Raw genomic sequence first — 71906 nt, 5'->3', positions numbered from 1 at the left:
CATTTCTTCCTCTTCCTGAGAAGTAGAGTGAAAAATGTTTTTTAAACCGAGTGAATCTAATTGCCACAAGGCAGCAGAACATGGGCCCAGCAGCAATTTTCACCAATCTAGTAGTGGTGAGAAGTGCAGTTTAGGGCAAGTTTGGTGTGAAAATGTGCAGACTTCATTAGGAAGAAAGCTCCTGCTGGGCAGAACTCTGTGTATTCACACTGTGCAACTCATTTTCTTCCTGTTTTTATGAGCACATTTCTGCTTCCCCTGTGATTTTGGCAGTGCTGCCCACAGAGATGGGCTGTGTGTGCATTTATCCCTCACCTGGATTATCTGTCTTTGACCTTCACTCTGTTGTGAAAATAGGGGTGAAACAGTTTGCATAAAAACAGGAACGCAGATGAGAAGTCGTCATGTATTGACCCCTAGAGATGTCAACTCTGCCGTCACCCTCCTCCAGGGCGTTTGGTCTTCCAGTTCACTCGAGCATTTTGCCCTTCTCCCTGACTAGCCAACAGATCCATGTGTTTTCCTCTCTCATGAATTAATCAAGCAGTTCACAAAACATAATGGTTTTATTCACTCTAAGTTTTTCAAGAGAAAATGAGAGTTTTGCCAGGATAGGCAGCATTTCAGTGGCTGTCTCTGTGTGTTTTTTTTTTTTTTTTTTTTTTTTTTTTTTTTTTTTTTTAGCAGGTGAAAACATACCATTTAGGCTTCTTTATTTTTTTCTGATCATTTTTTCTTTAGTATTTTGTGTAATTTCAGATTTAAATGTTTAATCATTATTTATTGAATATGTCATAATATTTCAATTTTGACCTTCAATAATATTGTTTATACATGTCCTACATGAAGCTATGCTGAATTCTTATTCTGTGAATAATGGGAATTTTCGTTTTGTTCTGAATTGGAGTAAAAATGAATGCCAAAATTAAGAATATTTCACAGAATGTACGTTCCACTTTTTTCAATGGATGTAATGGATAACTCAAAAACATGCAGCTTTGAAAAAATAAACATGCAACTTTGAAAAAATAAACAACTTCAGTTTACCTTCAAAGCCTTAGAAATTAGTTATTGATTTTTGTCGTCTTATTCATATGCAGGTTTTATTTTCTTGTGATTTAGAATGGTTCAAAGGTTAAAAGTATCTAGGCAGCAAGCCTAGAGATAAATACTAAAATGATTATAAGTAAATAAACCATGGATGATGAGGAAAATGACAGACCGGAGCAATAATTCTAATATTACCTCTTGTCAAATGAAAAAAAAAATAGAATTGAAATTTGTTTTTTATTTACATTTGTTTTTGTTGCTAGAAAGTGAGACTACTGTATTCAGTCAATCCAAATTTGTAAAGTCAAGTCTACACATGCAAATCTCAGCTTCTCTGGCCACAATGACAGATTTTTTTCACAAATACATTAATATTTGGATATTTGTATGCTTGTATTTATGAATATACTTTGATATTGAGGTTCTGAATAATTTGTGGAATTATGCCATTAGAAACACTAAAATATCTCTAGAAATACATATATATTGAATATTTTGAAATATTTTTGGTTTTGTGAGTAGAAGAAATGAGTGTTACTGTAGGGCATATCAGAAGCAAGATGAGGAAGCTAAGTGAAAGGAGGAGACAGATGGATTGACAGAAGGACTAATGTAGTAAAGTTTATTTGCTTTTGGCCATGTATTTGCTTGGCATCCAGTGGGTATTTGATTATTATTCCAAGGAAACACAGGCATTTTCCTCTTGAATGTCACTGCAGAAAGTCTTGGCCTAATTTAGATGCTATTCTATTTTGGTGTTTGTTTTGCAGATTTTTTCCATATCTGTGCATATTAATGGATTTTATATCAGTTTAAATATATATTATTTGTTTCCACAGTGCAAAAGTGTGAAGTAGAGGGGAAAAAAAAAGGTTTTGCAAGGAAAAAACAGTGAATCTCATGGTTAAAAAATGAGTAGGATGTCAGCTACCTGTACAGCAACTTCTCGGGATCGTTTTCCCCCTAGATAATACAACAGGGACATGCAGTGGAATAGGAAGACGCCAACTCTTGCTATTAGACCCAGATCAGGAAAGGAGAATTCTCAGTACATAGAGGGTCAAGATCATCTTGGCTGTTGGTGGATCCCTTTAAAGGCCTCTTGACTTCTAGGTTCAATAAGCTTCAGCTCCCCACTAGCTTCTCTTTCACTTCAGTACCTTTTTTTCCTTTGGAGATAGCTGCAAAATTGGGGAGATGATTCTGAATAGTAATGTGTAAGTTGTGCTATGTTTTGATCCCATTGTGCAATTGGAATTGCATTTTTGATAGCATTTACCCAGATTTAGCGTGGAGTAAATGGAAGCTGTTGGTATTATGTTATTCTTTTCCCACCTCTTCAACTTGCTACATGTTATAGACTGTTTATAAAATACCCTTTTGTTAGAAAAGAGATTGAATTAGCAGAATTCTGTATTAATTTCTCTCTAACTTCTAGGTCAACTTTGATCAGCTTACAAGTCAAAGAATGCTTTTTGCCACAGCTGTAAACACAACTGAGCTGAAAGTCAAGCTGTGCAGAGAAAGCTCTGATTTTTTTGCCTTGTACAGTTTCATTGTCAGCTAAATTTTTCTTTCAGGCACTTTATAACTGTCTATGATACCGAGGAGAAAGAGACAGTTTCTTAATTTCACAAGCTCAGGTTGTCTGAGTCGCAGAATAATATGTGAATACTGTCACAGATTGATCATTCTCAAGAAATCGCAGCTCTGCAAGTGCTGAGGGGAAAAAATGTATTTCTTTAGTGAAGCCAAAATATTTGATTCAAAGATACAGGGAAATAGATTAGGGGTGAGAAGGTGTTGTGTTTTTCCTCATGGTCCAGTTTCCTGACAGTGATCAAAGCTGTCTGCAATATTGCACAAGATAACATCCCTTACAAAGTCAGCAGAAGATGGGTCATTTATCATCAGTTTATTGAATTCTCTTCCTCACTTCTCATGTACATGGTCTTTTCTTGGACTGGAAAACAACAAAATAGGAAAAAGATGCTGTCGCATCTTGCTGAGAAAACAGCTTGGAGCTGATAATAATCAGTCCTATGTGATACTCCTCAATGTGTTGAATTCTAAACATTTCTGACCATTAAACTGAATTTTTGTAGTGCTTATCTTTAAGGTGCACTGAAACCACACCTGTATCATCATGTATCTGGGTATAGGCTTTCTCTCAGAAGCTTTGAATGTCAAAAAAGTAAATACTAGAGAGGGGGAAATAAATAAGGCAATGTTATGCAGCTGAAGGTAAACAGAGGTAGTGTTCTTGCTTTGGACTGCAGTGAATTTGTGTACTTCTCATGTACATAGTGTACCGCAGTGTAATGATGCTTTCCTGTTTATTATTCCATAACTGCATAATAAATATGGAAAGGGCCCTTTGTCTAGCAATTATTGACCTGGAAAAAGGGAATCATGCCGTGCATTATCATCTTTTGTTGTTTTCTTTCATTCTGACAATAATTGCAATCTATGTTCTGTAAAGGGATCCATTTTCCTTTTTTAAAAAAAAAAAAAAGAGTTGGTTGTGTTTCACAAAAGGATATATTCAACACTAAGTGTTTTTTTTGTTTGTTTGTTTTTTTTTTTTAACCATGTCACATTGTGCTTTTAGTATCTTCCATTTCGGATAGCTAAATGTAAACTCTCAAATGAATGTTTTAGATAATCGGAAATCATTCAATAGAGCTATCAATTGTATTTTATGCAATTATCTATTTTATCTACCCCTTGAAAAAAGTTACTTCATTATCACATAGATATCGAGATTCAGCCATAACCTATTCCTGTCTTTTTTGCACCACGGACTTGGGTGCAACCAAGACCCAGCTGGAGGGTCCCACTGCTGGCCCAAACTGTGCCAGGGTTTAACCCTGGAACTTTCGGACCTATAGAAGTGAGATGTTTTTGGTTTTGAATATAAGTAGGTCTCAAATTTAAGTCCTGTCTTCCTGGGAAGCAGGGAATGCACGCAGGAATTTGCACATTTGTCAGTGCTTTTCTACCTTTGTGTAAAGGGAAAGGTAGAAGCTACACATTTGAATGCCAACTAGTAAGAAGTGAAAAGCAGGGCAGTGCCAGGGGCTGGGAAGTAAGGAGCCTTGCTCAATTCCTTCCACCCAGCAAGACACAGTGGGTCGTGTCTCTCTCATCTTCACTTTAAAGAAAATGGCAAAGTTGCTTAGAAATTTAATTCCTGCTTGACACTAGTGAAGAGGTGGCCTGCAAAATAACAGTCCCTGTGCTGCTCCAGATTTACTCCCTTTGGCAGGATTGCTTCTTTATTGAAAAAAGAAGTTACACTTCATCCTATGGGCTGTCAACAACTTAAGCAGCAAGTCAGTCTTCTGTAGCATCACCCAAAATGAACCAAACACTGCGTTCTTTATGGTCTGAAACTTCCAACGTGGTGTGAATTATGTCTGAAGGTCCTTGTGCTGAGTGAAGATCAAAAACAGATAAAAGACCATCGCCTTTAAAAATTAGAGCTTTTTCAAACCAAGCAGCAGAAATTAGACTGGAGCGGGCTTCCTGCTGCTCACACTGATGTTCAGCCTGGGAACAGCAGGAACTTTCACCCTCTCTGGCAGTTGGCTGCTGTGGACTTGGATTCAGTCCATGATTTGGTCAGGTCTAAAATAATATCCAAAATTTTTTGGATATCTGTTTACCCTGCAGATGTTGGGGGCACAAAGTCATGCAGTCAGTGATCTTTTCATGCAATGGCCCATGGTAGCCTCCCTGTGACTGCCTTCTCAGGCCACGAGTTTGTGCTGCTGCTTTTGTGATAGTTAAGGGAAACTTTTTACTGAGATGTTAGGCTGAGATTTGGGGAAATGTTATTTCTTCCCACTGTTTATGGTCCATCCCCTCCAGCCAGAGGAGTAACAGAACTGTTACAATTTCTACTATTCATACAGCAGCTTTAGTTTGAAGAAATCAAATGGGTCCAGTAGCATCTAAATAACTGCTGCATTTTTTATAACATGCAAAGCCTGGTTACTGCTATACCAAACTGTTCTGGTGTCTCTCTGTAATGCAGAACTCGGTGGAGACCAGCAGAAAGCCCATAAATGTTTAAAGAGGGATTATTGGGCTGCTGAGCACTCCGGGTCCACCCAGGGTATTCACCATCCTGTTCCTTGATGCAGCTACCAGTTTTGTTGCTGATTCAGCCAATCTATCACTGGAATTCCTTCTAAAACTTAAAATGTGATTATTTAGTTAGAAGCTGATATGTCATATTGCAATGTGGAAAAATTATGTGGGAATTCTTAGAAATGCTCAGAAATGTGGGGATGTTATTGGAAATACTCGCATAGCTTAACTAAAGCAGAAGAGACAGGTTCACAAAGTACTATGATGTGAATTACTACTGAAATATAATTAGCACGGTAAATGAAAATCCCATGGCATAATTTCACCAAAGTAATTCAAATAGGTTTCATTCTTCTGATGTATTCTTGTGAACTTGCTGTTTGTCAAAATTAATTAAAAATTGAGAATAATTCTCAGATCATAATAATTTCAATTAGAAATTCAGAAATAAATTGTGCAGCTTGTTCTGATTATTAGAAAGCACTTCCTCAATTGATGAGAACCTAGTGATAATTAGAATATAATAATTACAATTCAGAATGAACTCATTCCTTTTTTGGCTGCTGAAATGCATGAGACAGGCATTGTATTGGCAGAAGCTTGCTTGGATGCTACCTCCTTCTGCCTGTCTGCCTCTAGAAAAAAATCTAAACTGAAATATTGCAAAACAAATAGGTTTTAGACCAAAATTAACAGCTGTTACAGTACTAGCCCATAGCATTCTCTGGCCTGTTTTCCAAACTCTTAATCCATCCAGTGCTTTTAAAAGGGTTAAAGAACAGACACAAACACATAAGTATGATTCCTTTTACTGCATGGAGTATAAAAACAAGGTGAAAGATGTTTATTCTGGTGAAAAAAAATGAAGAGAATAGATATAAGAAGAAAAAAAAGAAGCAGTAATTGCTGTGAACAGGTGTGGATTTAGCTGAGGTCTATATTTGATTCATCTCTGAAACAGCAGGAAGTGTGGCATATACATTCCTAAGAAGTGTCTGCAGCTTACCTCCCTCTAACTTTTTATTATCATTTAATTAATCCCTTTTAGATTGCAGTCTCTTTCTGAGCATTGAGCACATTGAGCACATGCTTGTGAACCATACAGAACAAAATCCACTGAAAGAGTCTGCTGAAGGGTTTGGCTAAATGTTGCCTTCTGATATGAGCAGGTCATGAAAACAGCTGCCTTCCTGTATTGAGGAAATTTCTGAAATTTCAGTTCTTTGTGAAAAATAGAAATGCCCTCATACTCTTAACTTACCAGGACTGGATAAAAATGTCAGTATTCCCTCTTCTTCCCCAAACTGTGTGGTGTTGGGTTTTCTTTGTTTGTCTCCCTCAGCCTTCACATATGTATTTAATGCTGAAACCATTGACTTTAAATGGCTAGAGTTCTTATAGGATGACTTGCTGGAGAGAGAGAGAGAAAAAAAAAACACCCAAAACATGTTCTTTAGAAATGTTAGCAAAGTAATACTGCATCTCCCATGTAGCAACTGAGCCTTGTTTGCTGAAGTTGTAACCTCAACCAATAATCGAGTGGGGGGGAAAAAAAAGAAGCTAAAACAAATACTACATCAGACATCACTCCCACTTGCCTCAGGATGTGCTTTCCATTGCTCCCACTTTCTTCACTTTCCCATTTAATGTTGGATTGTTTAAAATAGCCTAAATGGGCATTAAACAGTTAATTTATCTAGAGCCTTTAGGGGGAAAGAAAAAAAAGTGCTCTGGTATTCATTATTCCCAGCAGCCTCAATTGTTTTCAAGCCAAAGACAGGAGAAAACTGATTATTTGCTGAGCCAGTAATCGGAAAACTGATTATTTGTTAGCAACCCTAGTTTACCCTATCCAAGAAGAAGAAAACATTGACCTTTCTACCTGTCACCACGAAGTGAGTCATGGCTGATGAATGTTTGAAGCTGATGCGCGCTATTTGCAAGATAAATCAGCACTGCAAGTCATTCTGCTTCACTTTCGTCTCGGTGCTTCCCATGGGCCCACAAAAGCATCTCGGGCTTCTTCTGTCTCATTCAATAACTCAGTGAACGCCGGTGCTTTACCTGGAGATAACCCTGCTCTTGGGGCAAGCTGAGTTCCCATGGCCATGGCCCCACTGTCCTGGCTGGAGGTATCGGCCGGGCACTGAAGCCTGCTGAGATGCAGCAGAGGACTCTCCAGCCAGGCTGTGCGGTGGCCATGGGTCTCATGGGCTGTTGTTGTCCCTGCTTCCACCTGCCTGTCCTTCCTGGCCTTCCCTAGCCCAGCAGCGGGCAAGGAAGCTGGAGGACACCGCGGCTGCCTCCTTCTCCTGCACTGCCATCGCTCTCTCCCAAAATCTCCATTGCGTGAGTGCTCTGAGCCTTAGAAACTCCTTTCTTAGTCAATGTGGAAGATACTTTGTTTAGCTTTTTCTAGGGGAATTTAATTACAAAATATTGGGTGTGATTGTAAGTTTGCTTTGAAAGTGATGGTAGGCTTGTTTTTAATTTTTCTCTCTCAGCTTGAGAAGGCTGACTTGTAAACATCAGCTAACAGGCATATCTTTCATCTTCCTGAGAGTAAACCTATCTGTCAGAATTTCCATTTAATATGCAGAGAAGGAGAAAAGTAATGCAATTCAAATTAGGCTAAACTGCTTGTGTTAGGATTTGGAAGTTTTCCCTTGGCGTATCTTGGCTATTTCTTTAAGGTGCTGTTCTTCTCATGCGATGTCCAGCTGCAGTAAGTAACTTTGCATCTATGGAAAAAACTAGCTGGTCGAGCTTGGACTTTTTCCAAGGTCCTTGTTTGTGCTGCTGCCTTGCCACGCAATCGGGGTGCCTTAGGCTAGGAAGCTGTTTGTTTTTTTGGTATATGTCATTCACCAATATTATGCATTTCCCTCAGCAAAAATAAGTATTTTCTTTCCACACGTCCCATTTACTGCAGTTGTTTATGAGAGCTTCTTATTTACATTTTAAAAGACGTGAAGTCAAATGCACAGCAGGGCAGCAAGCACTATCTGCACATTTTGGAGAGCATTTTTAATGTTCACATTTTATCTGGCCTTTACAAATGAGCCTCTGCAGCCTGCCAAGGGCATGCCTGAATAACCACATCACAACAGCCTTTGAATGCACAATGTTGACATGTATGACAAAGCCCAGAGCTTTTGCCATACTGGTATATTGAACACATATATTGTATAGATGTTTCAGTTGAGTCATTCATAGTCATCTCTTCATTTGACAGCTTGGGAAACCAATATTCAGATCTTAATTTGGTAGTTTTAGAAATTAGTAAACAAAAAAATCTCTGTATGAAATTCACTTTAGTTTGGAGCCAGCCATTGCTCACATTTATTCAGTACTGATGAGTTTTGATGACAATATGAATTTAAATTTGTGAATTTGTAGCTGGAAGTAGCTAGACTAGAAATGCAGAAAGTGCCCCACTTTGCAGTGCACCAAGACATCCAATGCCCACTGTTTTTCTCAGTCTTCATTAAAGTATCCTAGTACATGGCTGCTTTGTTAGACTATCATGACTCTACCATATGTATTTCAGTGTCAAATGCAGGACATTCTGTTAAAAGTCCTTTCTCCAATATTACCTAGCTAATGACACGCACCATGTGGCATTAGCTAAGAAATGACAAATGGATGCCCTTAAGTTTGGATGCCTCCTATCTGCACAAATGATGCTTTCTTTAATGCAATCCCTGTAATGGACAAAAGATCAAGTGTCCATTCTTGAGTGGATTCTCTTGCTATAGGAAAAACTGCTGCCCTGTTTTCAAATATTCTAGTAATGTTAAGTTGCACAGCTCTTTTTTTTTTTTTTTTTTTTTTTTGCTTTAGGAATAAATGTATGAGAGTCGAAAATTTAAACTAAACCTATTTCTGTAAAGTATACAGACATAATTATCATAATTCTTATATGCTAATATAATGTAATAGAGGATAGCAATGTGCTAAGTACCTTTACTTGCTTAACCCGCTCCAAAGTTCACTGACATCAAAGGAAGATTTCTCATTGACTTTGGGAAATTTTTAATATTTTAAAGCAAAACCAGTGTTTGTTCAAGATTAAGTGCCATGTTGTCAAAAACATTGTCAGCTAAGAATGTGAGGAGCTCAAGTTCATCTGTGCTGCTGATAATTTTTTTTTTTTTTTTTTTCCCTCCTTATCCTTTCTCCTTTTTGGTGACCACCAAAGCAACTTGTTATTCCCCAGGCAGGTTCTGCATCACATTTTCAGATATTATATCCATGATGAACCTCTGTTAGCATTTCCAGCTGCCAGATATGCTGACCTGGGGGTCCAACCCTTGTGTGCTGTAGCACATTTGGCTGTGATATTCCAGCTTTGCTGTGTGCTGAGCGGTTGAGTTACCTTTCCCCTGTTCTTTTGTTTTGTTTTCCACAAAGTTTTCTGGTCTCTAGGTCTCCCACATCCTAATGAGTAATCTGTTGTCGCTTTGTTGAGATGGATTTTGCTCACATAACCTGTTAATGTCATTGGACAAGGTACCAGTCAACTCGGGTCTGAATTTTTCATCACAAGTCACTTTGACAAGAGAGACAGTTCTTTCTCCATGGCATTTTTTAATCATGATGCACTGTCAGTCCAAGCGCTGGTTCATTCTGATGCAGAGGTGATATAAATGCCTTCTGGTCTGCACATTTTTTTTGATAATGGCTCTATGGATGCATTTTTTTTTCTTACCTTCATTTTTGCATTGGTTGTTGCAGCCCTGGTTTCACCCTCCCAGTCGTTTGGTCTTAAGTGAACCCAGATTTGTTACATAAAGTTTCTTTATGCAAATTCTGAAGCATTTATACCTGGCAGCAGAAGGCATAACAGAGTTAAGAGCATCCTTCTTTAGAAGTAAGCAAACGTGATGGCTTGCTCTTGTAGCTACTGTGAATTTTTAAATTTTTTTAATCACACAAACTGATTCTGTATGAAGTTCCAAAACTTGAGCTCATCATCCATTATACACCACATCCTGGGAATGATAAACACCTACATTTAAGTGATATAGCTTTAGTAAATTCACATAACATAGTTTTTCTATGAGATGATTCCTGAAATTGTGTCTATACATTAGCACATAAGTAAACTGGAACATGAGCAAATTTTTGTGCCACTAAAAGAGAACTTTAGTTTACATGCAAATTTATTGATAAAAATGGATTCAAGAAAAACAAAGAAGTAGATCTAGGTAAGAGACAAAAACCATTAATATCTGCTATTTATATGTTGGAGCAGAGAACAGGTGGAAGGACAAACTATTAATAATAATACTGATCTCATACAAGTGAAAATACTAATTGATCTAAATTACATTAGCATGTAAAGTATTCATTAGTGAAGTGTATAGAATAAAATTAGACTAGCCAGTGGAAAGACTTATTATTTGCCTGTGTCTGTTCCCGCCCTCAGTGTGAGATATATTTTGTACAGCTGGCAAATTCTTAAATGATATATAATTTCAGCAAAGAGCAGTGCTTGCAGATGACACACATGAAAACAACAATCTAAAATGTCATTATATTTTGGTACAGAGTTTTTGATTTATGGGTATTTAAACAGAGAAATACAGCCAAAGCTTTTAGTTTTCTTATGCTTTATTTTTAGTTACTCCTATTTGTAATTGCTATATGGAAGCTAGAAAATAACCCCTTTCCCCACTATAAGTCTTTCCCCTCACATGTCTTTCATTTAGCAAACATTTAATTTTGCTGTCTCTCCAATAGAATCGCATAAAACTGCCCATTTTTTTCCTCTCAGGAGTATTTGCCACACTATTTTTCTAACTCGTTCTCACAAATGGCCTTTTATAGAAGCAGTCTGGGTTTTCGCATGTTTTTCATGTGCTTTTATCTATTTTGCTGATGACTCAGTCCCATGGGAAGATCCTCTGTGCAGATCGGTGGGAATCGGTTGTATTATCAATTCTTCAGAGAGATTTTTGGATCCGTTGGCTCAGCAGGGAAGTGATGTGGGCTCTAGGGCTGGAGCTGCTCCATGCAATTCTCATGGAGAGGTGCAGGGCAGCTTAAACCACCAGGGTACATATGTCTTTTGAGTGATGGCTCCTGAAAGACATTCTCAGAAGACTTTATTTTTATTTATTTATTTATTTATTTATTTTTTAAAAAAGGAAGTTTCCTCCAGGGACCTTCATACTTCATTCAGTGTGCTGATGCGTTTGAAAATAAATAACAACACAGTCCTTTTCTATTGAGCTTTTCTTCTAAAATCTCCAAGGGCCTTGCATATCTGCATTTGTATGCTGTAAAAACCTATTGAGACACTTTCATCCATCACGATGTACAGTTAGCTGCAGAGTGCCCTGTAAGAGCTATTTCACAGTGAGAATTCATTGCACGATGGCTTTGGGTGGAGAAGAATGCAGAAGAATATCATATCCTGCCAACACTGAAGGGTGCATAGACTGAATAAAATTGCATGAAATAAGAGTCTGGCCAGAACCCCAACAGTAGCTACGGGTGCCATCATCATCCCTACAAGAAGTGATGCTGAGGGCTGTGTGCTTGATGGAGGATTCACTTCACCAACCAACCCTAAACTTTTGAAGAGGGAAAACCATCAAAAGAGGAATTAGAGGGTCTAAGTGGGCCTATGCACAAGCTGTGAATGTCAAAAGTACTCTGGATTAATCACATTAAGTCTGTGCAAATGGCTTTTTTTTTCCTCCAGAAAAATGTTAATGAAATTAATTAGGTTGGGTTTGTATTGCATCAGATTAAAGAATGTCAGACCATATCAGTGAGAGAGTGTTTTACATCTCTGCTTTGTACAAAATTCTGTGAGGACAATTTCTACTAGGTGAAAAGATTTTTTTGGTAGATAATGATGTTTTAGGGAAATCTGTGTGTCCAATATCCTCAAAAGCTTCATCTCTCTGACAAAATTCTCAGCCACCTCTGCCAGCCATGATTTCTTCAGGAGTTTGGAGGTGAACTGTTGATTCAGGATGCCTGACCAAATCCCTTCAGTTCTTGCATGTTCGTGGTCCCTGCCAGGGTTTCATTGGCCACATTTGGTTAAGAGTTTTCTGATCAAAATGTCGTCATTTGATTTTTTGCAATCAAGACAATTTATTGCAGACAGACTAGACCTGGCTTACTTCTAACCTCACCTGCATTTGTTCCAGCAACATACAGTGAGACACAAATTCAAATATAAAATAGTTTTATTCCATTGCATCTTTGCTAAATTGTCTATATTTTGAATTCAGAAAGTGCAATGGGCCAACAATGCTCCTAGCATCACTTTTCCAGTGTTGTAGAGCAACAGAGCAGAGTTTGATCTAGTTTCCCTGTTGTTAATCTCCATAATGGTACACAAAGCCTAATGTCATGAATGCATTAACAGTAAATTAAAAATGGCCCTGCGAAGTAAAGTGGTGGGTGGCTGCGTTTCCTCATTATACACTAAGTAACCCCAGCGGTTAACATCTTTGGCTAATTGCTTTGCTTGCTATTTTTTTAAGACCATAAGAATTCATATTTGAATGTAAATTGAGGTGTCATGTTCATCATGTACCATTTTTATGACCAACTACTTTCTTCTGCATTTAAGCTGCCAAAACCATTTGAACTTCAGATTCATAAACACAATGCTGTCCATTTGGGAGCACACTTAAACTCCAGTGAGGAATAGCAGACTATCTGAAATTGGTTATTGGCTTTTACACCAATTCTTCAGATCACAGGAAGAACAAAGGATGGGGGGGAACAAATTTCTTTTGTTCTGTCTAGTGCGGTGCAAACTAAATTCCAAGATAATTTGTGCCAGGTAGTCCCAGAAAACACGAGCCGCTGTGGGGTGCAGGTTGGGAGGTGCGTGCCCGCATGTTGAGGTGTTTTCGTTCCTAGACAAGGTTACTAAGACAACAGTTTCACTCCGTTCTTTAAAACAAGTCCATATTTGAATGACGATAACCAGTTCTCCTGCCCCTCCTTACATTCCGCCTGTCATTTTTGGCTCCCAGGCTGCCTCAGGGTACTCACAGGGTGCTGACTTGTTAATTATTCAGTCTCTTTTCTCTGAAACTCCCAGGAATATGATGGCAAATACAGCTAGACTGGCTCCCGGTTCGAACAGGTACAGGATGCTGGCGTGGGAAGGTTGCACTGTCTTGGGTCCAATAGGCACTAATTTTCTGGTGTCTATTCCTTGTACACAGCTGTCAACAGAATTTTGGCGTCTCAAAACGGTTTCAAGTCATCGTGATCCAAATGGCTGCAGACTATTGCCCTTCCTCCTGGCATGCACTGGAGTGAAAACTTAACAGTGGGATGGAAAGAAATAGCTTTTATGTGATGAGGCTTTCTGTAAGTCAATGTATCAGAAATATACATTAATGGCCCTTAACTAATCTAGGGGTGTAGCTCAGATGCAGCGTTTCCAAACTCGAGCCTTGCGAGAATGGTTTCAGTGCTATGTGAGGTGCAGTAAAGGTCTGGCATGGGTGGATTTCAGATGAGCATTCCCAGCATTTTCAAGACAAAGCAGTAATGTGATTTTTAGATGCCTGCCTTCCTTAAATTGAGGGTTTTTTTTTATTTTTTTTATTTTTTTAAGAAGTGCTGAACATTAAGTTCCTGCAGATTTCACTATTGCTATAAATATCACAAAGGCGGTTGGCAGTAGAAAACTTTAAGACAGGAAGGGAGGTTAGATGAAAAAAGAAAACCCTAATCACATAAATCATCACTCCAGGGCAAAATGTAATGATTGCTTTTTTTAAAACATGTGCTGTCTGCGCTGTGACACCCATTTAGCATCATACCACTATGCCACACCAATGATTTGTTAGCTGGATTGAAGTTCTCCTCCCCCTGTGCATTACTCAAGCTTTTGATTAGTCCGATAGTATTTGCAGTACTCAGTATTGATTTCCCTATTAAGCATCTACTTGCTCTGGATACATGTGGAGCAAGTGACATGTCTTGTGACCATTCAGATTTCAGATTAATGGGCTACTCCACTATGACTAAAAGAAATGATAGGCACCGTGGAGTATTAATCATTTTGTGTCAGTCCACCCTAATTGCACCATTTTTAAACCTCTGTAGGAAATTTAGCTTTCAGGGTTAAATGATCCTGTTACATATCATCCATCCTCACAGCGGAGACCTGTGCCTTCAGTGCAAAACGATGAATAAAACCGGTGCAGAGGAACAGATGCTACATTGGGGCAATTTCCAGGTTTCCTATCACCTTTGATTTTTGATCAGACATAAATAAGCTCCTGTACAGATCACAGGGGTGGAAATATCTTTGAGGTCACAGAGCAAAACCTGCAACAAAACTAAAGATACCTTTTTTTTTTAATTACTTAGTAATGGCCTTGCTCAAGAGCGATGGCAAGAGAGGATCTGTCTGAGAGGCTGTATTAATCCACTTGATGCATATGCATGTTTACTTACTTTTACATAGGAAAAAGTCTGACATGTTCAGCTTTTACTTCTCTGTAGGGGAAATGTAAGTGTTGATTTCAGTGATTAAAATAGGGTCATCTTTGCAGCTGCTTACATCTCCTCCTCCTGAAGTTTAATTTATAACCCAAAGGGATAGTTTAGGCACCAAGAGTCACAGGAATCTTATTAACTCCTGCATGGGAAACCGTCTTTTTATTGCCTCCCAGCCCCATTGGCAAGGAGACAAAAAAAAGCTCTTCATCTTATTATTTTGTCTTTTACTCCAAGAATTACAGATTTGATCCCATTAAGCTCTTAGTGAGCTATGGATCATTTTCCTGTTGCAAAGCTGCTCTTCCCCTTCCGTCTGTTGGCCGTTAGGAAGATGCGATGGTCTCTGCCAGCTGCTATCTGGCCTTGGTGTCATTCCCTAATGTTCCTTAGCTGCTAGCCAGCACCATTTGCAGAAGTGTGCTAACACCAACATAGCAAAATCGTGCTAGGAAAATAACTTTTTTTTTTCGGTCTGTATTTTTGTACCTTTAAATTGAGGAAAAAAGAGAAATCAACAATATACCTATAGAGGTATTATGTGGATTCATAGAACGGTTGGGGCAAAGGTTTAAATATGATATTTACTGTGTGAGCATAGAGCTAATGTTTATAGAGGCATGCACTTCTCAGTAAAAACAATGCTTTTTACTGACTTGCACTCCGTATCTGGCAGATGATGCTTCATGCAAGATGTTTCTTGTAATCACACATATTCTGAAGGATAAAACAGGCTTCTGAAGGATAAAACAGGCACGTTTTCAACATGAACTCTAATGCTGGGACCTTGCTGTGTGCTGGAGAGAGAAAATGCACTTTCCTCTGTGCAAACTCGGATTCACTGAGAAGCCTGTTTGCACTGTGGCTTTCTAGCAGCAGACCCCAGGGCCCTCACTTTCAACCATGATATTATACAGAAACCAGAAAAAGCAATATTTTTCAGAGAACCAAAGCCAAAAAAAAAAAAAAAAAAAAGCTTTCGACAATACTTGTACATGGCAAAGTCTTGGACAAAACCTGAGTTTCCTTAGCCTAATAGCGATAGAAATAGTGGTATTAAGGAGACTCTCCTTAAAGGAAAAGGCAAAGCTGATGGAAACTGCTTATGCTTGCTGTTCATGGAGTGTCGATGAGAAACCAAGAGATGTGTGTCCTTACACGATACTTGCTGATTTTCTGTTGCCACAGACTGAGTCAGTCTCATTAGCGCACTAATTCATTAAGTTTTTCTCTTAATTGCTTCATTGGGTTAAGCTTCAGTAAGCATCTGAGAATAATTTTCCATTCAGCAACAGAGAAAGCAGGAGATGTACAGGACATGGTGTTGTTTATGTGGAAGAGAGTTGGGAATGTTTCTACTTTAACGTAGCAGGTTTGGGATTTTCTTCCTATTTATGATTAAAAGAAAAAAAAACATTAATTACAGGAGTTGCAATGAATGATGAGAATTGCAGGGAATGAATGCGAGACAGAAGTATGATTTTTGATTTTATTTTTTTTCTTAATTTCGCCAAAGCCTGTGAAGATGGATCACTTCCACAGTGCCAGGGGATATCGGGCAGAATAGTTCCATCAAAACCTCAGTGACTGCATCTTCCAAAATTGCTTTTGTCTAATTTGAAAAATCAAAAAAATTTTAACTGATTCTAAAATTACTGTCCATGAAAGGTTTAGCAGTTTTAGACTTTAGCATAATATATATGCTTTTGTCTATCAGTCATGTACATTCTCAATCTTTGAGTCAATTTGTCATATATTTCATAATTACCATTAACTATAAGAAAACTTATGCAAATGAAATGTGCTACCAACATGATCGTTTGTGGGTATTCAGTTTCACTTAAGCAGATCTCCTAAAAGCTAAAACCTTCTTTTGATCTTGTGTGTAGATTGAGGAGCTTTCTTTTAGCTTCATTATGTTGGATTTTGAGCTCTAGTTCATCAGTTTTAAGCAGCCTTTTTGGCCAAATATCTCCAGAAATATTACGAAGTTCACAGAGGTTGATTTTATTTTGCATGTGTTAATTGACTTTCTTGAACTTATACCTTATTTATTCCCCCTCTCCTGTACTTCAAAGTAAAAATATTTTTCATCTAAATTCATTCTTTACACTAAGTTACAAGGATCTGTTTAGTTTCCATGTATGCACACACACACAAGTTATAGGATGCAATCTTGCATGGATTTTTTTTTTGGTATTGTTAAAGATAAACTAAATTATCTCAGTAGTTGCAATCTGATCTTGAGAGCAGGAAACAGTGACTGAACATATCTAGAAAGGATCTGCACAGAATCCACTTGCTCTGTTTTATTCTATCAGTGCTTTCCAAGAGCTGTTAACAACTCAAAACAGGCAAGTGACTTCATTTGAGAAGAAAGTACAGAAATTTGAGAGAGAAAAATCCCTAGAAAATTCTATTCAAAAAAACACCAATTGCTTGCCTTTTAAAGGCTAGAAATCTCATTAAAACAAGTCATTTTACATATGTGTTTTGCTCATGAAAATAAAGAATTGGCAAGCACATTTATAAGAACAATATGCACAATTAGATTTGCAATTTTACATGTTATTTATTGACAAACTGCCTTCTGCAATTTGAAACCAAGTAGAGAATGTGATGAGTAGCTTTAGGATGACTCTAAATATTGCAAATAAATGCTTTTTAGCAAAGCTGCACATCGAGCAAATCTAATAAATCACTGATTTTCATAAAAGGAAATAACATTTAGTTTAATGTTAAGGAAATGAACTGTCACAAAATATAAGTCTTGAACACCCTTAGAAGGGATGACAGCAATGCCTGTTTCAGACCCAAATGCTGCTAAAATGCCATGGTAACTCTTATGCGTTATTTATTTCTGTGACTAAATATAAGAGCTTTAGCTATCCTGAACTGAACCGCACCTGGAAATGAGAATTTTCTTTCAATTAAGCTCTGCCGTCTGTATTTTGATCCTAGATGCATTGCTGGCCCTACAAAACATTGCAGAACTTCTGGCAAAGAGGGAGCAGGTGGGCACAAAGGTCTGTGTAGTTGGTGCTCCATCCACGTCTGCCTACGGGATCGCTCCCAAATAGTCCTGGCAGCCTGGGAGCCATCAGCTGCCCACTCCTGATTGCAGCCTCAGGTCTTACATGAGCTCCTACAGCAAAGATTAGCGGACCAAATCCTTGACAGCGTGGGCCTGTGGCACAGGTTGGGTCAGGAGACAAGAGGAAAGCATCCAGGAGAAACGGTGGAGATCAGCACGGCCACTCGTGCAAACGGGTGTCATTCGAGCTGAGAGAGTGAAATTCTGCCTGCTCAGATCAACAGAGAATCTAAGTCAAAGCTCGTGATTAAGTTAAAATAAGCTGCTGCCAGGTTCTTCATAGAACACCCAAAGTACTGCTCTTCATAGTGAGACACCGGCCTCAGAATTCCTCACCTACTGTTTGGGGAATGAGGCCCTGAAAGAGCCATTACCATGTGAGTAAAAGTTTCAATGCATTAAGGCAGATGGCAAGTTTAGTTTGTTAATAAACTGTATGTGGAATCCTTCCATCCAGTGCCCTTCTGCTCACGGAAGTTTATGGAAAGGGTTGATGCAAAGGGAAGAAGGTATCTGAGGATGGTGGTCACTGGCTAAAGCACGCAGCGTTTGAAACCGCAGACCTCTCCTGCTGCAGAGAAACTCGCTTTTGCTGATCTTTCAAAGCTTAGGTAAACCATGAGATTTCCCCTTAGATGAATATTATGACGCTATATGTGGAAAGACATTATAAAGTTTTAATACAGTGATTGAAGTTTCAGCAAATGGCTTGTTCCTGGTTGTGCGGTACACAGATTGTGCAGCATGTCAGTAACGCTTCAGTGTTATGGTTTATAATAATTTATAACCTTTTAGCTTAGTGCTTTTTGCCATCCAGCTTCACATATTATTAATATCCGTTTAACATTCGTTAGAATCTTGCAAATTACTTATTGAAGGACCATTAAGATGAAGTGGGATAGACGAGTCTGACCACAAACAGAGCCAAAGTTAAATTTGTATTAATCTAACATTCTGATGCCAGGAAGGAAATAAAGACATTGCTGACAAGGCATTTGAATGTGATGCAGTTCATGTATTTGAAGCTTTGTTTTTTGTTTATGAATGAGCGCTCTTTCCATGTTTATGCCTGCACTTTTCTCCTCATCTCTGTTCCTGCTAATCAGTGTGGAAAATCCCCCATTTAGGACAACTGGCGAGTCCCCAGGGCCAGCTGAGCCTTGGCAAGCAGTCACCTGTGTTAATGAATACTCATTCGAAATAATTTACAGCAGGGATACAGTTGACAATGTTTAATGTAAATTCTGTGAAAATCGAGCATAACTGGGAGATAAGTCATTCTTTTCCATTCCTTGGGAAAAGAGCTGTGTGAGGGAGGTCTGTGTATTCCACTCAGAGCAGGCAGACTTTGTTTTTTGACAGCTTTATTAGAAAACTCCATCAACTTTAGGCAATATTAAACAAATGCTTTTATTAACTCATTCTGCGGTCAAAGAAATCTGACTTTTTGCTCACTGTTTTTGAGTGACCTGAGCTGTAATTAAAGTCGGTGCTGCTTGGCAAACTCTTGCAGTTGCAGATGGTCTGTGCCTCGTTGGGTCCAATGCTCAAAGCACCCAAACGGCAGCAGTGTTGGCAGCACCGAGCACAGGGAATGAATTCCCGCATTGCTCCTGCTCATGCTCAAGGAGAACTGAGAAATCATGTAGCCTTTAAGAGCCCTTCCCTTTGGCACACCAGCTTGGTGGGATGGTTTAATAGCAGAGACGGGTAAACCTGGGGGCTGATATCCCCACGGCGTTAAGAGGAGATGTGAACCAGGACAAGACCCTTTGAGTTTGCAATTACACCGTGTAACGTTAAAAACCAGCCCCTCAATCTGCCGATGATGGAAGGCAGCACATCAAGTCAAACTCTGTGGCACTGTTTGATATCTTTTCAAAATGCCATCTGCAAATACTATAATTAGAATATCTACTTTTTTGTGCTTTTTTTTCCCCCTGACTTGGTTATTGACAAAAAAAAAAAGATCAAAAAACTTTCAGGCATAATTTTCAGGAGACATGCAGCAATAAATGCTTAAATATGCACTGAGTCAAGATAAGAATTTGCCTGTAGACACATTGTTAACACAGATATCAAATTAGTTTGACATTGGCTCAGTAATGAGTATTTAGGGCAAAACACTGAAAAATAAATGTAACTGGAATCAGTCAGTATTGGGATATCTATAAATATACACACAGAAGCCTAATGAAGAAACAAGCAACTTCTACTCATGTTTAAAAATGATATCCTGTAAAGAAGCTTCTATGTAAATTTTCAATGGAAACTAACATTTGGGTTTAAACAGAAGCTTAGCTTTTGCTTTTCTTGCAGCATTATAGCAGAAAATTATTTATTTAAATACACTATAGTAGGAAGCAGCATCCTGCTGTTGTACTAGCTAGGTGTATTGCAGCCTCAGCGCTGATAGTAGCTCCAAACCTTTTCCTGGACAACATTACCAGCAATACGGCCTAGATGCCTTCAGAATGTCCTAAAAAATTTCAGACACTTAATCTAAACACAAAACTCCGGAGTTTAGCTGGATCAGCCCCAGTGATAACCACGTAGGTAGGGTAGTTAAAACCACCTACGTAGGCGATGCAGTTAAATAAATGTGGCTATTTTCTATGCGCATGATATAATCTGGATTCAGCTGCTGAAGTTTCCAGCATCGCTGGATAGTGGGGATGGATGGATGGCTGGATGGATGGGTGGATGGGGACCCTGCGTCCTGCCGTGCAGCCCTGTTCAATCCCTCCGGCCGTGTGCAGGTGGAGGAAGGTCCCTTGATGTACGGATATCTTCGGGATAGGGAGGATGGAGAAGCTGCCTGGATGTGGTAGGTGTCACAGAAACACAGAATGAGCAAAACGAACGTTAGGTTTCTCACCAGCTCCTGCTGCCCTGGATTAACTTGGCTTGCAGAGGCTGCCAGTGTAAATTTATTTCTCTCTTAACATTCACTGTGTTGACAGTAATTTTGTTACAGACAAAATACTACGATCAGAACCAGCGTTTCCAGTAAAAAGAAGCATTTCATTTGCTGTTGGTTTCCTTCTCTGCTCTCACCACCTTGGCCTACATAAAACAAAATTACTTGAGTGAATCATGCAGAGGTAAGGTAATTTCAGTGTCTGATTCTGCAATATTACCACACAAAATGGCACGTTAGCCTGGTTAATGGTTTATTTATTTTCATTAAATATTGATTATCAGCTGTTTATGCTGGGAGGCACTTTCCTATTTACTGTGGGAGTAGCTATATACCTATATGCTTTTATTACTTTTTTTTTCCACGTTAACTGTTTAGTCTCACAAATTCACACGTTTTGGCACTGACTGATATTTGCCAGCAATTTGTGTGTGCTGTTCACTCTTATAACTTTATACTTAAGTGTATTCCAAATCTGCTATCATTTCCAAGCTACTCTGAAAAATCAAAACAATAGTGGAAAGAAAGATGATGGCATTTTCACCTTATTGAAACAAAACATTATGGGAGCTTTTCACAGAAAAAAAAATCTATTGGCACTTCTTATACGTTTGCAGAAAATCATTTCAGGGTGATCAAATCAGAAACTTTTCGTCAGGCAGTGTTTAATTAGGATGAGCTCCATCTGTTCAAGGAAATATCTTCCACAGAAGATGCTGCTTCCCTAAGATGGCTCTGCTGGTTTTGTCGTCTTTAGCTTGGTAAGTCCCAAAGATGCTCCTCAAGGGTGGCCCTTAGACTGTGAGGAAATAACATCACGGGCCCTGGAGGCGATGTGCTGCAAATACAATGTGGTGAATGTAGCTTCTTTTTAAAATGCTATGGTGGCATTTTGAAAAACCAACCGATACCATCATTTTAGGTTAGAATGCATAACAGCAATTTCCGTTTCTAAAGCCCTAAAAGCAAACAAGCTCATGGTAGAGTAATATAATTGTATATTATTATGAGATTAGAATATAACAGTAATCCTCTTAAATCATTAGCAACAGACTAGAGCTTCAGCATGACCCTTGACTTGATCTTCCTTCGAAGTAATAGCAATAGCATTGCCATTAAAACAAGAAGAATTTGCATTTCAGTGAAAGCCTTATTATTATTATTTTTAATATAAACCTGTGCAGTATTTGTTTACAGGGAGTATAGATGGTCAATAGACCCCTAGACAAGTGAGAGAAGGACTCCTGTCAAAATGGTGAACACACATTTGCATCAGTATTGAAAACCCAATAAGCAGGGGGCTTTTTTTCAGTGAAAGTGCTGGATTGCAAACTTGAACGATGAGATTTCCTGGCACACCCTTGAAACATATCACACACATGGGAATGCAAATCCATTTGTTTTTAAACCCTAGCACATGCAAGGGATTTACACTGTTCAAAATAAAAACGTTAAATGGACACTAGCTTCCTGATTCATCAAAGGAAAAGCATGTGCTTAAGTCCACCTTTCCTTAGCAAAGCTCTTGGAAAGACGTTTGTAAAAACATGCTGGTGTCTAAAGAATCCAGCAGTGTCTGCGCCCAAGTACTGCAGGAGCTCAGAGAAAAGGTCCAGACCTGTTGTACAGACATCTACTAGAGCTCTGTAATTTGTTTCCTGCTACAAATATTAGTGAAACCAAAATAAATGCTCATGCTTTTTTTTTTTTTCTGCATTTTGGATATACATGATTCTTCTAGCAATAGTGTTTTCTGGTGCTAGAGACTGTGACTGATGTTTGCACATTGAAGGCACACACACGTGCAAGATGAAGCTGGCTGCGTGCTGTAACTCTTCTCAGTTTTCAACTAGCAATGAAGTCTCTCGAATGCTGTTATGGAGTTGGTATCAGCAGCATTTTTGGTTCTGCACATTGTATTTAGCAAAAAAGATGATACTTGACAGAATTTGCAGGTAGGTATTGACCGTTTGTAATATGCACCCTCTGTGCTGTTTTGGGATAGATTTTTCTAGTGGGAGGACTTTTGCACCTCAGGATTATCTTATTTCTGAATTATTCTGGTGCCAGGGTATAGACAGTTTCATGGTTTCTAGCTGCAGCCGCTCCATTTTATGCATTCTGTAAAATATCACAGTGCAAAGGAGAGGGAAGTGTAAAGTAATAAAGTCTGCTGTGAGGCAAGGACTGCAACCTTCCCTCTTCCATCTTAAGTGAAATAGCTCTTCTTCTAGAGAGTCCAACACTCTCTGTAATCCACTAGATCAATTAATACTTAGCAAAGCTCTGCAAAGCATCACCTCTCCAAGCAAGAACCGAAACCATCTCACTGCATCTTCCACAGCAAAGCAACCAGGACCAGCTGAAGGAGCTGCATGTTAAACCAGAGAGAGGTTGGTTTTATCACGGGTGGGTTTTGCAGTCATTGCACAACTAAACCTGCCTGGACGTGTCTTCCCCGGCCCTGCACGGCTGCGAGGTGCTCGCTGTCCCAAGCTGCCCGGGGGCTGCGGGAGACCCTCGGTGTGAGGAGGGTGCAGGATGGGTGACCACAAGGCTGAGAAATTTCAGGACCTTCCCACAACTGGATCTTGAAACATAGAGGCGATTTTAGTAGAGAAAGTGCAGGTGCTGAAAAGACCAAAGGCTCTTCAGGCAGGGGCTTTAGTGTTCAATAGAGAAATGCAAGGGCGCTTTTATGCTGCTTGGAGATTCCCTGGGCGTTCCGGCTCATCCTGCCACCTTGCTGCCCTGCTTGCATTCCCAGGGTGTGATAATCCTCCAAGTCATCTGGCTGCCCTCCTCCTCACGATGTCTATATTGGGCATGCTATTAAAAGATGCTATGAAAAGACGAACCGCGTGTTTTTCCAAGATGTAGTATTTATAGTGTGCCCCTGACAGATAACCCCTGTGGAGCCCCAGTGGCCCCTCTTGCATGGGCTCCTTGGCACGCTCAGCAGCGTCTGCACCTTCTTGGAGGAACCAGGGGGTGCAGCAGCATCCTGGGGACGGGGTCTTGCACTGACACAACCTCACGCTGCCTAGAACTGGCCGCGGATGCTCGTGCAGCATTTCCACGACGAGAAGCGCAGGACGGCAGCTCACGTTACGGGTCTCCAGCCAGAGACCCTGGCGCTGGGCCACTTGGCCGTCTTGGAGGCATCTGCGGGACTTTCTGGGAAAGCCGCTGCCCTGCGGAAACCGGGAGGCCCTGGATGCTGCTCGGCCCGAGGGGCAGCCCCTCTCCAGTCACCTGCAGCTCCTGCGCGGGGGCGTCCAGCAGCCGCCCGCGGGGTGCGGGACTCTCTGCCCCTGGAAAACCCGATTTTGCTATTTTTTTGGAGCGGGGAAGCGCAAGCGTTGAAGAGGGGAGAGCGCGGACACCGGAGCCGGGCGGGGGGGTCCGGGGGGCGGCGCAGCGCGGGGGCGGCGCCGGCCGCACTTTCCCGGCGCGGAGCTGCGCGCACCATGCGCGCTCGCTGAGCGGCTGCCCGCACCCTGCGCGCAGGGATGGCCTCCAATTTCAACGACATCGTCAAGCAGGGCTACGTGCGCATCCGCAGCCGGCGCCTGGGGGTGAGCGCCGGCCCGGGGCCCCGCGGGGCTCCCCTGCCTCGAGGGGGGCAATTTCGGGTTTTTTCTTTGTCTTCTGTAAGCTGCGCCCGGAGGCTCCTCCGGAGAGGAGACGCGCCTGGAAACTTGGGGGGCGGCGGGAGAAATGAAGCAGAATCATAGATTCTATGCAATAAATGGAGCAAAAGAAGGCATCTAATGGCACGTCAGTGTGTGCGCGTTGTGCACGTTCATAGACGCGGGTGTTCGTGTGTTTTGGCCACCGCGGAGACGCAGCGCCGGGATGGGGCAGCTGCAGGGACGGTGCGAGGAGGAGGAGGGTGGCCGGGAGGAAGGCGGTGGCTTGCGGGGCGGGCAGTGAGGGCCGCGAGTCTGGCGAGGAAAGTGCTTTGAGGGAGAGACTGCTTCAATGTCGCGTTTGTAGTATTTTTACACAGGCTTGGTGAGGACTCTGTGATATCTTACGGCGTTATGTTGGTTGTCTTTAAGTTACTCCAATGAAAATCCCCCCTAAATCCTCCTTCCCTGCTTCCCTTAGCCTGCTATTTTATTTTAAACTTGTGTATGCCTGTTATTCTTTTACTACCATCTGTCCCTCGTTTTAGTTGTAGGTTCTGCATCCCCAGTAGCGGCAGGCTGGTCCCCTCTGTGATTTCTCTTTCCGAGCCCTTCCTGGGGTGCTGCTCCCCAGCCCCTCGGGAGCCTTGCGTGCTCCGTGTCGCTCCCGAGCCGGTGTGCCGTGAGGAGGACGTGGGGCGAGGAAGGCTTTGTGCGCGTAAAACGCTCTATTAGCCACAGGATGGGAGAGTAACTCATTTCTAGTGCTTATCGGGAACTGATCCGTTATTAAACTGGCAGTTCTGAGTTATTTACAGCATGAATTTTACATTGAGAGTTGTTACAGAAGAGTTTACCTGCAAGGTGTTTTTTTTTTTTCTTTTTTTTTTTTTGTTAATTAATATTTCATTATCTTGCTAGATGATTCAATGGTTTCTGTACAGTTTTGGTAACCTCTTGCTTGGAAACTACAAAGCATTTCATAATATTCCAGCAGGCATTTTTTTAAGTGGAAGATGATATACGTGGATTTGCTGGGTGTAATTCATTCTTTATGAGCTGTGTGATTCAGTGATAGATGGAGATAACTTTATTATGAGAGAAGTTGCAGTAAATCTGGCAGGATTAGCGTATTCTAACTGTCCTCTTCCACCTGAAGCACTCAGATTGTTCCATCATAAATAACAGGTGAGACTAAACTGTGACACATCCTTCTATATCGTAAAAGTGAAATCTCATGGATCTGTGAATAGGGCACATCTGCATAAGCTTAAATGCTGCTAAAGCTTCTGACCTTCATTGGTTTGAGCTTTCCAATACCCTCCTCTCGTGGAGGGTGAGGAATAGTGTGCCTCATCCTCTTGTTATATGCAATTTGACTGTCAAATGATCAACAGGGAGAAAATGGAGACCCATACCGAGCTCATGGAAATGGAACAAATGTTAAATGCTTTTTTTTTTGGAAGAGACAGTTTCTTTAATCCCATTTCTTATTTCAAAGGCTTTTATCCTATTAAATGTATGGGAAAAAAAAGTGTGAAAAGGGTGGGGGTGGTGGAAACTGCTTCTGTGAAGAACTCTAAGCAAAGGGACAGAGTGACTGTGGCCACAGAGCTCAAAAAATGGGGAGCTCCAGGGTTGCTGTCCCACAGGCTCCCCAGTGCTGTGGGGCAGCTCACCTTGATCATGATCCTCCTGTTGCCACTTGAAGTCTGGTGGAAGGGAGAGGCCTGGGGCAGAGAAGCTGAGGTCACCTGTGCAATTGTTGATGCCCCAACATGTTTGAAAACAAATAGTTTTACTAATTGCAGAGCTATTTTCCCCATGTAGCTCTCAAGAGTATTGGTTTATGCACCGATTACTCAGAAATAAACAGTTGAAATGTGGTCGTAGGTTCCTTCCCGTAACTTACAATTTTCTACAAGCCTCTTAAGATTGCAGTGCCTTTACTTAGGACATCTGAGTGGCAGTGAGTACTGGGGTTAATTTTGAGTACCCTGAGCTCTTTAAATTCCAGACTAGCTTAGACTTTTGCACAACTGTGGCTGCCAGTGCTTGCTTCCCAGGACACAGCTGAGACATCCCCTTGCTGCTCTGGGAATTGTTTTCCCTCCTTGATGCAGGTGTGTGTGTCCTGGGCTGATGCTGAGCACCTGGAGCTGCCAGGAGGATTTAGGAAGAGTTTTAATTCCTAAATTTACTAGGTGGCAAATGAACTTGGCTCCTCAACGGAGAAGATGCTGTGCAAAGTTTATTTTCTAGTAGCAGGCATTACACCCCTGCGAGTTTGAGGTGACGTGAGAAGGGAAAATATTTTTACAGACTTCAGCATGTTCAACAGGAAACTTTCAAAGAAAATGTTATCCCCATACCATGAAAATTATAGGAAGCAGAAGCTGGCTTCAGCCTCGTGTAGGAACTCCTGTGTAATTGAGAAGGGTTTCAGTACTATGTGTGATGAGATATAAGTGGGAGTTATTAAAATACCTTCCAATATTATAGTGGCACAGCTATAATCAGTGAATTGTCTTTGCAGACTGAATTGAGCTCCTGGGTTTTCCTCTGTAATGCTATGGTAATTCCATCACCAAGGGAACTAGGAGCAGAGCTTGCCTCCACAAATTATCTCAAGAAGTGACTTTCCAGAATAGCTGGGATGCGGGTGCTTGATTTGGAAAGAAAGGGGTGCAGAAAAACACCTTGCTCAAAAACAAGTTGCACTTCTGTCAAGTAATAATGGCAATTCTGGTAGCCCCTCAAATCTAATTTGGGCCAGTTATAGTTCTGTACCTGCTCTATTTATGTACATTTTAAATATTGAATTTGCATACTTAATAGAATAGTTTCCATAGCAACATGGGTAGCACATGTCTTCTGTAGAGCCAATATATTTCTCCCTAATATATTTGGAAGAAAGGATGTTCTTCTTGATTCTAAACTGTGGTGCTCCTGCCCAAGTGCTGGATCACAGCACTCTGACATCACCTAAAACCCATTGCTTTTATCAAGAGCAGGATGTGACGATTTAAGATCAACCTGGAGGATTTTTCAGGATGAGAACTTGCCGAAAGAGTCCCTTGTCCCCCGGGCTCCTTTCCTCCCGGGCTGAGCTGTTGCAACCTCTCGCCTTCATGGAGCTGCTGGTGATTCCAGGCTCTGCTTGCTGCTCCTGCAGCCACCCCTAAGCTCTGCTCTGCTGGAAGGCGCGTTTCAATTTGAGGATTACAGAGCTGCTCTAAGGGTGCCCTCTCCTGCCGTGATCACAACTGTATTAGAAGCAGGAGCTGCAGACACAGGACAGGAGGGACAGCAGGGGATTTCTGCAGCCTTTGCCTGGGCAAAGCCAGGGGTGTCCTGGGCTGCAGGTGCAGTGCTGAGGTGCCATCAGGCCCCACACAGGGCCTCAGCGAGGGTGCTGTTCTCCTCAGAAGACCTTACGGAGCCCATAGGCATCTGGGCTGTCCCTGCCTGTTGATATATAGGAGATGGCTGGAGCTGGATGCCATGGGGTTAGCTGTCAGTCCCTGGCGCTTGGTGTACTAGTAACACACTTGGAGTGTCTTATTGCATTAAGGGCTATTAGTGTCAGAGGGAAACCTCTTTGATGAACTGCAGCTGCCTAAAGCTGTACCCAGCTAAAAGCAAAAGAGTGCTGGTCAAACAGAAGTGCCTTGGAGAACCTGCTGAGATGTGCTGGTGTGGAGCAGAGCGCGCTCGGGTCAAGCCGTGGACACATTCAAAGCTGGTTTGGAGTCTCATTTGTCTCTGCACAGTATTTAAATAGAAGCATTGGACTAGACCAGAAACATTGGCATCCTAAGAGGTTTTCTCATCTGTAATGTTTCCAAGAGATATGAAATACCTTAAGATAATACAGACTTGACTGCACACTTTCTTCCAGGCTTTGTCTATCATAAACATATCTGTCTTGGGTGCCCAGTATTTCCATTGCATCCCCATTTCTCTTTCCAAAAGCACTGATTTTTTTAAAGTCACCGATAGAAAAGGTATATCAGGATTTGAACTTCATTCTGCATATAGTGATGTTCTATCTCTTGGGGTGCAAGGTGGATCAAAGCTCTGCATAGGCAATATGAGGAGATGGAGTTACTGGACAATCTTCCAAGAAAAATTCAAAGGCAGGGATAGACTACATCTCTTAAATTTTCAAGGCTTAAAATAGATGTGATGCCATCTACAGTAGTGTTTGCTCTCGTGCTCCTCCCACTGTCCTCAAAGTTCCCTGTGCTGAAACAGTCCTGTCTGTCTTGCTAATTGTCTATGTGAAAGACCAAGTCCTAACCCAATCTAGGCTGAAATGAGTGAATAGTGGTGAATAACTCACCTGAACGTGAAGTTGTTTGCATGGTATATTTGTTTCAGTTACCCTAAAGCAAAGGACATAGAATACAGTGGGTGTGATGCTTTCTGCTTCAGCAAGCTTCTCTTTAACATGGAAACTACTTCTGTTAGCTGGATGATGTGTCAAAATGATATTTTAGGTTGTCTGTCTGTCTATTCCATGGTAAAGATGTAAGAACTGTAGTTTTACAACTTCCATTCCCATAGTCACGAGAAGTGGCCTGTCTGAGCTTATGTGCACACATTCAGAAAGGATTCAAGAAAACACTAAAGTTCATATACATCTTAAAGCAAAATAAGAAATGCTACAGTAATTTCCATATGAGAATTAAGTTCTGTGATCTAGAAGGTGAACTCTTTTTCTTTTTGAAAAAAGAATGATTCTTACAACTGGAACTCTCTAAGATGACATATGCAGTTGAATTAATATACATAGGTTACTGCCTCTGCATGGCGGAAGTATTTAATACAAATAATCCTGACAATTTGATGTATGTTAGAAAAACTTCACAAAGCATTTGTCTTTCTGTAAAATGTATTACCTGTTACAGGGGCATATTTACAAACCAGAAAACAATCTTAAACTAAAAATAATGTGTAGAACTTTCAAAATTGGGCACTGCTATCAGGGAGTCTGATTTATTTTACAATCTCCATGGTTTTATGAAAGTACTTCTGCAAATAATCATTAGAGGTCTGGGAGTTTACTTCACAGTTTATATTACTATTAAATTGCTACGTGCTATTAAAAATACTCATTTGGGAGGATCCATTGACTTTAATGGAGATGTGCTAACGGCTAAGTATCTGTTTCTAAAAAAATAAGGTCTCTGCAAAGTCTTCATAGTTCTCTTTATCAGAGAATAAAGCACATGGGGTAGGAACCATGTGATTTTTTTTTTTTTTGGTCTGTCAAGGTTGATGCTGGGAGCAGATTTCTGCAGAATCCTCCAAGTCTCCTTGGGCACCTTCCACTTTGCTCTTGCAGACGGGCCTCGGTGCTGCTCTTGCAGCCGTATCTGTTTAACAGCACTTCTAATTAAATCCCTGCTCTGTGCAGCCCTCTCTACGTGCTGCGTAACCCCATCTGCCGAAGGCACCTCCTTGTTATGCACAGAATGACCAGCCTCATCCGTCTGTTAGAAAGTGGGTCCTCCTTGGAAACTTGGGACAGATCCACAAAAGGCTCTGGGCACCTAAAGTGAGGGCTAGCTTGATTTTAGCAGGTGAAGTCAAACAGTGTGTTTGATGCTACAGTTTGTCCACATGAGTTTCCCAGGTGGAAGGAAATGTATAGAATAGTGTTTTAAACAGCTTTCACTTTTTTTTTTTTTTTTTTTTCCCCCTCCTCATTATTAGGGTGACCTTGTATAAGTAGCAGGGGACAGTCTACAAATAGGGACTGGAAATGAAAATCTGACTGTGGAGGAGTGATTTCTTGGAGTCAACCTTCTATGCTTCCAATGAGGGTAACTCAAGTCCTAGTCATAGAAAAATTGGTAAAGGTCAGAAGATTTCTTATGAAAGATGTGGTGACTGGAGCTACAGAGGTAGAGTTGTTCCCTCTTTAGTATTAATCTTGTTAATGGCAAAAACTGGGTCTGCTCATGTCAGACCTCTTTGTGTGATGGGGCTGATCAGCCCCAAAACTCATTATCAGGTTGGTGTGAAGGGATGTGGTATACCTGGTGTCCTCTGCTGCAGAACTAGGGCTCTCCTAAAATATCCTGTAATAGACACTTGGAATAACTTGGCCTTCAGGAAGGAGCTGACTTCATAACTTTGTTGCTACTTGCTTATTTCTAGGAAATGCTTGCTGGAGTGATGTGAGCTGTGGTAGCTGCCAAGTATTTCTGGATTCATTTTTAAGAACTCAAAGCAAAAAGGTTGCTAGGTTTCTGGACTGTTTCCTGTCTTGGCTAATACTTTACCTAAAATGTTGAAGAATATTACTATTTAAAAAACAATAAAATCTCCTAAAATCGGGAGGATTTTTTTTCTATGTTATAATACTACATGAAAATGTGTATGTTGGACAGTGACAGTATGCTAGATTTAAAAGGAAAAATGGAAGTTCTTGCTGTAGGTACCTTGGGAAGTTTACATGAATGTTCTGCACCCACTTCCTGTATAACTAGATGTGAAAACTTTTGAATTATTACTTAAAAGTTTGGAAAACTAACATATAAGGTTTCATTTAAGAAATCAAAAATGAGAAAATGGAAGTCTTTAGCTCTAGTTGAAATTACAGATGTCAAAATCTGAAAAGATTTGAAGCTTTCAGGGTTTTCTGCTACTGATTTTAATTCTGTTGACTTGTGAAGAAACGCCATTGAGAAGATTGCCGTGGATGTTTAAAGTGACGTGTGTGGGGGTTTTTTTTTTGTTGTTGTTGTTTTTGTTGTGTTGTTTTTTACAAGTTCTGCCTAACAGTGTTTCTGTGAAGCCCTGTGCAATGATAACACGGGGGGAGGCAGCCTGCAGGACTGGAGCCATATGGTTAGAGATGGGTGCTCGAATGAGCATGCCAGAAACCACATAGGAGGATTTTAGTGAGCTGTGAAACCTGGAAACAAGAAGAATAAAGAAAGATTGGGTTTTCTGCCTATACCTACCCTTGAATCAGCCTTCCTATCAAATTCTTGTTCACCGTACAGATGCTTTTGATCTGCAGTACTGATGCAGTAGAGGAAAACGGAACATTTTCTCCATACCAATTCAACCTGTGAGATATTAAGCCTGTTGGACACTCATATTTTTAGAAAACTGTTTATAAGGTGTTAGAACAAATTCTCAGGTATGAAGATTTCTCAGCTCATTTCAGAGGCAGCAGGGATGAGCCTCTGTCTCCAAGCTGGGAAGAGAAAAAGTCCTGGTGATGCCCTGTAAAACCTGCTGCAGCTCCCTCAGTGCTGCTGGCATTGCGGCTGTCAGCCCGTGGACAGGATGGTTCCAGATTCCTTCTGACACAGAAATGGGATGTTGACTCTAATAAATCAGTAGCTGTCTTGACAGGTTACCCTGACTTTTGAAGCAGAAAGATCCTTGATGCCAAGACTCGGTTTCCAGAGGGAGTGGACAAACCCCTCTGGAAGACAAAGGAGTAAGATGATGTAGGTGGTGGTTTGGAGTCTGAAATAGCAGTTTAGATGGTGGCCTTTTAGGAGCAGGGAAAGTAACTTTGTTTGTTTGTTTTCTAGAATATGCTTTCCAATAAATTAACTTCTACATTTTCCTTCAGGTTCTCATTGTTTTCCTTCAAAAACACACCACCTGCCAAGCATGATTCCTTTCCTAAAGATGATAACTAGTAAACAAGTGATTCTTACCGATGCTCTACCTAGTTTCAAGGGCAGGACTCTCACTTCAAGTCCAATGCACGTGTGACTGAAGATCCAAGTTCCTCTGCTCTTACCTCGGGCAGTTCCCTCATCTCGTGTCGGTCATCCTTCCTGGCTGCTCTCCTTCCCTGCTCCTTGGGTTTTCTTCTCCGGACGAGGCTCCGTGCACGTTCTTCAGGTGGTTGTTAGCTGTGGTGCATGCCCAGGAGGGCCCAAAGAGCAGCTGGATACTGGAAGTTGGTTGTTAGAGGGCTAAGTTCTGCTGCTGATGCCTTTCCATCATCAATTTGGTATATAGCGTGAAGATTGTTCTGCGGTGGTGTAAACTGACATTGCTGTAGCAAAGACAGATCACTGATAAATTAGTATGTTTTGTAGTGCTTGTGAAAACCTTTAAAAGAAATGTAACAGATGTAAGGTGTGTGCTGGAGACTGACATCTTAATTTGATGTCTGTGTAGCTTTAGGTATCCTGTGATTGTTGATGGACTGTGATTGTTGATAACTGTGATTGTTGATGGACTGTTCATATTATCTTTTTGTCTGACTCGTATCAAGTGCTGCCGGAAACACCACAAATGGTTCAGACTATTAAACTGAAAAGTGGTTTTTTCTTTTTTTTTTTTTTTTTTTCCCTGTGCTGAGGATCATATAACTTGTTTGAATTAAAGTTCAATACAGTAAAATCACTCGTGCTGCTTTCTGGTAACCTTAATGTAGTAGCTTAAGTTGTTCCTTTGCTTCCTGTATGATTCTTATCTGGACAACCATCAATGCTGTATAATCAGCAAAGGGGAAAAGCCGCTCTATAGGGTCTGACTGATGCATCAGCACCACTGTGGACGGGTGTAAGTTCAGACTGTGCTGCATGTGAGCGACATGTCCCTGGCAGAGGGCTTGTGTGACGGGGTGCAAGTGGCCCCTGTTTAATGGGGTTGTGGAAATTAAGAAGGCAGTGTTGTGCTTAGCTTTCATAAGTGCATTCTAGGCAGCAGTTGCACCTTGCTGAGGCTGGAGTCTGCCTACGTGTGAAAAAACTTTTGAACTAACTAGTTTTGAACTAACTCTTACTATACAGAAGTGACGTGAGGAATGAAGGGAAGCTGGTTTGTCCCTTTGAAGTAACGTGAAGTCTGAGCAAATGCAATAGGACTGCAAGAGTGGGTGGGAAGCTGTGTGCCAGGGAAATATTGGCTCTGGAATCCCTATTTTGCTCTCTCTCTCTTAGAGGGTAAATAAAGGTAAATATAAAATGCTGGGCTTAGTTACACCTTTCTTGGAAAACCATAATACCTACTCATTCTGCTTTTCAAATCATTGCTGAGAATAAATTTGTGTGCAGGTTCCTGGCGTTATACCATGAATGCCCCCTGATGTGGGGAGCGAGAAGCAAGATGCTTTTACGAGGAGACACTTTCCATGCGCTCGGCAGCTCTGAGCGCTCCGGCAGGGCTCTTACCCTCGGGCTCACCGGTCCGTGCGCAGGATCAAGCGACAGGTCCCCGCTCGCTGCTGTGACTCGAGTCCTTTTGTGCCCCGGCCTTCAGAGCGTGTCTGAGATCTTTGCTCTGAACTCGGTGCACCGCGGTGCTTGGAAGGGGACGTGCACTCTAACTGCTCCGGGCTTTTTGCTGCTGCAGCTTTGGACGGAGCCTCAGTCAGTCTAGAGATCTGGGCCAAATGATTTCAATTACTTGCTGCAATCCTGTAAGGTGAGGCTGAGTGCTTTTTACTATGATTTACTGGGCTGTAATTCTGCCACTTTTAACAAAACGCTGTATTTTGGTGAAGTCCAACTTGCAGTGATTCACTTCCTAGCAATATTTGCTGTTTCATGCAAATCTATTTTAATTTTAAAAATGATGCAGCTTCCAAGGGGCCCAGGGGAACGACCCTTGGCTTGCTGCGTAGTTGTAGCATCAGGAAGGAATGTGGAAGGAATAACATAGGCTGAGTTTGTGTTGGGATGGGATGGATGAACAGATACCTTGAGATTTTCATTGGAGGTGTGTGGAGGATGCGTGCATGGGGAATGGGAGGTAGTGTGAACAGACACCTGTACTAAGTGACAGTTGTGGTGCTTCCTGTTGAAGCTTGCAATTAAACTAGTTGGTGAGTGACAGCAGCGCCCAAAATGGACCGTTGTCTCAGTCTGCTGGTTTTTGGCTTGCAGTGGTGTCACCTTGGGCTCTCCAAGCAGCACAAGGTGCATTAAGTGTCACTAACTCTCCTTACCAGGTGGGCGACAGGTACAGCTGAATAGCACAGGTTACACACTGAAGCCTGGGAAACCAAAGCCCTTCTCCTGTTTCTGGCCTTGGACTGCTGGCAGCTTGGGGGGCTCTGCAGAGATAAAGGCTGGATTTGCATGTGCTTCCAGCCCGTTTCTCCGAGCCTGGGCGAGCACAGCTCATCGCTGCACGTGGAGCGGAGCTGCCCGTTCCTTCCGGAGACATCCCTGTTCCAGCTGCTCTAACCAGGCAGCGTGCCATCGTTGCGAGTTCTTGTTATTAAAGGTTAGTGCATATGTGGTCTGCAGCCTTTTTGCATTTCATGTGCTGATTAGCCTGCTCCGTGAGCTGTAAATGAGCCGCATCTATGCTATTTTCTCCTAGTTCTCATGTAATTAGAGCAACCAAGTCAGATCTTAAATGACCAAAAACAACAACAAAAAACCACTCCTCAAACCATAATTTGTAATGGGTGCTTCAGGTTGTGCAGCAGTTACCTAACCCAGGACACCACAAAACTGGATTAATTCACTAGCCTGGTCTAACAGCCTGGCCCAGCAGAGCAGCCCATCCGATGGGGCTCTGCAGAGCTCGGAGCCAGCCTGGCCACCTGCAGAGTCAACTTCTAGTCTGCATGGAAACCTGCATTTTTTTTTTCCTCCTTTCCTTTAGTAGTTGAAGTTCCAGACTGATTTCTCACCTGTCTAGTTTCATGCCTAGAATTAACTGTGCTCACATATAAAGCTTAGCAGATGTTCAAGGCACCAAATTGGATGCTTAGCTCCACTCTGACTTTTTTAAAACTGTCACTAGCAAGTGAGGGCTTCTACTGTAAATGCTTCTTGGCACTGAGAGGCACTTTGCTCTAATGGCCTAACACGGCCCAGAATGAGCCTCTTCTGTGCCAGTGACAAACTATTACTTTAAAGGCTGCAAGCCCATGAAGAAGGGTCTGAAAGTAGGAGGATATTTTAGATAATTATCTGGATACTGCATCCAGCTAATGATTTCTGAAGGAGAATGGATTGGAAGCTGAAATTTTGCTTTTTAACTTTTTTTTTTTTTTTTTTTTTTTTTCAGGTCCTGAAATGCTAGATAGACACTAGAGAAACTGAAAAATGGAGCCAGGTTCTGTATTTCCTTCCATTGTGTCAAATAGCACCACTGGTTCTACCTTACATCTACTGTGTAGCTTGTCATACGTGGTGCAGTCTATTTGCACATGAGTCTATTAACAGGACTCCTGTGTAACTCCTTGCATGTAAGGAATGCTTGCCAAAAGCCACCGTGCCCTGAGCAGTGAAGGGAAAGAATAGGGACTCCTTTGTTGCAGGTTTAGGGTGTTCATGTGGCATGGACAAATGTTAAATCCCAGTTCTCTCGTCTTAATTTACATTCTACATTAAGCTGGTGTCATTGGCCTGTTTGAGGTACCAACCTCCTGCATGTCCTGGTTGCTCCTAATCTGTCGTGTCCTCCCAAGGCCCTGCAAAAATTTGTGGTGGAGACAGAAGGAGACTTCTCTGATACATGTGCTTCAGCATCTGGCTAGGGTCCCTAATTAAGATGCTGCTAAACTCTGGGCCTTCCAGCTGTTGTGTGCATCCCTAGTTTGAGGGGGGCTTCTGAACCACCTTATTGATATTTGCAGGGATTTGCCGTAAAAGGATTCTCACAAGCTCTTGGGTGCCTTTTTTAAAAATTCTGTTACTAAGGAAGAGTGCATCTGGAAAGCGTTTCTTGGCTTTGCATGAGCTCAGCCCACCTTGAAATCTGCCAGACTTGACCTGTGCTGGTGGTGACAGCAGTGAACTAAAACATGAGCTAAAACAAAGCATCCACTGCCAAATTGTTCAGCAGCATGTAGAGGAATGAGTGAGGCTTGTTTGTCTATACAAATCCTTCTCGAGGGAAGGAGGAGAAATCTAGATTATCTTCTTCAGTTCCCTGGGGAGGAGGATAGCTTGATGTAAAACTACTTTGATTTATGTAGTCATTATAACCTGATCACAATGAATAATGCAATATCACTTGCTCATAACACTAATGTTAAATGGATATTCTGGGAAAGTAAAATTGTTCTGTTGCCGAGTGCAACTATATTTTTACAGACAATATATGGACAACTTTGCTGTTTGTTTTGTGAAGCCAGTGAACTAATCTACTTATCAATGTACTTTTTAAATCACTCTAAACAAATTTCTAGTACAGCTTGGACTATAGTAACTAAAGTTATTGTGGTTTTTTTACTGAAAAAAAAAAAGTAGAGAACATACTATGAGAAATTGCTTATGTTACTGACAGGTCCACTAGGTTATCAGAATTGCAAAAGTCAAGTTTTTAGCAGTAGCCCAGACTTTGTGAATGTCATCCAAAGCTGTGTGATAGCACTTTACTGCTTTTAGAAAGACCAATTTGCCATTTATTTGACAACAGCCCCTATAAATGCCACTGTGTTTGGTTGGTTGGTTGGTTAGTTTTAGGGCAGAAAGCCCCAATAAAATGGGTCAGCTTTCCCTAAAGTCTTGCTGCTTATTGGTGAGATAAATTTGCTAAATTACGCTTTGAACTATTGTCCTTTAACAGGGATAAAGCGAAGTCAAGGAAGTACATGATGGGGTTCTTTGGCCCTAAAGTGGAATAGGTTGGCTTTGCCTTAGTGCATTGTGTATTTTTAAAAAAGTACATGAGGAAATATCTGGCTTAGGTTTAATCCCACCCAGCCCCCAACCCCTGCCGCTGACCTAACATACAAAAAATAGCCTTACCTTCCAAATTTCTAAACTATGTTTGATATATTTCTGGACACTCTCTTTAGATCTATTTTTGAACCCAAATAGAGAGGAATAAGGGGAAAATCAGCTTGAACTGAACTATAAACTTTGGTTTTATCACTTGGACTTCTGTTTGCTGCATAGAATTTTCATGTAGTAAAGAATGAGATTTTGGGGCATTTGAAATCTAGCTCTTTTTGGATCCTTTTGGAGGTGATAGAGGCTGACGTGGTGTTCCTCCTTCACCTGAGTTTACGGTAGGTCCAGGATTCAGGCAGTCATGGAGGACAACAAGGCTCTGTTTTTGCTGTCCTGCAAGAGTATTTCAAACTATATCTGAACCATGAAACCCAGTAAAGTCAGAGGGAAATCTTTCCACTTTACTAAGCCAGATGATGGCTGGTTCCAGATGGGAATAACAGCTCTTTGCCTTGCAGTGCATTTCCAGCATCAGGAGCAGCAGCAGGGTTAGCTGAGGAATCCTGCCCAGTCTGTAAGACGTGGAGTGGAGAGGCAGTGATCCAAATGCTCACGTTGTGCAATTCCTTTGATGTTGCTCCTTTGCCTTCAGTTGTGGTAATGACTTGCATCAGCTGATCTGAAGAGCCAAAGATAGAACGGACTGATTTGACATGACCTTGGACATGCATGTTGGATCACCTCGCTGGCTTTCTGATGATCTGCTTTGTACGGTCACGGTGTTGTTTCCCTTGAGTTTTATAGTGTTGCTTGCTTGGTGGGCTGTTAGAAGCTGAAATTTTTCAGAAGAGATTATTGCAGGAAGTAGATGCTATTTTGTATGATACTTGAATTAAATTTGGGGTTAGGGTTCTTGGAAGGTCTCGCAGGGGGTGCCTTAGAAGTTTTAGGAGGTGTTATGCAAAGAACAGCTATTACTCATCCCTCTGTGGCACATCGGATCCTGATTTGCTCTTTGGATTATCTAATCATTGCCAGTGCTTGGGGTGGAAGTAATTACAGTGGCAATTTCAACTAATTCCTATTCATGGAGCGGTGTAGAAAATGTTGATTTGAGGAATAAGTGAGCTAAATATTCCTGACTGAATAGACACCTAAGACACATTTGGGGCTGCTTCTTGTTAGAACTGTTTTGACAGCAGCATCAATATAAACAATTAATGTGTTATCTTCTACTTGAGAAATATTGACATCTCAGACACACACTAGATCATAATGACATCAAAGACCTAATTACTTGCTCTATATTGTGGCTTATGCAGGCTCAGTGATTAGCTCTCTGTTCTGGGGTGTCACATTCTCTTCTGTGCATTGACTGTACATGGACTGTGTGAGGCAGGAGCTGCTAAATGTGACATGGCTAGAGGATTTTGTAGGTCTTTGTTAATCAGCTGTGGAGGAACACATCTGCTAATGAGAATGCCATTACTTAGATGCAAAAAAAGGGGCTTTTTGTTTTCCGTGAACTACGTTTTGAGCAGTATAGTTTTGTGGGGAGAAAAGGTTCAGCCGCAGTTATGTAAAAGTGCAGTTGATGTATTCATTCTTTAGTCTAGGACAAAATAAGTAGTGGAACTCCTTAAACAGACAATGCAGAAAGCTAATGTGCTGACCGGGAGCCTGGAGATGCCATAGAACAAGCTGATTAACTGATAAGGAAGTTCAGAGGAGGAACCTCTATGCCCCAACTAGTTTTCCTCCAGTTTTAACAGGTTGTGATGAATAATGCACCTTCCTTTCTTCTCAAGCTTCAGTTCGAACCATCTTCAGCTAATGGTGTTGGTATAATGAGGTGTTCCAACTTTGAGAGGTCTTTTTATTCTTTTCTCTCCTTGAACCAGAACTTCAAGTCCAATATTTATTCCAGAAGCAATAAAATTCTAATGGCACCAATATCTAGTCATCCACTGTGCTCAATGCCAATAGCACCTAGTGATTTTGGAAGGGTGATGACAGCTTGGATCTGTAGTCAATCGGAGGCAGAACAAAATTCCGTATTTCCTTACTAATCTAGGATATCCTTCTCCTACTCTGCCTCTGCTTGTCTGGATGCTGCTGAGGTCAGAACTGTGGCTACAGCTTTGAGTTACTTCTGGCCTGAAGTGCTCCCGAGCCCAAATGTCTCATATATGTTCCCACTTTGTGCTTGTGCTTGTCCTAGGGCATATTGTGTAATGCTGAGCGCATTACAAAAAGATTCTGGTCTCCTCTATGGGCCTTTAATGCTTCAAGTTAAAAATGCAGCTTTTTTGAAAAAGCAAAAAGACTGAGTAATCACACAGGAGACTCTCTGGAGGTTTGGGAAAAACTTTCGTGTGGAATCTGATGAGGTAACCTAGGCTCAGCAAGCAAGATTCGCAGAAAGAGGCAGAACTTTCTCAGTATAAGTTGGTGCATACTTGAATTCCTGTTTTGATGGTAAGCTTTCATTTTGGTCAATGTCTGGTAATTCGTGAACAATGCAATTTAAGCTTTTGCATTCAACAACGTGCTGTTGAGTGGCCAGTAAGCTGGAAATTTGCATGAAGGTCTTGATGGGTTCAGCGGCTACCTGGCCTCCAAACAGCCTGTCAGCGTGCCAAAGGCTTTCCCAGGCAAGCGGGCCAGGAATGTGCGTGCCTGCACGAGGCAGACCCTGAACGTGGAATTCCCACTGGTCAGAACGGCCTTAGGGTCTGCGGTTAAATGATCTGGCTTTTCTGTTACCCAGTAACGTTTTTCATGCTGATGTCTGCCTGTATAGGCATGTGGAGTTCTATCTCTTCTGCTTCTCTGGTAGAACCTCCATTCCTGCCTGCCTGCTCCAGTTTTCTTTGTATCTGCCTTAAGTATGCAAAATTAGAACCATTATCAAATTCATTAAAATGGAAAATGTTACTTGAAAAAATTAAAGTTATTTCCTAGAAATCCTACATTTGCAAGCATCCTGATTCTGACTTTTTCTTTCTATAAGCTTTTATGCAAGCATTCACTGTCTTCATAAAAATCTCTACTGGTATCATAATTTAAAGGAAATGGGTTGCATCTGTTAGCCTCACTTTTTGAGTTTAAGCTACCAAGAGCCATTAATTGTAGCTCTGGAGCAAAAGCTGATTTATGAGTTTAACTTATATGCAAATATTAGAGATATTCAAGTCATTGGAGATGCCAAGTTTACTCTCTTCTGTCTCTAGATTTACCAGAGATGCTGGTTAGTATTCAAAAAAGCTTCAAGCAAAGGGCCAAAGAGGCTGGAGAAGTTCTCAGATGAGCGTGCTGCTTACTTTAGATGCTATCACAAGGTAAGAACTGATGATATGCTTATTTCTCAAAATTTGTTTTTACATACAATAAAGAATAAAAATTAAGTCGCCATGTATTACTTGGGCTGAAAATTTGAACTTATTTACTCTCAAAGTACTCGACTCACTTGCATATTCCTTCATTTGGTATTGTAGAGGCAGAGCGAGCATTACATCTTCGTGCTTTACAGCTATCCATCTTGCTAAGCTAGTGGAATATGTCTCTAATATTTTTATAGAACAAGTCATTTCCTCCCTTCAGCCTAATCCTTTTTGCTTTAGATCAGACCTGAAATACTTCAGAATGATTACTCTTAATCATAATTAGAATAATAACTGTCCAAGGTGATATGGCATGAATTCAGAAAGTTGGATACTTAAGACAGGTTGCTATTTTGCAAGGATTTTGCATCCGTGGGAGGACATTAGACACTTGCAGAAATGAAAGGCAACGTGGATCTTTTTTTACATGCAAATTTTTCTTGAAGTGATGATATGAAAATCTTTGCTAAATTCACCAATTTTAATGAATATAGTTTTCCGTCTAAGGGCTTTACTGAAGTTTTGTGTGCTGTTCATAGTCATCTGAGAATTTACACATGTTATTCTCCTGGGCATGGAGATGAAAATAAGAAACACTTTAATATATTTTGCAAAAGCTTTATACATTAGATTAGGAATTAGATGCATAAATTCCTGGGAATCAAAAAGCACAGCTCAGTTGGAGGCTGATCTACGCTTATTTACTTTGACACATATTTAGGAGGAGATTTGGAGAGAATACTGGATCTGAATTCTTGGATTTATCTGCCTACATGCCACAATTTGTAATTGGTCGGTCATAAAACCCTGTGGCTATTTCTACTAAATCATACTCAGAAATAGTATATCCAAACTTAAATTAAGGAACTTTCAAAAGTACTGGGTCTTGGTGTGTTGAACTACAATAAGGCATGCAAAATCTTGGTTTCTAGCAGAAAGCTTACAGTCCAGCTGTATGAAATGGGGAGCTCTTTCTGACCCCATATGATCCTGGCCGTTGCAGGCGAGCCTGCAGGTAGCTCTTAGGGCTGCATGGCTTGGCAGCAGGATATTCGTCTGTGGGAGTTGACTCTGATGTTGTCCTCACTGTTCATTCTCTGCATGCTCTGTAAATGAAGCAGTGAAGTGTTGTGATCCAGGTTGCTTAAGCACAGTTAATTAGGGTCTGTGGGCTGCCATTCACCTCTGTGCTGTTACTGTTTGGCAACGGGGCTCTGCAGCATCCCCATTGCTTCACCGAGATGCCAACTGAGGCTGTTTCCTAGTTTGGCAGTCAATGACTCTAAAACTTGACAGGTTCTGCTTATTTTTACTGAACATAACTGAGAGGAAGTTGAATATTAAATAGCACTTCCTGACAAAAACGTGTTAACTTACAAGGAGAGAACATGTGGATAAAAGTGATTTTCATCTTCTTAACTAAACTTTGCAGAGGTGTGAAATTCAGAGGTGGTGAATGATGCAAATACTTCTAATAGTGTTATGCAATGAGGTGTTAAAAAAGAGCCAAATGACACTACTGCTGTGTAGTTGAGCCGCTTCTTTTAAGAAGCGTGACTGATAATTAAAAGACAACTTATTATTTCAGACACTTCATCTAACAGCTTCTAGACTAGCTTCTAGTTTGCTTTTTCGTGTGTCATGTATGTGGAGTCATAGCTGTTGCCTTCATCTCAGTGCACGTGGCCAGGTGTTGTAGGAATGGCTTGGCGATGTGTAGTCTTTTTGTGACTGTTCCGATTTGTCACCTTCTCACAGCCTGACAGTGAAGTTAAATGTACAAATGAGAAGACCAGCCAGTCTTGTTAACGTGTCAAGTGTCACTGTGTCCAGAGTTTGTGCTAGTGAACCTAAGGACGAATGCGGTGCAGGTGATGCTGTGAGAGAAAACCTTCCATAGAGTTTGCTGATGTTTAAGAAAGGTGGTTGCTGACCTCCTACGTGGGCTCTGAATCCTCATTCTCCAGCTCTGATGAGAGCAGCATTGGACTGAGAAGACTGGGGAGTCCCTGTTCACCTCATCTATCTCAGGAAAGTTTTAATTCATCACAGAAATGCAGAGGACAGGAAAATAGTAGTGAATGCAGCTAAGTTGTCTCCAAAAGCACCTACTTCCCTCAGTGTTGAATTGTTTCTTTTTTTTTTCTTTCTTTCTTTTTTTTTTTTCTGTGATGAATTCAAGTGCAAATGTTGCTTTTGGTTAATCAAACTGGGAAGAATCTGTCTTGAGCTTTGTCCTGTTGGTGTTTTGGTACCAGCTCCACATCTGGCCTGCTGTAGACAGGCTGCAGCAGAGTCCTGGTCCCGGGCTCAGCTCCCCAGGGTTGTGCTCACACCGGGCTGTGCATGCAGACATTGGGCTTGTGATATCCCTGCCCTGTTATGGAGCTATGCGCTAAAAACTCAATTTTGACATCCTTCCCCCCCAAAGCTTGATGGGGTAACCCCCTTTTTCCTCCCTATCCCACGTCCATCTCTTCCCACCTCTCATTTTTACTGGGGAGATTTTTCTCACGTGCTTGTTAGGCTCTGCTAAAGCATCAGCAGTCGTGGATCTTGGTTGCTGTGAGCTGGGGACTCCAAGATCCTGATAGTGGATTGGTGCTGATTAGTTAGCTCAGTTTAATGGGTGCATGTTAGAACTAATTAAGTTCAGTTCATATTCCAGTTCCAGAAACGTGGACACTCATATGTTAGGCAACTTTAGTTAAGAGTGTGCTTGTCGTGATCATCTTATATGCACTTTCTCAGAAATCGTGTGTGGTGAGGGAAAAATCTATTTTAGGTAAGAAATCAAAATCCTATATTCATTGCATCTCTCTCTTTATGTGTAATCCATAGCTAGAGACTTGTTGATAGCAAAGTCACTGTCTAGAGAAGTTTGAAAGAATAAAAATAAATACATTTTTAAGTAATATTGACTTATAAATGCTCTGCAATCTTATTTTATTTTTTAAAACACGGGAAGGTTAGTACACTAAGGATTTGGATAGTTAGGATTTAGATTGTTTGCTTTCTACAAAGACACAAGTTATCTGAGAAACAGTCATCTGTAGCTTATGAAGTGCACTGGAAATTTGCATTCACAATGCAAATTGCCCACTTAATTCCTTAGTCCCACAAGGGAGAGAAAAATAATTAGGATCCAGGCTACAAAATCTGGACGGAAAATTGCTGCTCAGGTAGCTGTCTAGCTTTCATTTGCTAAATATAAATAAATAATCATCTACAAATTACCATATGTTTTAACAAAATAATATTGGGAGCAACGCAAAAATTGTTTCTCTAAAGGGCTTTTGACTTTGTAATGTACCAGAAGAATCATTAATATTCCAATATAAAGCCAGCTAATTGCATACTGCTGACAGGAATATACGGATTCCTTCAGGGGATCTAAGTTTTAATCCGATTGTATTAATCTTGCCTTGAAACAGCAGAAGTAATTTAAACGGTCTTTCTGTCTAGTTACGGAATAATCCATTTGGAAAATTGAATTGTGTAATTTGTAATTGTTTTCCAGGCTTGCTAATGCAAAACTGTATTGGTAGCAAATTAATTGTTTAAAGTATGACCACTCTGCTAATCGCTGGCTGTTAAACATTTATTTTAATGAATAGTATCACTTACCGTGAATAAAATGTCTGGTGTGGGGCTTTAAAAGAATTAAAGTTACTTTTCAGGACGCTTGATATCTTTATTGCGACGCTGGATTTGAGGCTTGTAGCAAACCTGTGGGGCATGGACGTGTCACTTGTGTAGCAAGAAGGACCCAAGGCTTGTCACAAAGCTCAGGGTTGTGGCTCTGGTGACAGCTCTGGCCCTCATGTGGCTTGAGGGGCAGTTTCTGGTTGAGTAAAAAGTGAATCTCCATTTGATATCTGGTAGTTCTTCTTAGCTTTTGATTTTATTTACTACTTCTTCTTTTCCCATGTTTGCATAGGTAAATGTGTAATGGCAAATTGCAAAAGCACAAGTGCGCTGGAATAGCAGCAGTGACAGCAGTGACTCCTGACCGTGTCCCCACCACCGGGTATATTTACAGTTATCCGAGGCAGAAGATGAAGTCTCTAAGATGAAAACACTGGATATTTGCAAACCATGGACAGTGGCAGTTGTGTAGATACCTTCTCCCATGTGTACTATACTGAAAGGCTACTGATATTTAAGAATTATATGCAATTCAAAAGGATATGAGAGCTATCTTTTGGTACACTCTGCATTGGCATAATTTTTTTTTTTGTAGAGAATACGCTGGCACTGAGATGGAAGAAAATTTGCCTGAGCATATCTGGTCAGGGTGAGGCTCTGTCTGCTTGTAATGTCACTTGAGAAATTAATTATTAATCCCTGTTCTTGTCCCTGAGCTCTCACCACAGTAGCTCAGCAAAGTATTATAGATTTTTATCTAGTGTAATGTGTCTCAATTATATAGTTTGTCACCTTAACAAAAAGGAGGCCTGAAAGTAAGACAGAAGTGTGCTAAGGAAAGTGTCTTTAATCACTACAAAAGATAACATTTTTCTTAATATTTTGCTGTTAAAAACTGCCTTAGGATTGTATCCTCTGAGCTATTGCTTTTTAGCATTAAATTTATAAACATAGATTATTGTGTACTTTTATTTGTCCTTGATTAAGGAATTAAGCCAACCATGAAAACACTTTCTTCCCAGAGTTGGGCAGGAGGAGAATTGTTGCAGAAATGCAGGGAAGAAGCTGGGCTCTCGGCTCCTTGCAGGTGCTCGCTGGCTGTTCCCGAGCTCTTTCCAGGAGCGCAGGAGAGGGGCTGTTCCCAGCCTGCTGCTTCTGCTGCTAATTCCGTGCGTAAGTGCCAGACACTCTGAACCATCTGTTGCCTAAGTGCGAGCAACGGGAAGGCGGTTTAGGCACCTGGGATAATGACAGTATTTTGAAGCATCTTGCTGGGTGACGCAGCAGAGCAAATAGCAAGTGATCTTTAAGCAGGTTTTCCGCAGGAACACAGGCGTGCTGTTGAGCCTCAGCAACAGGAATCGTTTCTTGGCTAAAGCTGGATCTTGCACGGAGGGGACTTCACGTTTCTGCACTTGATTTTGGACCCCTTTCCTGTGTCCCCTCCCTCGTCCCAATGTATAGCCCACAGATGGGGGTTGTTACTGCCCTGAGCATTAAGTTGAATATATACTCCTCGTATTCTCCTTTCTTCTTGCCTTCCCTGTGTACCCACCCCGTGGACCAGGGAAAAGAGAATCATGCTGAGCTCCACTCCTCATGTTGGTGACATTCGTGAGCTCTGAATCCTTATTTTCTGCTCCCATGTTGAGAGAGGGAGAGGTTTCTCCTGTAAAGATGACTTAATTTTGGTTGACATCTAAGCAAAGCAAAACAGACCACGGTAACAGTAACAGATGAGAGAAATAATCTGTTTTCTTTATTTCATAATGCAGTGTGGTTAGGAGGAATACCCTAATAAAAAGTAAATGTAGGAGAAAGCAGGAGCCTCAGGAGAGGCCATTTGCCAACCCCTGGTCAGTGCAAACCTCTCCTGACCTCACTTAAACCCTGACGTGATGCTCTCAGGATTCATTGCTGCAGAGCCAACTGCTGTGTTATCCAGCAGCAGCAGTGTTAAATGCTTGGTTATAAGAAATGAGCTTTCTTGTTGGAACAAATCCCAGATAAATAATTCATTAGCAAAATGTATGGCTAAATTCTGCGACTGTTAACTTGAACTTGGTTAGGTACGTGCTTCATCATTGGTCCCAGTTTCATTAATATGCAGCAAATGTAAATGTGTTCAGTATAAATGTCAGGGTAGCTGTGTCCTGAATGAAAAAGCCTAGCTCTTTTATTAATTTATTTATTTTTTTGTCTTGCATTTGAATAATTTTGTGACGCATGAGAAGAATGACAGTTGAACTTGGCAGCTGGTGATTTGTGCTTGACCTGTCCTGTGCCATGTGCGGTGGGAACCTGTTATGACAGATTCCTCATATTTAACAGAGTTTTTCAGTGCCTAGTGTTGGGGAATGTGCTCCTATCACAGGACCTCCTGGAAGAGTAAGAAATGTTCATGCAAACTTAAGCACAATTAGGAACCCTCAGTTTTTACATGTAAAATTTTGAACCTGGAGGCTATAAAACCTGGTTTCTGAACTTGGCAGCTCTGGCAGAGGGCTTGGTGTGTTCCCTGGGGGATGTTCTGTTCATTTTGGCACTTCCTTCTGTCTCCTACTGAAGAGTGAGCTTCCAGAAATGGGCTGAGCTGCTCATTTCCTTTATTATTATTATTATTTTTTTTTTTCTTTAATGAGATTGCCCACTAATTGCTCATTGTCCCTTCAGTTCGGTGAGATCACCTTTTGGGGATCTTGCTCCAAAGTCTCCATTCCAAAGGGAATGGGCAAGAACTTGTTTAGAACAAAATGATTTAGGAGGAAAAGCCCTGGAGCTGAAATGGGTATCCTGGTGAAAGCTAAGGTGCTCTGCAGGAATGCTGCTGCCTTTGCCAGGCTGGTTACTCTCTGTAGTTTCTTAATTTTTCAGCCAAGACCATTGCTGTATTCCTCTGTTTAGCGTTAATATAGCTCAGTACAAGACCATTCCACAAGGTTCTGGTTAGTATCACCAGTGGGACCACAAGAATGAAGGTACCTGTTGGTTATTCATCTAATTATTAAAAAGAATCAAATAATGAAGAGTTTAAAGAGTTTAAGAATACTATGTATGGGCACGAGGGTGAAAAACAGATACTAAAGTGGTAAAATGTGATAAATATCTGTTTGCTGAAGCTATATGAAAAATAAAATTCATGCTTAGATTTTTGGAAGGAAAGCTGTTTTTAGAATTCTTTTTATTGCCACCCAAGCAACACAAGCTTGTCTAAAACCCTGAATTCCCTTTATGAAATTTCAAAACATTCGAATATCTTTAAAAAAAAAAAAAAAAAAAAAAAAAAAGCTATTTCTAATGAAAAGTTGAAGATTTGCAAAAACTGTCCACTTTTTAGCCTGTATATTTTATTAGATATGTTTTTTATTAGACTTCTTTTTCTGTTGTGTCAAAAGCTGCGTTAGAACTTGCTTCTCCAAACGTGTGAATTCTTTATAGGCATTTAGCCTCTATTTGCTTCTGCGACATAAGGAGGTTTTTTCCCAAATATTTTTACTTACTTATTTTTCCAAGTATTTTTAATCTAGACATTTCCTGAACTGATGCAAGCACCGATTCTTCCACCAGCCTCTGGTTTCAAATCCTGTTTGGATAGGTTGCACTGAAGGAGTTGAAGGGGAGGTGGTGGCTGCTTTGTCATCCAGAGTCTTCAAGTGGGTTCTCTCTTGGTTTGTTAAGGGCAGGTTCTTGCACTCACTTGCTCCTTGCAGTCTGCACTTGGCATAATTATTTTCCCTCCTTCTGCAGGCAATAATATATTTTTAAGACCCGAATCAGAGCTCCAAATCATGTTTTTTCAGGTCACAGAGCTCAATAATGTGAAGAACATATTGCGACTGCCAAAAGGCACGAAGAAGCAGGCTGTTGGGATTTATTTCGCTGATGATACATCCAAAACCTTTGCTTGTGAGTCAGGTGGGTAAAAGGGAAAAGTACATGAGAAAACATAGGGGCATTAACTGTGAAATTATAAATGTATTATACCCACACACAGATTTTCTGGGCATTTATACAGAACTTGAGGCAGATGAGTGGTGCAAGGTGTTGCAGATGGAGTGTCTTGGAACACGGATCAATGACATTAGCCTTGGAGAGCCTGACTTGTTGGCATCCGGAGTGGAAAGGGAGCAGAGTGGTAGGTACATAAAATGTTGACCTTTTAAGTACTTATTGACTGTATTATTTTGAAGTTTTTGGACTGTAATATTAAAACTAGAAGTTGGTGTAAAGAAAATTCTGGATTTTGTTTTTCAAGGTACTCTCTTTTTAAAGTTATTTTCTTTGTTATGGCCAGAGATAAGCATACTGTTCATGTCATGGATTTTAGATATATTTTGGAATAGCACTTTTTCTTTGCCCCTGAGGATAGGGACTTTCTTGTCTGTGGGTTAGGGTTTTTTTTGTTGTTGTTATACGGGATCTGCTACAACAGTTTCAGTCTGTGACCGAGGCTCTTAAGCAACGTTGTAATGTGAATAATAAATAATAGTAATTGCATGCAAAACCTGAGCCCAAGGCTACTTCACATTCCTATGCAAATAAATTAATTACATGCACAAATGTGTTTGCAGTGTATTTATTCATGCACGCAATTTTATTAATTGCTTGCAAAGGTCAGGATTATGATGGTGCAATTCCTTTCCGTATCTCAATGCACACACAAATCTTTTGAAGCCCTTCGTGTGTAGCGTTTTGACTGCCCCAGGCATTGAGTTAGTGGAAGGAGCTGAATGTTTGCTCTTGGATTAATTGTTCAAAGTGGAAATAAAATCTTGTAATAGAGGTGGAAAATAGGAAATTCCTTTAATGATTTGTACATTTAATGAGCAGGGATTTTAGACTAACCTTTTGTTTTTCTCCCAGAGAGATTCAATGTGTATTTGATGCCATCCCCTAATTTAGATGTGCATGGGGAATGTACCTTGCAGATAACATTTGAGAATATCTGTCTTTGGGACATCCAGAATCCCAGAATAAAACTCATCTCTTGGCCATTAAGTGCCCTCCGACGCTACGGACGGGACCCCTCTTGGTTCACGTTCGAAGCAGGGAGGTAGGTGTGTTGCTGCAGCGCGTTGCTTTCCGTGGTGGTGTTGGGTGGTGAGCACGGAGCAGACGTTCCTCAGGCAGAGGCTAGTCTATATAGTAGTATAAAATACTGAAAACAAATATAAAGGGAGAGCAAATAAAGCTGCTAATCCCCTATTGCAGCTTGTATGCAAGCAGGAGCCTGTGGGTGGGTGAAAGGGGGAGAAGAGATGGAATTATTGGGAGAGCTGCAGTGTTCAGGGGGCTACAGGAGATGGTTGACAAGCGCTGTATGTTACGCTATAAAATAGTTATACAAGAGAAAAAAAATCCAAAGTTATACTAGAGAACTGGATGAACAGATCTGGGGAGAAGGGGCGCTTGTATTCCTGAATTTGTACTACACGGACTGTTGGGCACAGTGGGGTTTTAAGCAGCTCTATAGTAGGAGAATTGGAGTTTAAAATTGAGCAGTGAGTGCCAAGTTATTTCCTAGAAGCAAGGTAATATAATGGAGAAAAGCCTCTTATTTTCCATGGGTTACACTCCTGTTTTCCATCTATTTGACAAATGGGTTCATAAGGAATTTTGAAAGCATTTCCCTGTCTTTTGGAGATATTATTCTCTATTGCTGCCTGCAACTTTTTAATGAGCCGAGGTGTTTGTTTGTTGAACTAAACCATCAAATACTTTTTAAGTGATATGGATACATTATTTTAGATAAACACATTAAAGAATTATGATAGTAAAAGAACTAGATCATACAGTTAACTTACCTGGAAAAAGAGGGGACATTTAAAGGTCCATCTTCCCTACAACTACAGGATTTACTTATTTGGGAAAAGGAATATGTTTCTGTGTATATGTACCCAGACACTTATCACTTAGTCATGATGATAAGACACCACAATTGGGAGTACTAGAAAAGTTTGGAAAGAGTCTAATTTTCAATGTGGAAGCAGAATTCTGTTCTTGCTTTACATCCTCTGCCTCCGTATTAAAACGTCCCTTGTAAACTCCGGTAAAGTTTTCTGCTTTTGCTACAATGGATGCTTTGCTGTAGATCAATAAAACTAGAACAGTTTTCCCACAGGTCCTAGAGGAAGCCTGTGCCCATCAACTAGTGTGGGAAATCAGCAGAACAAATTTCTCAGTGCTCTTATGAACAGATTTCCTTGGTTTAATAAAATTTAACTTGACCATTTAAAAACACATACAGGAATAGAATTATTTCTTCCCTTTCCAAGGGTTCAATGCAAACACAACATACAGCATCTTCAGGATAGTTACCAGGGCTCTTTACAGGCAGTGTTTAAAAGCCTGGAAGGTAGAGAAGATAGAGCAGTTTGGCACGTAGATTCTAATGAGGAATCTAAATCTAAACTTTGGGTCTTGAGTGTGTTCTCTCGAGAGTTTAAAAGATTTGTGTGCCTGTTTGACAGAAGATGCAGTGAGGTGGATTGTAATAATAAGACTGGAGCTGGAGCTCTAAGGACTGAGACATGAAGGCTTGTAGATGACTTTGTTCTGTATTTCAACAACCCTTTGCTTTTCTTGCTACCTGTGTGATGGTGCTTCTGCAGCAGCATGCTGAAGTTGAACTGTAAAGATCACCGTGACCAAGGGAAATCCTCACCTTTGGATGCTGTCTGTTCTCACTTGGCAGGATGTGTGACACGGGAGAAGGACTATTCATCTTTCAGACAAGAGAAGGGGAGGCCATCTACCAGAAGGTGCACTCGGCCGCTTTGGCCATCGCAGAGCAACACGAGCGCTTGCTGCAGAGTGTGAAAAATTCAATGGTACGGCTGCTAGCTACACTTGTTACCTTGCCCGTGGCACCAAAAAGTAATATATTGCTGCAGTGTGATTTTTACCTTTTGATTCAGAGATAGTAAGTGGTCTGATTTGTTTTTCTTATTAACTTGCTTTTGCTTGAATGTAGTATTTACAACCATATGTAGCTGGGATTGCTTATCGAGATTCAAAAGAACAGGAGAAATACTAATGCCTTCGTCCTTTTTTCTTCTGTTTTTGCAAAACCGTCAGTAAGTATTAAATGATACAGAAGAGAGGATCAGATCTTGTCAGTGCACATTTGCCATTCTCATTAGATTTCCTTAATTAATCAGCATCATGAGTCTGGAAGCATTTCTCATCTATTTATTTGCAAAATATTGTGGCTAATGCTCAGTTTGCCGTTTGTTAATTGATGCCTATACTTCAAGGGTGATTTGGAAAGAGTCATATGGTTCTAATTAAACTGTGGGTGGGGGAGAAACAAGATGCTTCTGATCTCCCAGTGGATGTCTGTTTTCCACATGCCTTTTGTGTCTTCCGCTGCTTTTGTGACACTTGCAACTCTTGGAAAATGTAGGAGTAAGATGCAGAACTAGCATACAAATTGAAACATCTGGAATCTGCAGAAGGAAGGTATTTACATGACACTTACACCTAAAGAAGTCAGGCATTTTTAACTCATCTTTTTCCTAATGAAACCTTTGGGGCCTCCTGCTCCAATGACACTGATCCTCAGGGCTGGCTGCTGAGGACCATGGATCCATCCCCTCTCGCATGGGCCACTCTGGTGCTGAGGGGTGGCTTCATGTTGTGTCTTTCTGCTTCTTCCCTTCTGCTATTTCCTTTGTTCTGAGAACTTACTATAATCCCTGCTGCATGAGGAGGGAGCCGCTGTTCAGCCATTTGGCAATCTTGACCACGTTGTTTTTTTTGGCTTTCATCTCTTCCCCTTCTCCTAGGGCAGATAGTGAGAGACTATGGATTTGTTGTTATCTTGTTAGCAAAGTACTTGTTAATGATACATGGAGTTGGATGTCCTGTCCCGTGCTCCACTTGCTACTGTCTTCCAGGCATGTTCCAGCATATCAGTTCCAGCATATCAATTCCAATTGCTTCCGAGCTGCTTTTCAGCACCAAGAGCCTATGTAGAATAAAGCCAGGTCATTACCAAGTTATTCCTACTCTCTTGGTTGCCACAGAGATACAGTAGGTTAATTATGAGATGAAATCAATCATCGTTAGAGCTTCCTGTGCACATGGTTTGGGGTGGTCAGATAAAGTCCTCTTGTATTCTAGATGTAACATACTAATTCTTTTTGCTAGCTGTGGTTTTCATTTTTTTTTCCCCATACTGATTCAGTTTAGGAGGGACAGTGTAATTCTGTGTCTGTGTCTAACCTGCTTTTCCCTAGCAGTTTCTGTCTTTCTCCCAAGATATGCTATTGCTTTTTGCTCTCCAGTCAGCTGAAGTATCCACCTCCTTTAGCTTGCCATTCAGCTCACCATTAAATGGAGCCGCCAAAAAATAATCTACAGTTGGGAAAATGTCAGACTCGCTCTGCTGATTTTTTTTTTTAATTATTATTATTTTTTCTTTGTTTCCAGTAATAGATTCTTAGTTGTTTGTTTCCATGGTGCTGAAATGTGTGTGGTAGTACTGCAAGTCCTATTCAGGCTTTATTGAAGGAACTGTAATAGTGCATGGTACCATGTAGGCGGAAAGTTGCATTGTGCAGAGTGATTCACATCTTGCTGACTTGGAGGTGGGTGTATAAAAAGTAAGAGTTGGCTTGGTTTATTTATCATCTTGGATTGTTTTACATCCGGATCATAGACATCATGTCCGCAGTAGAGAGAAGAGGCTGAGAGTGGATGATTGCATCTAACTAACTTCCCAATGGCTCTCTGCAGAGACAGCCCTTATCTCTGCCTTACCTCTGTGCTTGCTTGACCTCTTCATTTTCACTCTAAAATATCCTGAGAGTTCTGTAAGATTCAGGTTCTATAAAAGTAAAATGTAAATTGTTTATTCCTTTATAAAAAGCTATTGTTATATATTTGAAAAATCAAATTCAAGATCAGTATATTCAAACTGTTTATTTTTGTTTGTTTGTTTTTTCCCCTGGGCTTTTGGAGGAGAATTTTAGCTGTACTGTGAAACTTATTTTAAAACCTGAATATTTTTTATCAACTTATGGAAAGTTCGTGGAAAAACTGCATTAAAGTGGTCATTTCTCATATATTTTTTTTATTAAACCCACTGTAATTGAGAGGCCTGTGATTTCATGGGAAAACAGCTGAAGATGCTCTCTGCAGAGGAGGAAGGGTGAGGTGGAGCTTCCAGCAATGTACTTGAGCACCATGCTCCCTCCCAGCCCACCTATACGCACCATCCAGTTGGCATGTTCCTCAGCTGTAGGTGATGAAAGTTGGAAAGAAAATGCATTAAAATTAGCAAGTGTAGATTGTCCTTGATCATGAGAAACCTCAGCTGGACTCAGGGGGTAGTGAGGCTGCAGTCAGCTCCGGGAGCTGGGTCTGTGTTGTTGGGAACCTTGGTGGCTTTGCTACTCGGAAGGGATGGACCCACACTGTGCTGTCGTCTGCTGATCCCCAGTTTCTGTTTCAGCTGCTCGAGTTAGAGCTGCCTCCCAGGGAAGCAGCCCTATCCCAGCACCAGGGAAGCACAGGGGTGAGCTTTGGTGGGCACCAGCACCCAGCAGCGTGTGCCTGGCCGCCCAATCCACACTCTAGTCACAACCACGGAGGGTGGGCAGATGGGGCAGGAAGAAGACACCATGGTTACTGCATTAGAACTTCTTGCAGGCAGTGATCTTGCTGTTCTCAGGAAATGTATAACAAACACAAGTGTCTCCTCCGTTCTTTTCCCGCTCTGCAGCTCCAGGTGAAAATGAGCGAGCGAGCCGTGTCCCTCGGCGCCATGGTGCCCTTGCCCCGCAGCGCCTACTGGCAGCACATCACGCGCCAGCGCAGCACTGGCCAGCTGTACGGCCTGCAAGGTAGGGACGGGGCGCGACACGGTGGCTGTGTCCGTGGCATCGCCACGCGGGCGCTGCCGCCGCCTCACGCATGTGGCACTTGGACGCGCGCGGCGCGTGGACGCACGCGCTGCCTCTGCCTCACGCATGTGGCGCTTGGACGCGCTTGGCGCTTGGACGCGCGCGCTGCCGCCGCCTCGGCTCGTGCTGGTGCGCGACGTAGGCAAGTTGCCACTTGCTGTTATGGCTGATGGAGGCAGGGGCACATCCCACCTCCGTGGGTGACTTGGGGATTCACCTGTGGGCCCCCGGGAAGCCTTGGCACCCTCTGCTCATGGTGCTCACTGAGGGACGTGTCTCCGGGCACCTACTGGGGTGAGAGGTGGGGGACGGGATGCCGCTGTGGGAGCACCCGCTGACCTCTTTCTGCTGAGGAAATGCCCGTTTGGTTCAAAACGGGTTTCAAAGTTGGGTTTTATATCTCCTGAGGTAAAGGAGGGGAAACAGCAGCACTGCCCAAGCGTTAACCTGTGCCTGAGGCTGGGACATAGCTGGCATCACCTGCGTCTGCCAGCGCGGTGGAGCAGGGGCTTGATGCCTCCTGGGAGCTGACCCTACATGACTGTCTTGGGCATGCTTTATAAGTTTAAAAGAAAAAAATAAGTCCCATAAAGCCTGTTTGTATGAGCTGGCTGAACTAGCGTTAATACGGAGTCAAGAAAATAGATGCAGAATGAGCAGGTAGCAAACTTGTGCTCTGTAGAGGAGCCGGGGTGTGGAGGTGTCATTGGAAGCATTCAGAAACAACTAGTCAGCCACCTTGAAAGATCCAGGGTTAGAAAAACGAGCATCTTTGGAGTCTTGCCCCCACCTCTGCATCTTATTTCTCTCTCTTTTTTTTTTTTATTTTTTTTTTATTTTATGTCTTTCCCTTCACAGGGTAGGGCTTTCTCAAAGAATAATGACTTAGACATTTATTTTACTTTTTTAATAAAGCTGGAGACTCCAGGGGTTGAAGCCATCGGAGTGTGAAGCATCATGAGTTGTGATTAAAAATTGAAACCAGCCCTAAGATATATAGCTCTTTTTCATTCTTATACCCTGTTCTTCAGCAAGTTGTAAATAAAGCTATATATATATATATTTTTTTTCCCTTTTTTTGGACACTAGAGGGGGTAGGCAACACACAAAAGGCCCTAACTAAAGCCGTTTGGAGAAGGGAAGAACAGTAGTACTGACATGCCTGTTTAAGCCTGTTCAATAAATTAGGGCATGGGAAGATGACCTGCTGGTGACAGCCTGTGACACACAAGAACAGGACTGCTGGCAGCACTCTGGCACTATCACTGTGCCTTACTGTAGAGCCCTTTATTAAAACAATATTTCAGCCTTAAACTGCTATAAGAAGACTGCATTGGTACAAATGTTTAGGAATATTTAGGAAAATAGCTGCTTGGTAAATTGAAGAGAAGGATCCTAGAAGATTCTCCTCATGAGCGAGGGTGAAAGTCTTTGAAAAATGCTGGCCCTCAAAAATCAAGCCCACACAGGCAGCACTGCAATTAGGAGGCTGAAATTATTGCAGTTAGGGCTACTATATCAGTGGTATCCTGGCAGTTTCCAGTTATATTAGGTCACCAAAATCTCAGAATATTCTGATTATTCTTGGAGGAAATAATCAATATGAAGTAACTGCTATACTGAGTTGCATAATATATACAGTGTGTGTGTGTGTGTGTGTGTATATATATATATATATATATGAAGAGTGAGAAAGAGTACAGCGTTTTACTCACTGAACACACTATTGACATTTTGTAGATACAGTGTGTTTTCCATCTCAGTTAGAATTGATGGGATTTGAATTAGGTCTCTTTTTAACTTTAACTTTCTACAAAGAAAAGACCTGGGGCTAATGTTGTGAGATAAAGGGTGGCTTTCATTTTAAATACCAAGCTGAAACTCCTTAAAATTAATTTTCTTGAAAAAAATATTTGTTAAAGAGCTGTGTAAGAAAGTCCAAGTCTCCATGTTATTTCTGAGATGGCAGCAGATTGAGCAGATACAGGTGTAATTAAAAGGCTGTAATCTGTATTTCAGAATTACAATAGGTGGTGTTTCGTAGTGGTCTGTTCCTTACTGGTGTTGTTCTATTTTTACATCCAACTTGGCGAAGATGTTTCTAGTCCGACGAAGCTTCATCGAACGGACACTTTTCCCACCTACAGATCAGAGCATCGATAAAGGACCGTAAAGAACTTTACAAACTCTTTGTCTTCTGCCGAACTGCCCCCATGGATGGCTGTGATGACGATAAGCAAGGATGGAAACACTGGAAAAATTCAGGTTGGATGAAAAGTTCTTGCAATACAGAATTTTTTTTTAATACCCTACCAAAAGGTAAATCTGTTCTGTAGATAATTTGAAAAAAAATAAAAATAAACAAACAAACCCTCCAGTGCTTGTTTTTTTTTTTTATCTTACAGCTGGATGAAGAAGAAATCTCTCCCTAAATGTTCTAGATGTTTTTGTATAATATGTATATTGTAAATGCCCAACTTCTGTTTTATAGTAGTGTGGCTCCACTTTGTCCATTACCGTTGTGGTTCTCTGAACTCAGTAGGGGTGTCATGCTTCTTGTTTGTTGTAAAGCTAATCCTTTAGTTATGAACATTATTAGCCTGCCTAATCCTTGACCTTTGAAATGGTGGACAGTTTTAAGCAGTTCTTGGCTACATTTTTTTCCTATTTGCAGCCTGATTAAGACTTGATAGATTTTTTTTTTTCTTTTAAAATCACTCTCTTCTATTTCTTGTATTTATTTCCAACTTTGCAATGTTTAAAATAAATTTTTCCTGCTTAAGTTGTAGTACTGCATTTACTACTGGTAAATAAGCATCCTTTCAGCTATTGTACAGCTGCTGTTGTGCAAGAGGGAGGATGGTGTGGGAAAAAACGTGGTTTGCTTTAGGTCCTTCCTCTACAGCCAAAGCATTCAACCTCTATTCAGGTATGTTTGTGCAATAAAGTAGCATATTCAACAGGAATCTCTCAGTTCCACAATTTTGTGGCAGAAAACAGATTTGTTTTGCTTGATCTCATTCATGTTACATACTGTTTTTCAGATTGATACCATTGATACCACACCAACATCTTAATTTAACTGCTAAAGACTTCTCAAACGTAGTTTGACTCTGTGTGCTACACCAAATGGTGAGGAATTTATAACCACTATAGAGAAGACCCATGAGTATTGCAAAAACGCCTGAACCGTTGTATTTAGCTAAACATGGTTAGATCATTTTGTTAACAAGCTCTTGAGTACAAATACCTTGTCAGGGTACAAGTCAGGCTGATTGTCTCTAACCAATTACTCCTGCTCGCCTAGCTGGCTTCACTTAGCAAGCTTAAGGACTGGATCTTGGTTTGATGGTCCCAGTAGGAATTTGGTCTCTCTGCAGCTTTTTAATTGAGATTAAAAAAAAATATATATGGCATACAATTGTAATGGCAATAACATCTATCTAGGAATGAAGAATGTTACAGTTAAATTATCAGAAGATATCCTGGAAGAAAAGAAAAAGAAGGTAATAATGGCCTGCATGGGTTTGCAGATAATAATTTTTTTCAAAGTAGGAACAACGGGTAACTTGATTTTAATTCTGAATATAATTTTTTATAGAGCTCTGGGCAAGCATGTTGTTCATGACCCTCCTGATGTCTGTAAAATAAGTTTCAATGCTATACTTATAATTTTTCAGGGACTCAAAACTTTGTCTCAGAATATAAGAACAAAAATACATTTTGATTGTAGAGCTGCTGTTGACGGTCAGAGGAGCAGGATATCTGGAGCGCAGGGCTGTTCTGCCTGGCTCCCGTCAGTGCGTCGAGGGGAGCAATAAGGAATATGCTTGTTAAAACTACCATGTGGACAACTTAAAGATCCATTCAAGAGGGACAAGTGCATCCAGGTGAGGCCCATCCCACTGCAAGGCAAGAGAAAGGCAGGAGAGCAGCCGGTCGGAAAGGGCTGTGAAGGTATGCAAGTTGATCAACAAGTTGCTGCAAAACAAATACATACCGAAAGGTATCCAGCTTTTAAAAAAAAGTATCCAACCTTCAAGACAGCTGAAGTTGGCAAGGTCTCAGCTGGAGGCTCTATCTGGAGCGGTAGCTCCCAAGCTGACATACCCAGCTACCTTTAAATAGCTGTATGCTGTTACACTGCATTCCTTGGGTTGTACTATAGAACCTGTTTACCTTCCTTTATTTGATTTACTTTCCATTTGTAGCTAAGAGTGGAAGTTTCCAATTCAGTTCAGCTGGATGCTTTGTCAGTCTCCTGAAGTAGTAAGATTTTTTTTTAAATGATTTTGGTTTAGCATCTGCATATGAGTTAGATAAACTTATGGCTATGCAAAACACTGCAAAGATGTAAAATGTTAGGTTTCTACATCCAATAGAGTTGGGTTAACAGAACTGAAGGTGAGGGAAGCTTTCTAAAAAGCAGAATGATTGAGTGTGGTGAAGGTAAATAGCAGTATTTGTTTCTGAAGGAGAAAAATCAATACATTATCCTTATTTAAGGTACACTGTAGTGCTAAGATAAGCTTAATTTATAGCAAATGAGGATTATGTTCACTTTATTTCAAAGTGGGGTTGCTAACATGAGTGATTGAAAAGGCACGTTATGACTAAGGTCTTTATCTTTCAGGTTTACTTCTGCTAAAGTGTTTGCTCTAGAGCTGACAGCATCTGCTGTTTTATCATGGATATGACAGTTCAGTAAATGCTTTTATTCTCCTTTCACTCATGTAATGATTGATATAGCATGACTTTACCTTGTGCTTGAGCAGTCCAATTATAACAAAGACAAAGACCACTCTAACCTTGGCCTTTAAATGAATGGTCTTTAAATCAACCACATCTGTTACTTTTCTTTTTAGTGAAACTGTGATAGATGACAAAAATAGCCTAAAAATAATTCAGTTGAATTAAAATTAATGCTATCTGCATGTATAAGATACAAAGTGTTGCCTTTTTTTTTATTTGTGGTATCTATGAATATGACAGATGAAGTAATTTTGCATTAGCACCAACTCTTTTAGTTGGCAAGAACATTAGCTAAGACAAGTGAAGGGGTTTGTTCTTCACATAGCTACTGGATTTATGGTGAGGGAAAATTTTTCATTTTATTTGGAGGTCAGTTTTTTAGATGGTACCACAGACCACATATGTAAAATAGTAAAGACGTGATGATGCTTTTGTGCCTGCCAGTTGGGTGCTGCTTCTGCCTGGTACCTTTGGAGAGAAGATGTGCAACTGGAATGGAAATGGTTCAAGTAGCTGAGCTACTTTCTGAAAAGATGTTCTTGAGAAAATATCCTGCAAATCCATTTGTAGAGCTGTGGGGCTAAGGTTACTGTGGATTCAATGGTAAGTGTGATGAAACGTTTTTCTTTTTTTTTTTTTTTTTTTCCTCTTCCCCTCCAGCCTCTGCCGTACACACAGGCCATTCACATTAATGTCATTTTACAGTTTTTTGAGCTTTTTTTGTGTGTAAAAGGGTGGTAACATTATTTTGGGCTAGTCAAGTACCCTTCCAAATTCTGTCACCCCTCTCTTGTAGGCTTCAACCATCTTCTTTCCAAGATGAGCACAGATCGTCCTAGATAAGTTTTTCAAAGGCATAAAGGCATTCTGCAAAGTCATCCACGCCAGCAGCTTTTTGGCTCCGTCTCACCTCTGGCATTCAATGGCTATAAGTAAGGCTGTGCTGAGCTGCGGTTCCTCAAAGATCTGACAGAAATGTCATAAAGCCTGGGCTTTCATCCCACAAAAGACCAATGACCAGTCTGCAAGTCAGAATAGAGGAGAAGGAAGAATATGTTTTACAGGTAAAAGAAGTGGTCTGAAAATAAAGTGTAGGAGCTTACGCTTTTTCAAACCCGTGCTGAGAAAAGTCTGTTTAACTATTGAACAGGCATGAGTGAGCCAGCTGGGAGCAGCACAGTGAGTAGATGGGGATGACCTCGACTGCAGCAAACTTCTGAGAGTAATGATCTTAAAAGGCTAATCTTGGAATCAAGTCCATTAGAGCAAAAATGTCATAATGTCAGGACTTCAGATTGCATTTCCTTTTTGTATACATCCTATTACAGGTAACAATGCAAATGCTGTTATCTAAAAGAGCATAGAGGGCAAGATAACTACTGTAAATCACTGTACAGTTATGAGAAATGGGATGGCTAGCATCAAGGCCATCCCATTCAAGGACTTGCCAAAAGTTGGTCCAAGGCCTTTGTGCTAGATGAGAGGAGAGCCTGGTCTGATCACCTCAGTATGCATCTCATTTCTACTCTCTGTTTATCCATCCTTTCTCAATAGCTGTTGGTCTCCTGGAGTGTTTGGATATTAAGAGAAGGTCCTCTGCTGTTGGAGGAAGGCCCCGTAGAAGGTGAGATCACTGAAGATGAGATCAGTTCACCTTGATATAGTTGAGAGGCTCCATGTTGTAGTGACAAAACTCCTTTGTGGGGGAGAAAAACAAATTTTAAAAAGCAAAGGTGCATACACTGAGCACCTACAAAAGAGGTGGTGTAAAAGCATTGGAGGGAGCAGGGGCTGGTCTCCACTGCCTGGGCTGGCCCATCAGGATTCAAGGAGGCTCCCTCAGGAATTTTTATTTCTCACTGAGAAAATTTAAATTATTGAGTAGATTTTCCCCATGCTAATAACTCAAATATAAGGAACGTCATCATGATTTGGGCAAAACGAAAGTCAGGACATTCAACTTGGGTGTTGGAAAGTGTAAATTGCTTTGTTGCTTGATGAACAAGTTGCATAAAATACTTTAAAGGATATTGGAATTGTGTCTTCTTGAGGGTGTTTTCTGACTGATGAGCTGTCTATGCTCTGGGATAGGGTTAAGGCCTGGAGCTTAAAAACAAGATATTTGCATCAAATAAAAAAGTTTGAATTACAAAGGAGACCTTATATTTTTTGGCTGACCAAGTTTTAATAGGATAACTCCTGCTTTCTTGAAGGTTAGGAGTTTCTTAGAGGGTTGTTTCAGTGTTTCAAGTGAATCAGTTTTTTCTTATGTGTTTGGGAAGTTGTTCATGTTTAGTATTAAAAGTGCCAAGATTCAAGTTTCTTTCTCTTCTGGCACCTAGCAGAAGAGCATCGTTAGTTAGTACTTAAACAGATGGACACCTCTAGAAGCTTGCAGCCATAGTGCTGTTAATTTTAATAATCACACAAAAGAAATTAATGCAAGAAGTTCTGTATCAGAGTCCAATTGCTGAGCAATGCTGGAAAGGAGTAACAATTCTGCTGCCTCAGGCACTGACATCGGGGTCAGTATGTGAAGTTTCCGGGTGTTCATTAACTTGCACAAGGGCAGACTGATCTTCCATTTCTGTGAACACTAATGAACTGGTTTTTATTTTTAGGGATTATTCTATCCCTACTGCCAGCCATGTAGTGTCTAAAGAAAAGCTATTTTCAACCAGAAGGCTCTAATTTGAATTTTAGCATCAGCTGTATTGATTGCACTACACTTTTGCAGTTGAATGCCAGCAAATAAACTTGACAGGTAATAGTTTGTATTGGCTTCTCTTTAGTATTTAGCTTATACTTTTACTTCTATTTCTTGTCAAGTCTAAAAAAAGGAATTAAGCAATGGGATACTCAGGATGGTGTTTTTTTAAATATTCTGAGTAGATCTGGAAATTGAGGAAATAAAGGGTGTTGAGGTGCTCATCTATTTTTAAGCTCTAGAAAAAAAAACTTTGTCTCTCTTGTGAAATTAATTTCTGGCCTTGATTAAGGCATATGTTATTGAAGGCTTTGCCAGACACACGAATGTGAGAACATAGAGCAGGGAATACCAAAAAATGGCTGGATTGTGCTTGGATTTATTTGTTCTTTATTTGCTTCAGTAAATCTGCTCTTCTCAAGGGTTACGAATAATCCTGGACCTCAGTATTTTAAGTGCCAGTGTGGTCTGTGCTGCAGCCACTGGGTGCCACTGTTTCCATGGGAAAAGGGAAAGGGATTCACTTTATTTACTTTATCACTGTCTGCTTGGTTCTGTGATCTTCCACTAAACTGAGGTTTATAGCTAATAAAGTAAAAATATCTCACACTTTTTCTTTTTTATCCTTCTTGTGGCACCTTCCACCATATCTTCCATATCAAGCCCATATACTTTATCTCTTATGCTGCTTGCATAGCAGGAGAATCCAAGTGAAACATTTGGGTTATTCCAAAAAGGATCTCTATGGCTAAATCTTATTATTACTGGGGGCGGGAAAAAAAAAAAAGGAGGTTCCTTTTGTTAAGGAGAAGGAGAAAAAAAAAAAAAAGGATGAATATCTATTTTGTGTGATATGAACAGAATTAAGGGGGCTACCAACACCTGCAGTTTGCTGCTGGCTTGAGGGAGCTGTTTCGCCAGGCAGGATTTCTTTTTTCCGAGGGGGTTACACACCTGGTAGATGTGGCTGGGGACCAGCTGGATTTGCCCAAGTTCCTCCTGCCACTTGCACCGATCTTAGAACTCAAAGTGTACAAGTGAGCTCTGGGCCTTTTTGATGCCTCCAGAAAGCCACGTTGGGGCTTAAGAAGCGGCGCAAGTCTGAAAAAATCCATCTTGGGGCAACCCTGCGAACGGTGACCACAGCAGGGATTTGCTACTGCCGTGTTCCAGGTAAAGGTAACAACCTGGGTGAGGACTGTCACCCTCGGCTCAACTTCCCGTGTGGCCTGGGTGTCAGTGTGCCATTCCCATCCCAAAAACGGCAACAGCAGGTCCTCCGGCGGGATGGATGTCCTGAGGATAAATGTTCAGCAGCAGTAGTGCCATTTCCAGAAACAATACAGCAAGGACCACATAAAATAGTGTGGAAAGGACCTTTGGTCCTCTCGGACAAATTACATTTTAGATGAGACATAAAACAGAGACTAACTACCTGTGCTCATTAAGAAGCTCTTTTTTTTTTTTTTTTCTTTCTTTTTGAGATTTAGAATTGTACCCTAGCCACACTTAACCTCCAGCAACTGCCTGCAGTTTGTTTCTCATAGATTGACTTTCATTTACCTCCTGTCCTGTGCTTTTATAATGTAGTATGAACAACAACAAAAAATCCATACTTCACTCAGAGGTATATTGTGTGAAAACATGCTAGTCATTTTTATGCCCCAAACATGGAAAATCATAGCATCTAATAAGATGCTGTCTTTATTCTGAGATTTGGATGAAACACCTTACAAATAAAGACAGGACTTGAGAATTTTACAAGTTAATATAATATACAGTATCTCCTCTTTGAATAAAAGGTGCTTATTTTTAGATAATGTGATAAAATGTATGAGGAAAATGATACGGAAAACTTTGAAGATGGAAGAGCCTTTTGGAATATTTTGTCCATAAAACTGAAGTAAACAATGGTATAGTTATTTATTACTTTATAAAAATGTAAAGACTCAGCCTTACTGTATTAATGATGCATGATCTCTATTTTTGGCACATTTAGTAAAAAGAAAGGTTACCTCATTTAGCATAAACGAAACACACAGATGTTCTGTTATGTAGCAAGGCAGCTCTTCTGCCCAGATGGAACATTAGGAGCTGAGGGGATCTATTAGAGCTGGAGAGACCTAGTGCCCCAAGAAGCCATTGGTTAATGTCCTATTCCTCGTGTATTTGAAACAAAGTGAAGACCAAGGCAGGCATTAATGTGCTTTTTAAAGCTTTTTAGGGTAGGCCCAATGGATTTCCATATGTTTGGATGTTGGGACTAGACGTAAGCATCGAAGAGGAACTAGAGCATCTATGAGGCGGTTGTGTCTCAACGGAGCCTCTGCGGAGGATCTCCTCCCTTCAGCCGGGTGAGCAGGGAAGGAGCAGCTCTGCCCTCGCTGCCACCGTGCCCACAACCTTGGCAGGCAGCAAACCCGAGCACAGGCCCAGCCTCACCTGCCAGAAATGAGCTGCAGTATTTCTGCTATTCCGCTCTACACAAACCCTCCTCAGTACTAACATGCTCCTGCCACCACGATAAAGACTAAAAAAGATTGTGTGCATCTCTGGTAAAGTGCCTGCAGCTCAGCCCAGCCATTGAGGGCACTCGACCGTCCTTGTGAGAGGACAAGTGGTTGGGATGCTGCTCCTGGACGGTGCCCTCTCCTGTTTACTGGATCTCACATGGCATCCTCCTGGGGGAAAAATAAGTGTTTGAATCATCCTCTGTCCTGCGAGCCATGGTAAATCTCAAACACGGTTTATTTATTTATTTTTTGTTCTGTTTCCTGCTCTACAAACATTTAGAAGAAAAAATGCTGCTGTGGCAGACCTTTGCTGACCTTTTGCAGCTGGCTGATAAGGCTCTATCAAGGCCACGGTCAGCAGCAATGTATAAAATAAAAATTCCACTTACCTTTGTCTGGGGATTCTGTTATTTATAGCATTTATCCCATGTATTATTCAATTGACTTGTTTACAGAGTGAAACAAAATCAATCCAAAGTTGCTTTTCCTTTGCCACATGTGCCTGTCAAAGCCTTGTGGAAAATTGCTTGAATTGCATGATCTATTGCTCAAAGTGAGAACAGAACGTTTAATTAGAGTTTAATTATCTTGCAAGATTTGAAGCTCTCTGATTACTTTTGTTTTACTTAACTTGCTCAGAGCTCTCTGTCAAGGAGAGCCTTCCCGTGTAGCGTGAGCAGGTGCACAGGCTGGGATGGCATGGCCCACCAGCACGTGGGAATGGACTTTCTCCTCAGTCTTGTGCCTATGTTTCCACCTATCTAACCAACCTCATACCAAGAAAAATAAAATACAGCTCTCGACTTAGGTCTGATCCTCAGGGCTGCTGACTTAAAAAAGCCCTCGGGGCAGATGTTTTTCAGACAATGTTTCTGAGGCCAGAGATGGGACTCACTGAAGAACTGTTATTTGTGCCATTGAAAACCACCACTTTCCCATTCATCCAGGAGCTGCCAAAGCTGTCAAATCTGGTGCCTGATCTCGCACTAACTGATCTGGGTGAGTTTTCCCATGGGGATATTTAGAGATTTTTTGGTTAAGTTTATTTAATTGGATTTAGTTCCCAAATCTGATTCGCTGCAAGGCTTCTGTTAGTGCAAAGAGAGTTGAAGTAGGGGCAGAGGGGAACGACAGGAGAAAACTGCTGCTGTCATCAGCACCAGGCCATGGCCGCTTGCAAAGACCATGGACCTGTGGCAGGACGTTTGATTCACAAGTGAGACACAGAAAAAGCAGATATTAAAGCTCATGCACAGATTTTGATGCTGAAAACCTTAACCTCTTACATCTTAACATCATTCAATGTTGGGGTTTTTGGATTTCAATTTTGCTCAGGTTTTGGATTTTTTTAAGTTTCACTTTCATTTTGCCAAAGGAGCAGAGGATTGTTCATTAACTAACAAGTTAGTCTTATTAGGCTTATACTATTTTAATGATGACAAAGACTTTTTAGCATCAGATAGGAGGAATTTGGCTGGAACAACTTATTATAAGAGTACAAGAATTAAGAGCTCATTAAGACGAGGAATTGGCAGAGGGTTATTTTTCTATTTTGCGTGTTTTCTTTATCCACGTTGTTTTACTAGGGATTATTTAAATAAAATCATATATCTGAATTATACAAGAAAAGGTTGCCTTCAGTGTCAGAGTTCCTCCAGACTCACTCCCTGAGCTACACAGCCAAAAATAAAACTTGACATTTGAGCAAGCCCAGGTGATGTTTGTGTTATTTGCAATAGTCGCTTCTTAATTCAGCCTTAAACGGGGGAAGTGAACAACTGAACCACTGAGGGCAGCAGGAATCTTTTCCATTGATATTGCTGGGCTGGATCAGGCAACCACTTATTAGCACTCTTGGGATTAGAGGAAGCCAGCATCGAGTGACAACGGCATTATTGCCGACTGTCACTGGTAATGTCACTGTGAACATTAGGTCTGTAGCGCATAAAATGAGGCAAGAAATCCAAACACTACAGGAATAAAGAAAGAAAATCCTAGGAGAGGAGGGCTCGCAATGCTATTTTTAATCTGTCTGAACCCACTAATTGACTAGTAACAAATTTTTATGTATTTTTGATTATATTTGTGTGCCAGTTAATTTGTCTGGTCATGAATAAGTTATTCAGAAGAATAGTACTAGTTTTTTTTTCTTTATCAGAAAAAAAAAAAGGACTGATGTATCATTACTCATGAAAGGTTTGGAGTGGTCCTTCTGCTTCTGACACATGTTTGATTGAACCTTTCCTATCCTGTGAGCTGGGAACACAAACTCAGGTACCAAACCAGATACTGAGGATGTGGTTTCATGTGCTTTACAAAATGCGGAAAGATTTTGCAGATTCAGGACTTTGCTTACAAGGGAAAACTATATTTATATCATCTTCTAATTCTATGGATTTTCAGTGTTGAACCGTAACTCTACTTGCCTTTCTAGGAGTAATATCTTATCCAAGGCTATGGCAAATGAGAAAGAAGACATAAAGTGGTCAGAAAGTGTGAGATAACTCATTCAGAATACATCTAGGTAAGCTGGATGTAATTAAGCATAAAAACTTCTACTTAAGCAATACATTAAGCTGGAGATAAGTTGTTTTATAATGGTAAAACATGAGCAAGCTTTTTCTTCAGGAGCTGCTACTGCAGTAGCTCTCCAGCAATGATGCCATATGGATCCTTTGGATGCATCTGTCAGTACCTACCACCTATCTGCAACCTCTGCTTTTTGACTGCCTGGAGTTATTAGAAGCAGCTGCAGGTTAAATCAATTTTTGGCTTGCCCCAAGTTGGATCGAGGAGTATTTCACTGAAAAAATGCATGTGGGATAGGAAATCTGGCTGCTTCATCTGTGGGCAGGGAAGCACCGTACAATCCTGCAGATGCTATTGGGAGAGGAAGCCAGGAACTGAAATGTTTGGACAGTATGCGAGAAGTTTAAACGTTGTTCCTATTCTCCATGAAGTTTCCTGCACGTTGCACTTTTCCAGCTTCGTAAACTGCAGCATCTCTCTCTTTTTTTGCCTTTTTTTTTCTCTTTTTTATATATTTCTGGTGTCTTCAAAAAGGAATCATCAGCTGGAGTTGGAGGAGCTGGAGGTACTGTAATTGTCTACGTGCCAAACTCAGATTAGGGTAAAAAGAGGTGAGATAAAACCAGATGAACCACACAGCATGAACATTTAAATACATATCTCAATAGCTAGGTGTACTGGCATCGGAAGAGGCTGAGCTTCAGGAATTTTTGGTGGACTCAGACTTGCAGGCCTGTGATAGGGAACCCTGTTATCCTGGTGCACAGAGCAAAGGCTGGATCCTAGCAGCTGAGAGCCTGGGTGTCAGGAGGGAGAGTCTGGCATTTGCTAAGTCATGGGTAGCTTTTTTCCTTAGGAAAATCATTGTCCTGATATAGGTGAAGGTGAAAAGAGCACCCAGGGACCCCAAAACCCACTATAGCTTCAGCAGAATGGAGAGAGAACCTCTTGCTATCCCTCCTATGGACCTTATTAGAAAATCTTTTTCCTGTGAAAACAGATGAAAGGCAATGCTGAATATTCTGAAGAGCACTAAGTCCAAGAGCACTAAGAATTCTTTCATTTTATAATTTCCCATCAAAATGGAGTCCCTACCACTCCAGCAAAGTGGGAGCCTCCTCAGAGAACAATTGGGTCCCTGAAGTGGGCAGCTGGGCAGCGAGCGATGCAGAACATCTGCAAAAGACACGAGCGAGAGCGGCAGCTCGTGCGGCTTCCCTTAGAGAATTAATCAGGCACCTCGGAGTACAATAAGGTAGCAACGTTGTTTTTCTTACCCTGATAAAGCTTAGTGAGAGATTTGCGGCTGAAATAGTGTAATATCACTTGTTTTCCCCTTTTATGCTGTCAATTTTGAAAAGCCACATACTCAAGAATGAAAAGTTAGATTTTATTTTCCATCTCTCTTATCGGCAATCTGCATGATCCAGCTGGAATGCCCTTTTATGCTCTCCTTCAGTGGTCAATCAGCTGGTTACATCAACACCTGTAGGAGTGTGTGAAGCACACAGTGACGTAAAAAATACACAGACGTATCAAGATGTCTGTTTCTGCCTAAAATACTAGACTTTTCATCAATCCTTCCGTTCTTCCCCCTTCTCCAAGCATTTTCTACAGCAGAGACATATGTTATTAAAAGAATCTTCAGATTGCAAAGCAATCTGTCATCAGAATATGAGAAAAGGTATTTATGAGGTGCTGCTGCAGATCCATAGAATCAAATGCTTTTGTCACTGTCATACACCACAGCCTTAACCGCCCTTTGAAAAGCATGAGCTTTGTAATTATTTTGTTTCTGAAATTACAGTGAATTTAAAGAACCTAACCCACTGAGGCTGCTTGCATTGTAAGTATGGCAGATTAGGGTGCAATTCAAGTGGTGCAGGCCCAGGATAGGGGAGCATCCCAGATCTTTGCTTCATTTTGCTGTTACTGATGTGTCAAGAAAGACTTGATTGCTGGTTTACATGCTTTGTCTTTCATTATATCATATTGCTGCTGTGCAGAGGGTCATAACAGGGTCCATTAACAGCAACCAAGGCAGAAGCAGCTGAAGTTCTTACAATCACATCAGATTCTCTTCAAAATTGCTGCTCGTTGCTTTTTTCTCCGTAGTTGTCTCCCAAGTTTGCAGTCTGTTCTCCCAGCCGTGACCAGAATTTTAATGGCCTCACAGCCTATTGTCTATTAGGGGTTTTATTAGTATTAATATGGTCTATTTTTCTAGCTGTCTCTTTCACTATATTTGATTACCAAATGTTTCTGAAGTACAGGCTAAAGGGCTGCTCTCAACCACCATTTGGCGAGAGTCCGTTTTAAAGCCATTATTACAACCCTCCAACAAACCCTCCTATTAGTTTACGTGGCAAAGGCAAAGGACGCATCCAGTTGACTGATGTTCAGAAAGCTCTCAACGCTCCCATAGACACCTAAGGAGAAGATTTGTCAGAGCAGTTGCAGCTCGCTGCTGAGACATATGGACCATCAGAGGTCATTAAGGTTCTACAAGCTTTGGGAAAAACAGAGGTTTTCAGCAGAGGGAAAGGCTGAAACATGAATTCAGCTCTTTCTGGGATCTTGTGGGTTTCCAGTAAGGTGCAAGAGGAGCTTCCACCTGCCAGGACAAGGGTCCGTAGCAATGAGACTCCCCTGGTTTTGTGGCTTGTTAAAACGATTTGTTTAGCCTTGCTCAACTTCGCCTAAGTGTGTTTAATTTAAGGAATTTTCATCCTCCAATTTAAGGAACGAACAGAGACAGTGCTGGAGCCCTCCGGGCTGCCATCTACCCACAACAGAGTGTTCTCCTTGTGCTTTACCTAAATACCCCTTTTTCTTTAGAGCCCAGTGTCCTCCATTAGCTTTGTTGGTGGCTGCAGGCCTGCACAAGTGCAGCTGCTGTTTTCTGCACAGTATCATTTCATGGAAAGCAGGACACAGGGAAGACATGATGGAAATGTGGAATTCCTACAATATGTCTTTCAATTTGATATTTAAGAAGAAAAAAAGGATTATGCTCTCACAACAGAGAAGTTTCGCCAGATACAGCTGTCATAGGAAATGCACAAAATATCACAGTCCTCAAAAGTCCCTTTTACAACGTGCTGACAGCAGGTACTGTGCCTCAGCAAAACCCTGGTGGTTTCCTGGTGTCTTGGGAATTTCCTGACTGGAACTTGTGTTATCACTGTTCTTCCTGGTACTTCTCGAGCAACACAAAACAGCACAAGTGCATCGCTGCCATCAGGCTATAGGAGCCTTTCCTAATGTGATCTCTGAGTTTCTTTCCTTAATTGACAGATAATATTTCTGTAAGGTTTGGAACTGGCGCCCTTAATTTGGATGGACTAGGCTTTGATTAAAGCAAATGTTTAGTTCGTAGGTTGCATGACATTAAAAAAAAAGGCCGAACAAACCAAAATACAATTGCATTTGAAAATAACTTTCACTGGTGGGAAGCCTAGCTCCTGTCTCTATTTTTGCATTATTTGTTTCTTTCTGTGTTTTACTTGGCTAGGAAAGGACTTTTCTTTGGCAGAAGCCAGGCAACACAAGAAGTCATCCTTTACAATTTACACATAGCGTGAAAAGCTTTATTTCCTTCCTGGCTGCTTTCACCAGCCTGCAGCAAACATTCATCATCCAGTTGCTCTAATGGGATATGACTTGTTGCGACGCCGTGTTTGGAGAAGCCGTGGTTTAGCGGGTGTGCTTCATCCCCTTGCCCCAGCTCGCACACGTTATGCAGAGGATCTGATCATGGGAAACGCAGGGCAACCCCCTGCGACCGGAGCTGCTGCCAGCGGCTTCTCCCCACCTGCTCGCTCAGGACTTTGCACGGGTCCGTCATCAATAAACATCCCCTGCGTCGGGTGCATCCCAGATCGTGCAGAATTCCTCACAGAATTCCCTGGCTCTGCAATAATGCGGGGCATTGAAATGCAGATCACAGCGGTGGGGTGTAAGTTACAGGGAATTAGCTCTACGACACTAACATGGGCACTGAAACCCACGGAAATGAGAACATGGAGTTCCCTGTATTCTTTTGCTTCTATCAAGCATAAAAGGCCAAACACACCGATAACTTAAAGAAATATCCATTTCCTCCCCTCGCAGTATGGATCGAAGATAGAATTCGTTCCATCAGGGAAGCACCCTAAGGAAATTCTGAGCTGTCAGCTGGAGGAGCGCTGTATATAAAACATCTCTGGCTGGATTAGTGTTTGTGCCATTCCTGATGAGAGTCTTTAATCGTCACCATCTGATTCAGAGGAGACTAGAACATGCTATATTTTCTTTCCTGAATGAATTATGTAGACATCTGTTTTTTACATTTTGGTTTATTATTTTAAACAAATAAAACGGGCACTGAACAAATCCTGCATGCTGCCTTCGGGTGGGTTTTGCAAGCTGGGTTTGCCCTCCGAAAGCCTGAAACGATTTCAGCCCTGGAGTGACACCTTCAGACACAGAAAGGTGAAATCAGATCCGAAATGCAGAGGGCTCGGGGGGAACTTGCTGCATTGCAGGGGGCACCAGCCCTGCGCTCTCCTGTGCAGCCGTCCCAACGAGAGGCCCAGCAGCACCTTGATCCTTTGCTCTCCAAAGTGGTGCTCGTTGTAAACAGGGGGAGCGTGCAACAGGGTGATGAGCACCTCGTCTCTCTCATGGATGAAGCTTTGTGGTGTATAAAGGATGAATAAGCAAGCACAGGGACTGAGGACTGTAACTACACTAATTCAGGCTGCCCATGGGCTAACTAGCCCCTTGCAGTGCTAGCAGGACGGTCACGTAGGGACAGCAGGTTGGTGGTCCCCAATGCTGCAGGTGACACAGACCTGACTGCCCTGGGCTGCACAGAGCTGTGCTAAAGCGCAGGAACTGCTGCTCCTGGGGCCATCAGCACTGGCAGGCGCTTCCAACCTGCGTTTACAGGGCTCGGGGGGACTCGGTGGCCTCCCCAGGGCTGGCCAAAGGGCACGAGGACAGCGAGCCGCACGGCTGGCAACTGTTCACTCTAGAAATTGCTCAGGGACTCCGTGTGCTGCAGAAAGGTTAAGGAGCCACGTGCCAAGGGACAGGCCATGCAGGAGAAATAAGCAGCCTCTTGCGATCCTCAGACAGCTGTTATCAGGAGGGAAAAACTTCTCTGCAGCCTCCCTGTTCCTCGGGCGTCACTAAGGGACGAGGCGCTGGTGCAGGAGGTCTCAGCACGGCGACACTCGGAGCAGGCAGTAATTGAGCCCCCAAGGGACAGGTTCACCTCTTTGGCTCCCGCACACCCGGTGCGGATGGGAACAGGCGGCCTGGCACACCTGGGAGCAGGATGGACTGTACTCCCACTGCCACCCCAGGGTAATTACAGTGGTTTGTGGGATGCTGCTTCCCGGCATGAAATAGTGAAGTGAAGAAGCAAGAAATACACCCGACGTTGAGCGAAGTTCAGCATTGCTCTCCAGGCAATACAGGGCCATATTCAGCAGCAGCATAACTCTGCTTGCTTTGCCCGAGTCCCACTGAGGTTATATTAAGCTCACTATATCTACTTGGCATGTAGCAA

General features: G+C 41.4%; 1 protein-coding gene across 4 annotated transcripts; it reads left to right on the top strand.

The window, feature by feature from the left end:
- Nucleotides 1-24113: 24113 nt before the first annotated feature.
- On the top strand, nucleotides 24114-56219 carry DOK5 (docking protein 5). 4 transcript variants are annotated; one of them, XM_088527854.1, is made up of 8 exons: nucleotides 24114-24229; nucleotides 40143-40250; nucleotides 47741-47855; nucleotides 47956-48075; nucleotides 48843-48993; nucleotides 50635-50770; nucleotides 53668-53788; nucleotides 55944-56219. In XM_088527854.1, the coding sequence occupies exons 1-8, from the start codon at nucleotides 24164-24166 to the stop codon at nucleotides 56009-56011; spliced, it is 885 nt and encodes a 294-aa protein (XP_088383980.1). In that variant the 5' UTR covers nucleotides 24114-24163; the 3' UTR covers nucleotides 56012-56219. The 4 variants fall into 4 exon arrangements, with proteins under 4 accessions (XP_088383980.1, XP_088383967.1, XP_088383971.1 ...); XM_088527841.1 differs by having other exon boundaries at nucleotides 48804-48993; XM_088527845.1 differs by having other exon boundaries at nucleotides 47935-48075.
- The last annotated feature ends 15687 nt before the right edge of the window (nucleotides 56220-71906 follow it).

Source organism: Tinamus guttatus, unplaced genomic scaffold, assembly GCF_059628265.1.
Source record: "Tinamus guttatus ecotype Peru unplaced genomic scaffold, ASM5962826v1 Tinamus_guttatus_pri_ptg000027l, whole genome shotgun sequence".
NCBI lineage: Eukaryota > Metazoa > Chordata > Aves > Tinamiformes > Tinamidae > Tinamus > Tinamus guttatus.
The sequence above is the reverse complement of the archived record's forward strand: the minus strand, read 5'-3'. Positions and strand labels throughout refer to the sequence as shown.

What these genes read in the sequence shown, in the direction of transcription:
- DOK5 (XM_088527837.1), top strand. Translation starts at nt 24,164, where the DNA reads ATGGCCTCCAATTTCAACGACATCGTCAAGCAGGGCTACGTGCGCATC. An exon ending in TCCGCAGCCGGCGCCTGGGG is followed by an intron (nt 24,230 to 40,142) that starts GTGAGCGCCGGC and finishes TTCTGTCTCTAG; the next exon opens with ATTTACCAGAGATGCTGGTT. An exon ending in CCAGCTGTACGGCCTGCAAG is followed by an intron (nt 53,789 to 55,943) that starts GTAGGGACGGGG and finishes AACTTGGCGAAG; the next exon opens with ATGTTTCTAGTCCGACGAAG.